General features: G+C 37.7%; 2 protein-coding genes across 4 annotated transcripts; both read right to left on the bottom strand.

Moving 5' to 3' along the window:
• Positions 1–23,097: 23,097 nt before the first annotated feature.
• Positions 23,098–27,933, bottom strand: LOC112732544 (uncharacterized). Of its 3 annotated transcripts, none has more exons than XM_025781296.2 (16): positions 27,399–27,933; positions 27,014–27,135; positions 26,840–26,928; positions 26,713–26,748; positions 26,502–26,595; positions 26,110–26,152; positions 25,928–26,028; positions 25,758–25,822; positions 25,157–25,653; positions 24,994–25,081; positions 24,769–24,897; positions 24,130–24,698; positions 23,890–24,028; positions 23,746–23,814; positions 23,549–23,668; positions 23,098–23,467 (listed from the first exon to the last, which is right to left on the bottom strand). In XM_025781296.2, the coding sequence occupies exons 1-16, from the start codon at positions 27,614–27,616 to the stop codon at positions 23,354–23,356; spliced, it is 2,493 nt and encodes an 830-aa protein (XP_025637081.1). In that variant the 5' UTR covers positions 27,617–27,933; the 3' UTR covers positions 23,098–23,353. The 3 variants fall into 3 exon arrangements, with proteins under 3 accessions (XP_025637081.1, XP_025637078.1, XP_025637079.1); XM_025781293.2 differs by having other exon boundaries at positions 26,457–26,595; positions 27,399–27,930; XM_025781294.2 differs by having other exon boundaries at positions 23,549–23,656; positions 26,457–26,595; positions 27,399–27,930.
• An 8,781-nt stretch (positions 27,934–36,714) lies between these two features.
• LOC112732543 (uncharacterized) lies at positions 36,715–40,133 on the bottom strand. The gene is made up of 4 exons (XM_025781292.3): positions 39,339–40,133; positions 38,885–39,037; positions 37,957–38,028; positions 36,715–37,765 (listed from the first exon to the last, which is right to left on the bottom strand). Exons 1-4 carry the CDS (start codon positions 39,468–39,470, stop codon positions 37,097–37,099), a joined length of 1,026 nt encoding a protein of 341 aa, XP_025637077.1. The 5' UTR covers positions 39,471–40,133; the 3' UTR covers positions 36,715–37,096.
• Between the last annotated feature and the right edge of the window lie 31,956 nt (positions 40,134–72,089).

Here is a 72,089-nt window from a genome sequence, read left to right as displayed (position 1 = left end):
GGCAATGGTGGAGTGAAGTTCATTTCCTGCCTTTGGTCCTTAGTTGGCTCTTCAATTACTTCCTTTCCCTTTCTTGATTTTTGTGGCTGATCTTCTTTTTCTTGATCTTGATTCTGAGTTGGCTTGCTTGCTGTCTCCTTCTGGTCATTGATTTTCTCTTCTTCAGCTTGTTTCTTGTCACTTTCCTTTGACTTCTTGGTCGCTTCTTCATTTTTCACCAGGACTTTTCCACTCCTCAGTTGAATTGCCTTGCACTCCTCTTTAGGATTAGGAATGGTGTCACTTGGTAGTGAGTTAGGTGGCCTTTCAATGGCAATCTGCTTGGAGAGTTGGCCGATTTGCCTTTCCATATTTTTCATGGAGGCTTCTTGGTTCTTGGTTGTCATTTCTTGGTGTTTCCACATTTTGTCTATCAAGGTTTCCAAGTTGGTGAGTCTTTGAGATTCAGGTGATGTTTGTGGTGGGTTGTTAGATGTGGATGGTGGATGGTAGGCATTTTGGTTGGTGGGTTGGTTATTAGATTGGTAATGGTTGGGGTTGGGGTAGTTGTTTTGAGGTTTTCTGTAGGGGTTTTGGTTAGTTTGCTGCTGGTTGTGGTTTTGGTTATTTCTTGAAGTGTTTTGATTTGAGTTTCTCTGCCATGGTTGTTGATTTTGGGTGTGATTGTCTCCCCACCTAAGGTTTGGGTGGTTCTTCCAAGAAGGGTTGTAAGTATCACCATATACTTCATTTGGCCCAGAATTTTGGTTGTGCATGTACTGGACTTGTTCTTGCTGTTGCTCCTCTTGAGTCTCTTCATTTTGTCCCCATGTGGATGATGGTTGGCTTGTATTAACTGCTGCAACTTGGAGGCTATCAATCCTCTTGGCCATTTGCTCAAATTGTTGTTGAATTTGCTGCTGCATCATTTTATTTTGAGCCAAGATTGAATCCACTCCTTCCAACTCCATCACTCCTTTCCTTTGTGATGGTTGGCGTTGCCTTTGGTGAGCAAAGAAATATTGGTTGTTGGCCACCATATCAATGAGATTTTGGGCTTCCTCTGCTGTTTTCATCAATTGTAAAGAACCTCCTGCTGAATAATCCAAAGCCTCTTGAGATTTTAGTGTCAAGCCCTCATAGAAATTCTGTAATCTGTCCCATTCACTGAACATTCCTGGTGGACACTTCCTGATTAGCGCTTTGTATCGTTCCCATGCCTCATACAAGGGTTCAGCATCCATTTGTGTGAATGTTTGCACTTCAGTCTTCAATCTAATAACCCTTTGAGGTGGGTAAAACTTGGCAAGGAACTTGGTTACTAGATCATCCCAATTGTTGATGCTGCCTCTTGGGAAGGATTCCAACCATTGAGTGGCTTTGTCTCTGAGAGAAAATGGAAATAGCAGTAGCTTGTAACTGTCAGGGTGCACACCATTGGTTTTGACAGTGTCACAAATCCTCAAGAAGGTGGATAAGTGTTGGTTAGGATCTTCAAGTGGTCCTCCTCCATAAGAACAATTGTTTTGAACCAAGGTGATGAGTTGTGGCTTTAGTTCAAAGTTATTTGCATTAACATTTGGGGTAAGAATGCTACTCCCACAATGTCTAGGATCTGCACTTATGTAGGAAGCCAAAACTCTTCTCTGTGGTGGATTATTGTTGTTATTGGCTGCTCCTTCAGCCCCATTTGGTGGGTGTGTTAAGTGTTCCTCCATATCTTGGAATTCTTCTTCTGACTCCTCTTCTCCAATAATGTTTTTCCCTCTTTCAGCTCTTCTTAATCTTCTGAGGGTTCTTTCGTCTTGTTCACAAAAAGTGGGTGTAATTCTCCTTGTACCTGACATACAACCAAAGCATAAAAATCACAACACCAGAAAGCAACAACACTTCAATCCATGGCTGAAGTGAAATGTTAATTGGCTTAAGCAAAAATTCAAACAGTTAGTGTGTTAGTCAAAAACAGAAAAATAAAAAGTGCTTGATCTAGATCTCCACTTCACTTGATCATTGTCAATCTAATCAATCCCCGGCAACGGCGCCAAAAACTTGATGTGTGGAAAACGATCCAACACAAAACTCACCGGCAAGTGTACCGGGTCGCATCAAGTAATAATAACTCACATGAGTGAGGTCGATCCCACAGGGATTGAAGGATTGAGCAATTTTAGTTTAGTGGTTGATTTAGTCAAGCGAATCAAGTATTGGTTGAGTGGTTTGTGCTTTGCAGAAACTAAATTGCATGAATTGTAAAAGGGGAAGGGTGAATTGCAGTAAATGGAAGAGCAGGAAAGTAAATGTGCTGAATCTTAAAGAACAAGTAAAGTAAATTGCAGAAACTTAGATTGCAAGAAATGTAAATGACTGAATCTTAAAGTGCAAGAAATGTAAATTGCTTGAATTGTAAAAGGGATTGGGAGTTGGAATTGCAGAAATTAAACAAGCAGAATTAAAATGCATCAAACAGCAAGGTAAAAGATGAATTAAATTGGAATGGATCTCAAACAGAAGAGTAAAAGTGCTTTGAGAATTATAAAGACAGAAAGGCAGTGCTTAATTTGCAGCAAAGTAAAAGAGGTTGAAGATCTCAGGGTGGAAGAGACTAGATAACAGGTCTAGATCTCAAATCCTTCCTTGATCCAACAAGAATAATTGCAAAAGAAATAAAGAAAAGTAAATTGCAGAAGTGTAGAAGAAGACGCAGTAAATAGCAAATGAAATTCAATTATGCAGAAGAAGTAAACAAGAGATCTCAAGATGAGATTGAAACAGAAGTTCTTCAATTCTTCACCCAAGATCCAAAGCAAGAAAATAAAAGAGTGCTCAAGCAAGAACCAAGAAGAAGAGAGATCAATTCCCCTTCTCAATTCTCCCAGGAAATTCAAAGTAAAAGCTCAAAAATAAAAATGACAATTAAAAGGAAAAATTCAAAGTAAAAAGTAGCTCTCTAATTACATCAAACTAACTCCTATTTATACACTTTCTATTCTTGGATTTTGGAATTTGGATGGGCTTTTGATTTGGTGAAGAAATGAATTAAGTTGGAGTTTTAATTTTATTTTCAGCCCAAGTTGCATCTCCCAGGGGAAAGCTCAGTTGGAAAATCCAACTTAGCTTTCAAGCATGCTGCCCATGTGTGCCAAAATTGGTGCGCCCAGCCTTGTTTGAGTGCCAATTGCCTTAGAGCTAAGTTGGAAAATCCAACTTAGCTTTAGACCATGTCATAATGCGCAAGACTTCCTCCTTGGTGCGCCAAAATGCTTGTCACGGCCCCCTTGGTGTGCTTTGGCCGTGTCATAGTGTGGGGAAGAATGGGAGAAGCAATGCTCAGTTGGAAAATCCAACTTAGCTTCCTTGTAGCGCCTTGCCCTTGGCCTCAAGGTCCCAGGTTCAAATCCTGGTGGGAGCAAGTGGAGGACACCTTTGGAGCTAATTTCCTTGGATGAGTGGGCACTCCTCCTTAAGTTTCCAAGAATACCCAAGTTCGAAACTTGGAGGAAGCAATAAAGCTATTTTCCTTGTATTTCCTTGCAAGCTTGGTGGCACTCCTTCCTTATGTTTCAAAGAATACCCAAGTTCAAGTCCTGGAGGAAGCATTCTAGCTATTTATTCTCAAATTCCCTTGCAAGGAGTAGCGTGTGGTTCCAAGTTCGAACCATGGAGGAAGCATTCTAGCTATTTCTTCTTGAATTCTTTTGTGAGGAGCGTTCCTTGCCTTCTCCTTGGTCCTTGGTTCGAATCTTGGTGGCTTCACTCATGGAATTTCATCTTGAATTAATTTGAGGAGGTCCCCGATAAAGTTAACTTAGTTAACTTAGCTTTTCACCCATTCCTTGCTTTCTTTAGTGCTAAGTTAACTATTTTAACTTAGCTTTGTAGCTTCCTTCTCCTTCCATCCCTTGTGAAGCTCAGTTAGCTTTTTCAACTTAGCTTCCCTTTCTTCCTCAATGTGATCAAAGCTTTTTCTTTCCTTTTGGCACGCTTCTTGCTTCCTTGGGCACACTTCTTGTGCCACGCTTTTCTTCTTTTCTTTCTTTCTTCACCTGCAAGTAATCAAAACAACCAATCAAAGTATCACAAAATTCACAAGGTTTATAAATCAATTAATTATCAATTAAATTTAGCTTCAACCTCATGATTTTGCCTCAATTATATGGTGGTTGTTTGATTCACGGAAGTCATGCATTTTTATTCCAAATTACTTACTTAGAATGCAAGAAAGTGCATAAAACCTACTAAAATCAAAGAAAAATGCTAGTGAAACTAGGCTAAGATGACATGTCATCAAGCACCACCAACCCCTCCCTTCCCCTCTCACCCCATTAACCACCCCCTTCTTTCCCCCACTGCTCCTCCGTGCCACCAGCCGCTGTGCCCACCGCCGCCAGTAGCCACGCCGGACGTCACCGCCACCACCTCAGCCACCTCTGTACCCCAACCTCCTTCTTTCGCCTTCCAGGTTCCGCAACACGCAATCCCTTTTATCCATTCGTAATTTATTCTTATTTTTTTCCGTTTATGTTCATGTTAGGATAGTTAGATATGCATGTTGTAGTGGATTTTAGGTTGTTAGGTAGCCTAGGATGTGGTTAGTGGATTTAGGTCTGTTTACTTGCATTGTTCGTGTTTCTGTTTTATCAAATATGCAATTCTGCTGTTGATTTGTTCATGTTCATATGCTATACTTTCCTGCATTTACTGCTCTTTACATTGAATTTTCATACTTATATTCATTATATGTAACTGCAGCTTGATTTTTTTAATTCATATGAACTGTTTGATTGCTGTTTATTTTCCGGAAAAATCCATTTTTAGCCGGAATGCTGCCCAAATTTTTATAAATCTTTTTTACTTTCACTCATGTTTTGGTTTTGGAATTTTGAACTCTATTATCCACTACCTTAACCGAACCATTCCATGAATGCCAGGGCATGCATTCTTATCCTCTTTGATTTTCTGGTTCATAAATTGCAATTTTGATGTTTGATTCCTATTTTTGCTTTCTTTATCTCTATTTGAATCATCATCATACTGTTTTATTTGTTTGAATATGAGTTTCCTATAACTCCTACCTGTGATTACTTGTTACTTGGACTATTTTCATTATGCCTCTTACTTTAACACATTTTTCACTAACTTACTAATTTTAACTCTAACTAACCTAACCTTTTAAAAACTTCTTTTTCACTTTCTTTTACCATTCTAACCAAGGCATGATGTTAATTTTTCTATTTAACTTGTATTCCATTACATTTTGGATTGTGATTTCTTCTTTTCAGACTTTTCACTCATATACAACCCTAAATGCACATTTTACTTAACTCATATTCATTATACTATTGCTCCTTTGCCACTTTGTGCTATTTGCCTATTTGCCTTCCTATTTTTTATTATATCCTGGTTTCTGTTTTTCAGGATGTCAGATTCCCAGAGAAGAGGGAAAGGCAGGGCCACTTCTGGCAAAAGGAAAAGAGGAGAAGCCTCCGTGTCTATCATCGACCTCATGCATGATGCCTCCTTGCGGGAGAAAGCCTTTACCCCGCAGGAGAAGGCCAACCAGCTACTTCCCGCCACTGACCCAGTAAAGTTTGCAAACCGATACTGTGAGCTGAAGTATCCGGTGATTGCAAACTCCAGGAACCTATACCTGGAGCAGACTTTGAAGATCCCAGAAGAACTCCAGCAATATACCTCTGATCAGATCAAACAAAGAGGCTGGTTCTTTCTGGAGAGACCTCTGACTGAGGTTAATGCATCTTGGGTTAGGGAATTCTACTGCAACTACTTCAAAACTTCCCTAGATGCAGTTAACCTCAGAGGGAAATAGATTCTGATTACTGAGGAGACAATAGAAGAGGTTCTGAAGCTTCTTCCTAAGACTGATCAGACAGATGGCTATCAGAAAGCTGAGGAAGATATGCGCTATATGCGATTTGACTGGGATGCAGTCAAGGCCCGGATTGCCCTTGACCCGTCCGTTCCTTGGATCATGGGTCAGAACACCACCATGCCCAAAGGGATCAAGCGGATTTACCTAAACGATGAGGCTCAGCTATGGCATCAGATCTTCAGCAACTACATTATGCCGAGTACTCACGAGACTGAGATACTAGCTGCTATGATCACCCTCATTTGGTGTGTGATGGAGGGCAAGGACCTGTACCTGCCACACTTTATCCGGCACTACATGGCCAGGGTCCACGTCCGTGGCACTCTCCCCTTTCCCTATCTGGTTACACAGCTGGGCCATCGAGCTGACGTGCCATGGGAGGATGCTGATGAGAGGCCACCTGCTGCAGAGTGCAAGAAGCTTATCCCACATAGCAGGAACTTCCTGGCCTTGGGCTACAAATCCCCATTCCTGTTGCTACTGCTGATGATACGGCTACACCATCTGTCGGTCCCTCTTCCTCCACTGCTGCACCATCTACACCTGCCAACACCACTGCACCTCCACCTGCCACAGAGCCTGTCTATCATCTGGTGCACCGCTTGTTTCGACGACTTGACCAGATGGAGCGTCGCAACAAGCGACGCTATGAGCACTTAAAGCTGATGATACGATCCGGACATCCCCTCCGAGCCTGACACACCTTCTGAGGTATCTGAGGAGGAGGCAGATGCACCCGAGGCAGAGATCCATCCCCAGGGAGAGACAGAGCAGGCAGACACCCAGCAGGCAGCACCCCAGCAGATCGAGGCTGCAGATCCTGAGATCCCCATTCAGACAGCCCCTCCTCTACAGCAGCCAGACCCCCAGCCAGCCACCACAGAGACACCAGCTACCATCCCCTCCAGTGATGACACCCCTTCACACCCTGCTTGAATGAGCATCAGGGACGATGCTTCATTTTAAGTGTGGGAAGGTCGCCATCTCTGGCGTATTATTTTGGTGAACCACTACAGACTCTTTTTCTTTTATTTTGGATATTTTTCTGTATTTTTCTCTTTATTTTTATTTTTTTATTTTCTGAGTATTTATACATTGCTACTGTTTATGTATTTTTACTCTATTTCTGCATTTTGCATTTTTAGTTCATATTTTAGCCACTTAGATGCAATTCTAACTTATTAGTTATAGAAAATTGTGGATTAATTAGTATAGTTTACTCTTTTTAGCATAAGATAGCTTAGTTTAAATTGAAAAATATAAAAAGGAAGTAAGCTATGAACTTGAACATAACAGATTCAAATCCATAAACCTTGTATATATAGCATTACATCATGTAGTTAAGTTAACAACACTTCATCAAGGAGAAACACTCAAACTTTAAAGTCATTCAATATAATTTTTACATTGAGAATAATGAGAATTTTTAACTAAACCTGCATGACATACATAAGTGATAAATGATTTTTGAGCTAGAGAACACATAGCCTGTGAGTTTTGAGCTTAATTGTATGGTTACATTCAAACCATAATTTTTATTCCTGTGTGTTCCGCCCTTCTTTTATATTCTGATGTTCTTTACTTTGTTTTAATCTATATGTCTAATTATAGAATATAGAATATAGAATATAGATACATACCAAAAGAATGATTGAGACCATTATTTGAATTTAGCTCACTTATCCCAAAATAACCTACCTTTTACATCACCCTTGTTAGCCCCCTTGAGCCTTTAAATTCCCTTTTTATTCTATTAGCCACACTACTAGCCTTAAGCAGAAAAACAAAATAAAATCCCAAGTTGAATCCTTGGTTAGCTTAAGATAGAAAATTATGAATAGTTTAAATGTGGGAAACCTATTGGGAATATGGATGATAAAAACAAAAGGGTAGAAAAGTTGAAAAAAAAAATTTAAGCAACTCAAAATAAGAAATTTTGGGAAGCATGCTCATGAGAAATCAAAGTGATTAAATTACCATGTGCATTAAAAAAAAGTTATTTTTCAGTATTTAATAAAAGGGATACAAAAGAATTCCCCAAATGCAAAAATAAAAGCAATGCACATGGGATAAAAGAATAAAAATAAAAATTGAAACATGAGCATGTAACATCAAAAGTGGGAAAACATGGGAAAATAGGTAAAGTAATTTTGTTTTACTAAGTAAGTATGTATGTTAGGTGAGATCTTAGTCTAATTAAGGATTCACTTATTAGCTCACTTAGCCTTATACATATATCCTCACCTTTACCTTGGCCCCATTATAACCTTAATTAAAGACCTCATGATTTTTGGTATGACTGTATTCTATAATTTTTGATTGGTTAAATGAAGAACAAAGTTATAGAAAGGAAGAATAAAAAGAGGAATAGAGTGATTAACCCAATAAACACTGAGTGACTAGAGAGTAAACACAAATCCAGTGAGGGTTTAATAGCTCATTAACATTTATCTCTGTTTGAATTATCTAATTGTCTTGCAAGTTCATAAAATACTTTTTTTTTCTCCCATCTCAATTGTAAAAGTGCTTATTGAATATCTAAGGCTTGGCTATATATATATATGACTCCTTGAGGATGTGAATTAATTTAACTACCTGTAAGCTTTATATATGAGTGAATAAATTAGAATTGCATGACTCATTTAGGTAGTTTCATTTTAGAATAGGTTACATTGCATGACATTCCATCACTTTAACCTTACTTATTACCTTGGATTTAGCATGAGGACATGCTATTGTTTAAGTGTGGGGAGGTTGATAAACCCATATTTTATGATATATTTTGTGCTTAGTTTGAGTGATTTATTCAATACTTCACCCACTTATTCATGTTAATTGCATGGTTTTACTTTCCCTTCCTCATTATATGATGTATGTGAAAAACATGTTTCCTATGCTTTTAAATTAATTATTTTAATCACCTTTAATTCCATTCGATGTCGTGATTAGTGTGTTGAGTAGTTTCAGATCTTCTAAGGCAGGAATGACTCAAAGGATGGAAAGAAAACATACAAAAATGGAAGAAAAGTGCAAAACAGAGTTCTGAAGAAACTGGCATCCACGCGATCGCATGGACGACGCGATCGCATGCCAAGCGCGAATCAACAGCGACGCGGCCGCATGACTGACGTGACCGCGCGCCTTAAGCAGAACGCATATGATGCGGTCGCATGGCTGACGCGACCGCGTGGTAAGGAAAAGCTCCGAATGACGCGACCGCGTGACCCACGCGGACGCATGACAGAGGCCACGCACCAGAAATTGCAGAAAACGCTCATTGTGAATTCTGAAGCCCTTTTTGGCCCAAATCTAAGTCCAGAAGGCATAGACCAGAGGTTATGAAGTGAGGAAATGCAACCATTCAGAGAGAGATTCCACTTTAGTTTAGTTTTCATGATTTAGATTTAGTTAAGAGAGAGATTCTCTCTCTCTTTAGGATTAGGATTTAGAATTAGGATTTTTATTCACTTTCAGGGTTATCTCTTTTGATCAGGTTCAATATTCCTTTTATTTACTTCTGCAAGCTACTTTATGAATCCTTTCATGTTACAGATTACTCTTTTATTAATGTTAGTTGAGGTATTTCAGTTTAATATTGATTTCTTTTGTTTATGCTATTGTTGCTTTTACTCTGAAGACGTCCTTATTCCAAGTAGATTTACTTTTCTCCTTTTGGCCTTGGTTAAGAAATCAGTAACTCAGGAGTTATCAAACTCAAACGTGATTGATAATTGTTATCTTTGTTAATTGAATTGAACTTCCATAATCCCAATCTTTTCTTAGGAAATAAATAGGATTCGAAGATCAAACCAATTAATCCCTTGACCTTCCTTTATCTTAGTAAAGGTTAACAAAGTGGAATTAAGATTCAACCATCATCATCATTGATAAGGATAGCTAGGATAGGACCTCTAATTTCTCGTACCTTGCTAAAAGTTTGCTTTACAGTTATTTATTTATTCTAATTACCATTTAATTTACTTGTCATCAATTTACTCGTTCCTCATTCCTGAACCCCTAAATTTACAATCTCCATAATCAATAATAAGAACATACTTCCCTGCAGTTCCTTGAGAAGACGACCCGAGTTTAAATACTCAGTTATCAAATTTAAAAGGGGTTTGTTACTTGTGACAACCAAAACGTTTGCACGAAAGGGATCTTTGTTGGTTTAGAGACTATATCTACAACGCGACTGTTTTTATGACATTCTTTACTGGCAAAAATCACGCTCGTCACTCCCTGCACTCGGAAGAGATTTTCTGGAGCTACAGAAGTCCAAACAGAGCGTCCTCAATGGCTATGGAAAGCAGACTTCCAGAGCTTTCCCGCAATAGATAATAGTTCATATGTTGTTTCAGATTAGAAGGCCCAAAACTGGCGTCCAACACCAGCTTCCTGCCCTTTTCTGGCGTCCAGCGCCTAAGGAAGCAGAGCCAAATGTCCAGAGGCCCAAAGATGACCCCCTAGCTAGCGCTCCACATCCAGAAAACCTCTTAGTACGTGGATCTCATCAAGCTCAGCCCAAACACTTACCAAGTGGGCCTTAGAAGTAGATTTTAGCACTAAAAAGACTGTTGTACCCTTACTAGTCATTAGCTTAGTATTTAAGGGATTTTATTCATAGAACTTACATCACTTTTCTCAATATACACGTTTATCATTGTTTTCTACCTCAGTATGAGTTTCTAAACCTCCTAGGTTCAGGAGAGGAGCCCTACTGAGTCCTATGAATTAATAGAAGTACTATTTCTTCTTCTTCGATCCGTGTTTGATCTATCTCTAAGATGTATATCCGATCTTCATCATGATGAACAGCATGATCTAACAAATTCGCTCTATTCATCACACTAAGATGAACGTGCCTGACAAACCTCCGCGTCTACTTGGGTTTGTGTGAGTACCTGGAAGAAAAGTATGAGCCAACAGCTATGTTTATACATCTCTCAGACGGTTAATCCACAATTTTGTTGGGGACTTCTCGAGACACCAGTTCAGCCGATATCTGGGGGGATTAAGGTCTCTGTGGTATAGGCTAGATTCCAAAAAGCATCGTTCTCTGATCCGAAAGATTCGACTTTGTCTGTGGCGTTTTGAGTAGGATCGCCAAGAGAATAACTTGCTAGAGCTTCACCCTCCATTGGATTAAATGACCAAGGGCCCTGGCGTTCATTCTGTAGCAGAGGAGATCAATGACCATGGGAAATGGCTTTGATCACTTACAACCTGCCATAGAAGAAGATCATTCACAAGCAAAGAAGATAATAGTACCAGAGTTACTTCAGAAAGACAAAGCAACTCCAACTTTCAACAAGTACTTATACAAAATTCTAAACATAATCATATCTACAACCTTCTGATTCCGCCTGACTAAGACCTGCAAGACAACCATAGCTTGCTTCATGCCACAATCCTTGTGGGATCGACTCTGACTCGCTCAGGTATTACTTGGACGACCCAGTGCACTTGCTGGTACTGCTGTTGTACGAACAGTGTAGGGGTTTGCGTACACGCGCACCAATGAGCTTTCTTCTTGCAGTACTATTTGAACTTCATTCTTGATATTTGAATTAGTGGAATTCATGAATCATCACATGGTCTAGTCCTACTTGTTCATATATTCTTGGAGGTTGATTTACTTTTGACTAAGTAGGTAGGAGCATTTAACATGTATTTGCATTCATATAGATAGGTTGCATTGCATAAGTCCTACCATTTTCCCTTCACTCTTTTGGTTCCCTTGAGCTTAGCATGAGGACATGCTAACATTTAACTGTGGGGAGATTTGATGAACCATTATTTCATGACTTCGAAATGAGTGGATTTTATCGACTTTACTCACACTTATCCATATAATTTGCATGTTTTTAAGTTTCCTTCTGAATTTTGTGCTATGATTGAAAACATGCTTCCTAGGCCTTTAAATTACTAATTTTTAATCCTCTCATATTACCATTCAATACCGTGATGCATTTGTTGAGTGATCTCAAGGTTATAGGGCTGGAATGGCATGGAGGATGAAGATGAAGCATGCTAAAGTGAAAGGAACACAAGAAATTGAAGATTTGAGGAGCTGGAACCGACGCGTGCGCGTGGCTGAAGCGTACGCGTGATCAAGAAATTTTCCCACTGATGCGTACGCATGACTGACGTGTACGCATGACCAGGAGCTTCGTCCAAGCGATGCATACGCGTGACGAGCGTCACATGCTGCAACAAAAGGAATATGCTGAGGGAAATTTCAGGGCTGCTTTTGGCCCAACTTCAAGCCCGAAAATGTAGACAAGAGACTCGGGATGGACCTGAGACACATGATACTTCACTTTAGCTTTAGTTTTGCTTTAGTTTTGAATTCTAGTGAGAGAAACTCCTACTTCTCTCTAGGGTTTTGGTTTTCTTAGTTTATTTTTCAATTGGATCTTAAGAGAAACTGCTGCTACCTTCATTTCTAGTTGTTTTCCTTATAGTTTTCTCTTTAATTCCTTTAGTACTCTTTTCAATTTGGTTATCTTGAACTCATACTTGAATCTTGTTAATCTTGGATTTTGTTAATGCATTGAGTTATTTTCATATCCATTGTTATTGCTTGTTCTAATATTGTTGATTATTGTTAGTGGTGATTTGAATTAGATTATGTTCTCGCTTTCATCATGTCTTTTATCTTTGCCCACCAAGTGTTTGAGGAAATGTCATCCATGATCATGGAATATATTTTCTTGCTTGGTTTGGGGTTGAGTAATTAGAACCTCTTGAGTTGTTATACTTAAGTGTTAATTGGTAAATGAAAATTGCTAATTAGCTTGAACCTCACCAACTCTAATCTCTCTCCATGAAGTGACTAGACTTGTGAGCTAAAGTTAATTGTTTCACTTGACTTTCCTTCAATTGTTAAAGGATAACTAAGTGAGAGCAATAAGCCTTTACCATCACACTTGGAAAAGACAATGAGGATAGAAATTCCGATTCTCACCCCTACCCAAGACCTTTTATATTGATTAATTGTCAACTCTTGCTAGTTATTTATTATTCTAATTTCTAGTTATTTATTTTTCTTGCTCTCAACTTTGAAAATTCCAAGGAAAATTCTAACCAATAATGTGCATCTTGTGTCAATTCCTAGGGAAGACGACCTGGGATTCTACTCCTAGTTATTGATTTTATTTGTGACACACATTTTAACTTTAGCCAGCGAAAATCTCGTCGGTTGAGACTATACTGTGCAACTTGATTTGGAAATAAACTTTTTGGTAATTCTTGACCGATATTTATCTGCTTGTCAGCTGGCTTTTTATTTTTCTTCATGGCATTAGAGACTTTTTCCAGGTTTGATCCAAGTCTGTTCTTGGGCCAGCCTCTTGTTCTGACACGTGGCAGGCTTCGAAGGTCGTTCACGTCACTCAACGTTGCTTCTTCGTGGAATAACAAGATTTTTCCTTTGCATCTCTCTTGATATTCTTGCATCTCAACCATGACAATGTCAAACGCCCGATGCAGAATTTCGGTCAGCTCCTCGGACTCTGATGCAAATTCGTATATATTGTGCGAATGAAACACCAAATCATTGAATCTCTTGCTTCTCGACTCTAGTAGAGGCTCATCTTGGCTGCTCTTGATGTGTGTGTGCCTCCTCTTTATGTTCTTGCTCTAGCGCTCCAGTATGTATTTCAGTGCCACGTTATCCACTTGCTCAAAGCTTAGGACGGTCAGGGAATGGAGGCACAATATGCCCCTTGACTCGAATAGCTACCTCTCATGATACTGCATCGTAGGTGACCAAAAACTTGTTGAATGCTGAGTTGAAAATCTGCTCTACAACTTTGTATGTTGTGAAACCTAGGATAGATGCATTGATCTTGTGATGCAATTCACCTTTCCTCTGAATTGTGTTTGGACTTCCCTAAACTTCTCGTGGCTATACACGTGTTGAAACTGCACCTCTATTGCTGATTTTGTTGCGCACGGTATCACGGTGTGAAAATCTTCAATGTCGAAATCTCTCTCTCTTTGCTTTCTGCTTGCTAGGCAATTGTCGTATTGCTTCACGAATTGCCTCAGGGAGCTGTTGCGTGTGATGAACTTGTTGAAAAATGCGTGCATGCTCTCGCTCCTTTGTGTGCTTCTCATCCCGACCCAGAAGTGGTGATCCAGATAAATTGGAATCCATATATGCCGATCCTCGTACAGCTCTACAGAATGAACCAAACTAATTAGCCGTACTAAACCAAACTCTGTGCATGTTTTGACCCAAAAGGTAAAGGCATGAAAATAATTCGAATTAAAACCTAGGTCACCTGAGAGCCACTCGTTGCCTCCGAGACCGAACTTTGTGATGAAATCATTCCAGTTTCTGTCAAATGCGTCTTTTGTGAACGAGTTCCAAATGACGTGGCTCATCTCTTGTTCAATTTCTTCGTGTTGCTTGTAGCCGTTTAATTTGTTTGGGATCTTTTTCATGATGTGCCAGATGCACCAGCGGTGAATTGTTGTTGGCATGCACATCTCAATGGCCCTTTGCATCGATGCGCATTGGTCGGTGAGAATTTTGGTGCCTTGGCTCCCATGCAACGGAGCCAACACTTGAATAGCCATTTGAATGATTTGATGTCCTCATTTTTCATTAGCGTGCATCCGAGAAGTGTCGACTGATCGTGGTGATTAACAGCCACAAAAGAACCAAAAACCATATTTTACCTGCATAAATGCACACTCTCACACATTGGTGAACCGAAATGTGTACATATGGTGAACGTACAGACTTACTTTGGGTGAACCAAATATCTGTTTGGGTTTTACGTGGTGTCTAATGAAACGACGACATCTCCAAAATACTCGCATGCCGCCCTGCTTCTTGCATGGGCCCAGAATGCATGTTTGATGGAGTGATCACCTTTGAGGTTGAGCTCGAAAAAGAAATTTTAGTTCTTCTCTTTCATTCTTAATAGGTACTTCCCAAATTCTTTAGCGTCGTCTTGTTCAGACACATTCCGTACTTCCCGTGTGATGTAATTCCTCACGTCTTTTTCTATAAAACTTAGTTTCCAGTGACTGCCAGCTGCTGCTACGAATGATTGATAGATTTTGCTGGGTCTGATTCCGGCTTCCTCGTTGGTTTCAATGCTGCGATGCACGAACATGCTTAGCTCCCTGTGTTATTTGAGCATCTCTGTCCGGTCTGGACAGCAAGGATGTGAGTGATTCAAAACAACTTTGGAAATTATATAGAGACCCACGTTCTTCAATATGTGTACGTATATCCTGGCTGGACAGTTTATGCCGGCTGAGAGATTTGTCTTCAGAGTAGGAGATATCTTGGATTTCCACCTCCCCTCTCTGCTGCATAAAATTAGTTGATTCTTAATCTTGTCTCCGTCCTGAGTCGTGTTCCTTATTTTGGTAGAAAAATCGGCAAGTTTGGAATAATTTTTGTAGAACTTTCCAGCTTTTTCTAATGTCTTGAAAAGTATCCCGACATTTGGCACAAATTGTTCATCCACAACACACATGGTTTGCAGAATGAACTGAACATGTTGTTATGGTGAAACAATAGTATAAAACTAGATGAATGACACATTATCCATTACATAAATTCAGATTCAAACATCTTTCTGCATATGAACCGAAAACGTCATTATGGTGAAACAATTGTGTAATACTGAGTGAACAAAACATAATCCATTATATAAAATCAAATTCAAACAGCTTTCTGCATGATGAACCGAAACACATACCCATGGTGAAACAATTGTGTAGTACTGAGTAACGAAACATAATCTATTATACAAAATCAAATTTGAAACACTTCTGTCTACAATTTTGATATCAATTCAATTTAGATTCAAAATACCCACATCTATTCAATTCAATTCAAATAAAATTAGCAATTGCATTCCATTAAATTCAATTCAAAATTGAATAATTCAAACCTCATCAGCTTGATTCTTTTGGGAAGAATAATCCAAATCGCTCTCATCAACTGATTTGAAGTTGATTCATTCATGTTTCAATTCAAAAGTCCAGATCGAAGAAGAAGAAGAAGAAGAAGAAGAAGAAGAAGAAGAAGAAGAAGAAGAAGAACTAAAAACAGGAGAATATACACATATAGAAGAATCTTTCTAACTTGTGGAGGTAGTATGAGAGGGAGAGTGAGAGAGGGGTGGGGAACCACTAGCCGAGATGGGTTTAGGCAGGTGCAGTATCATGGCAACGATCCAAGGGTGTGGAACCGAGACGAGTTTTTTCGGTTGGAACGGGATTCTTTTACCGTTTTTGTAGACAGGCTACCGGGGGACATCTCGAAGCAGGAATTGTTTCGTTTGTTTGCATGGACGGGGAGGATCAATGACATTTACCTGGCCAAGAAGCTGAGGGGTGGAGCGATCTATCTGTTTGCTTTCATTAGATATACCACAAAGGGAGGAGCTTTGAAAGCCATCTCAGAGATGAATCACCTATGCTTACGGGGGAAGGAGATTTTTGTAGGAGAGGCTAAATACAGGAGGGATATCTCCACGGGGAAGAAGGCACTGGAAAGCGAAGGCACAAGGAGGGACTCTAGGACTAAGGAAGTTGATAGTGGGAAGTCTCATGGTGTCAATGGGAATCCGTGGAAAGCAATGATGGATGATCAAGGGAGACGTTTTGCTAAGACCCAGGATCACCCGACTGGGAGCAAAGCTTTGGAAGTGGAGCCTGCTAATCACGGTAATTGTGTGTTGAATGATACAGAGAGACTGGGGATGAAGGAAATACATGCATTGGTGGCAGAGAAGAACTGGGACTGGTTGCAAAGGAGTATTGTTGGGAGCACCATGCAGGCTATTGACTTCCGATTATTGAACACCATAGTTCGAACAGAATGGCCTAACGTAGTAAAGGTGTGTGAGTTGGGGGCTTACAAAGCATTGTTAGTGTTTGATAGTGCGCATAGTGCGGCCGAGGCACTCACTCTTAACATCGATGGTCTGTTGAAGGTCTTCTCCCAAGTAGAACGATGGAGTGAGAATAATCGGATTGACAAGAGAAGGGTATGGCTTGAATGCATTGGTGTCCCGCTACATGTCTGGTCAGAAGATATGTTCCGGTTGATTGGTGCACAGTGGGGAGACGTAGTGGGATGTGATCAAGGCACTACTTCATGCTCGTCGTTCAACGCTGGCCGGGTTTTGATTGATACAAGCGGGTTTGATGTCATTCGTGAAAAGATTTGCGTCTGTGTAGGTACGGCTAGATTTCACGTGATTGTTTCAAAGGTGGGGAGCGGGGGTTCTACTTCGTTGGACTGTACTATGAATGGTATGGTAGAATGGAATCGGGGAATCTTCATCGGAGAGAGCTCTGATTTTATGGGTCGATCAACTTTTGTTGATGATAGTTGTGCTCATGGGCAGCGGGGCAGAGGGGATGCAGCGGCGGAGGTCTTGCTGACGCCGAAAAGGGAGGACGCGCAGAGTAAGGGTAGAGTTATAATATCATTGGAAGAATTAAATGAGTGGAGTACCGAACTTTTAAATTCTAAAACGGTAGGGCCTATAATTAAGGAGGTTGATCATAGTGTGTCACACGCGGATATTGCGGGATCCCCTGATAACGGTGCAGTTGCTGATTCAGAAAGAACAGTTATATGGGACCTTCTTGGTGGGCAGAGAGCTGATGAAGGAGAGGTAACAAGTAATGCTAAGAGGAATGTGGGCCTTAGTGTGGTCTGTTCCTATCCTAATGGGTTTGGGGCCCAAAACGATTTCTCCAACGGTAAGGAACTTCTTTTGGGCTTAAAGCTTTCTAGTCCACACGATGTCATAGAGGGAAGGCAGGAGGTGGCCCAACCTGTTGGTGGCTTGGAGCAGCGGCCTTGCAAGACCCGACCCGGTGACTGGGCGAGAAGGGTTACGAGGACTGAAATCAGAAAGACCCTTCGAGACGGTGTGCACGCCGTTGATGGCAGGGCTGGGCAGGAAATTCGAAAGGGAGCCTTCTTGGAGCAAGGGGCTGTCGTTGATGCCACGGGGGAATGCGGGGGACCAGGGCGCCGGAAGGATTCAGGGGAAGAGGGTAGTTCGGCCATGAACCAAGCTGACGGTGGGGCGCGGATTTCATCGCCACTGGACCCTTTGACTGTTGATGAACGACCGCTTACGCTGGGGGTGGGACTTATTAACCTCGGGAGGGAAGGTGAGATGGTTGTAGCAGAGGCAGCCGTGGATGAAGGTGAGGCGTGGTGTACTGTAACTGGTGAATTGGGGGTTGCGGACAGGCAGCAGACAAGGGGTGATTCCGGTTTAGAGAAGACAGTGGCAGTGGAGAACGAAGGGACGGGAGGAGTGTTGGCCGAACTGGGGAAATCCCGAGTTGATGCGGAGAGTGAGGCTGGTTCTGAAACGTCTACCATTAAACGGGCGGAAGACATGGATGAAAACAGGAAGGCTTGGAACCTAGCTATGGAATCTGGAGCTGTGCCATACGATGAGGAAGATGATATTATGTTGATTCTTCAGGAACAGAATGAGGCAATAGCATTGAGGAAAAAACAGGCGAAGCATAAGGAGAAAGTCAGAAGAAGTCATCCAAAAAATCGAAAAAAGGTGTGTACATTTAGTTTAAAATGAATTTTTCATCTTGGAATGTCAGGGGGTTGGCGGGAGTTGGAAAGGTTAGCATGGTGAAGAACTTTAGGCGGAAATTTAATTTGCATATGTTAGGTTTGCTAGAGACAAAAAAAGAGGTCCTGACTAAATTTGATGTTGTGCAACTGTGGGGTAATGATGGAATGGCCTGGGAGTTTGTGGAAGCAGAGGGAACTTCTGGTGGTCTACTGTTGATGTGGGATGCATCGGTGTTTAATTTAAGTAACTGTTATAAAGGGGGGAGGTGGTTATGTGTGGAAGGAGTGTTGGTAAAAAATAATTTTCGGTGTGCCTTCTGTTTAGTGTATGGCGAGCATGTTAGGGAGGAAAAGCTTGTTCTGTGGGAGGAGTTGAGCTTCATCTCTGGATTATGTCAAGTTCCTGTTTGCTTTATGGGGGATTTCAATGAGATTGTACAGATAGAGGACAGGAAAGGGACTACTTCTCTGCCAGTGTCTGCAGCAGACTTTAAATTTTGGATTCAAGATATGGAGTTAGTGGATCTAGCCTTGTCTGATCGTAGATTCACATGGTTCAGGGGCCAGTCATGTAGTCGCATCGACAGAGTTCTGGTGAGTTTGGAGTGGTTAGAAGAGTTTCCTGAAACAAGGCAACGAGGAGGACCAAGAGGCTTGTCATATCATTGTCCCCTGATTATGGATGTTGCGAGGATGGCAGGGGGCCCAAGGCCGTTTCGAAGTCTGGATTCTTGGTTTACTCATGGTGGCTTTCTGAGGATGGTGAAGGAGGAGTGGAGGAACTTAGGGGAAGCTCAATTCTTGGAAAAGCTGAAGACGATGAAGGGCCCACTAAGCAAATGGCACAGAGAAAATTTTAGAGATATGGACATGAGGATTAATCGGCTTGAAGAGGAGATTAGAAAAGTGGATGAATTGGTGAGTAATGGAGTGTATGATGAAACAGCGGAAGCTCGGAGGAAGGCGCTTGTGAGCTCCTGTAAGACATGGTATATCAGGAAGGAGATTCACTGGAAGCAGATGTCCCGATCCAGACATGCTAAGGAGATGGACAAAAATACTAGGTACTTCCACAATATAGCCTCGGCAAGGAGGAGGAACAATCGGATTGATGCATTGAGGATCCATGGAAGGTTAGTGAGGAATCAATCCAGGATCAAGGTTGCTATACGAGACTTCTATAAGGACTTGTACCATCAGGAGCCTTCTCCTAATATAGGGTTTCGGGATGGGTTGGTAAGGCAGATAACTGAAGAAGAGGCCACAGGGCTGGAATTGATGCCAACCGCTGAAGAAATAAAGAGTGCTGTGTGGGATTGTGAATCATCAAAAGCACCCGGGTGTGATGGATATAACATGAACTTCATTAAGAAGTGTTGGGACACAGTTGGCAAGGAATTCATTGAAGCAGTGATGGGATTTTTCCGTTCAACTGTGCTGCCTAGGGATTCGAATGTTACTTGGGTGGCGTTGGCGCCAAAATTTGTTGGGGCAACAGAAATAAAAGATTTGCGCCCAATTAGTATGGTGGGTTGTGTATACAAGGTCATTTCGAAGGTGTTAGTTCGGAGGATGCGGAATGTGATGCCAGGATTAGTAGGTGAGACCCAGAGTGCTTTTGTGCAGGGCAGAAGAATTCATGATGGGGCATTGATCGCCTGTGAAACTGTGCAGTGGGTTAAGTCAAGAAAAAGGAGATCGGCCATAATTAAACTGGACTTCCAAAAAGCTTATGATCGGGTCAAATGAAGTTTTGTGGACATAGTCTTGCAGAAGATGGGATTTGGCCAGAAATGGCGGGGGTGGATCAAGGAGTGTGTTTGCTCTGCGTCTATGTCGGTGCTTATAAACGGGTCCCCCTCTAAGCCATTCAACATGGAAAGGGGTCTACGGCAAGGAGACCCTCTGTCTCCCTTTCTGTTTGTGCTAGTTGTTGATGTTCTTCATCGAATGATCGGAGAGGCAGTAAGGAATGGGTGCATTTCTCCACTGTTGGTCGGACGGGATAACATTGAACTGTCGCACTTGCAGTTTGCGGATGATACTATACTCTTCTGCCCTCCGGAGGAAGAGACTATTAGGAACTACCAGCGGCTGCTCCGCTGCTTCGAGGCGATGTCGGGGTTGCGTATTAATTTTGAGAAGTCAAGTTTCATTCCAATTAATTGTGACCAGGGATGGACGCAGCAGATGTGTTATTTGTTGGGATGCAAGGAAGACACTTTACCAGTCCGATACCTTGGCATTTCTTTGGGAGCGAATCCGAGATTAGTGAAGACCTGGAAACCAGTGATTGAAAAGGTGGAAGAAAAGTTGAGTTTGTGGAAAGCTAGGACGCTCAATAAAGCGGGCAAGTTAGTACTCATTAAATCTGTCCTCAATAGCTTGCCTATATACTATCTCAGCTTGTATAAGATGCCGAAGGCAGTAGCGGAGAAGTTGATCTCTTTACAAAGACGGTTCTTGTGGAATAAGGAGGATGGCAAGGTGGGCATGCCACTAGTGAGATGGGAGGTTGTGATGGCTCCTCGGAAGGCGGGTGGATTGGGAGTGGGAGATGCAATGATCAGGAATACCGCTCTTCTATTTAAGTGGTGGTGGAGATTTTCGAAAGAGGACTGTCCCTTGTGGAAGAGAGTTGTGTGCTCTTGTAATAGCATGAACCCTTCTCAGATGCTGTGCGGTCAGCCTATTCCCCCAAGGGAGGGTCCGTGGAAGGATATCTGTCAGCTTCAAATAAGGGAGCCGCAAATTAGGGAAATGATGATCAGAGGTTTGGCTATGGATGTTGGGAATAGCAAAACAATCCGGTTCTGGGAGGACGTCTGGTTGCCTAGTGGTAGGTTGCAAGATACTTTTCCAAGACTCTTCTCGGTTTCAAACCTGAAAGGATCGGTTATAGGGGACTGCGGGTTTTGGGATGGCTTAGCTTGGATATGGAGTATCCAATGGAGGAGAGAGTTATTTCAATGGAAATTGGAACTTTTAAACCAGCTCCATGAAGTCCTGCAGTCAATCAGCCTAACACATGAGAGAGAGGACAGGGTGATCTGAAAATTTGATAAAACTGGTATTTTTACGACTAACTCCTTTGTGCAGGTGATGCATGCAGCAGTTCTCCCAGAGGAAATAACAAGTTATAGCTTCACTAGTGCTATTTGGAGGGGCTTCGTACCGTCACGGGTTGAGTTATTTGCCTGGTTTGTATTGGTTGAAAGGGTAAATACTAAGGAAAGACTGTGCAGATTAGGTGTCATTGACCAGCTGGATAATATCTGTGTTTTTTGCTGTAAGGATGTTGAGTCTGCCTTCCATCTATTTATTAGTTGTGAGCTCACTTGGCAGGTGTGGTACGCTTGGTTGTTCGCTCTTGGAAAGGCTTGGACTGTGCCAGCCACATTAAAGCAGCACTTTGAGAGTTGGACGAATGCTTCACAACAAAAGAATGAGAGGAAGCGGTGGTTGATTGGATTCTTTGCTGTCATCTGGGCAGTTTGGCTAGAGAGAAATGATAGAGTTTTCAATAATCAAGGCTCAGGTGTGGGGGATATTATTAACAGATCCTTTATGCTTTCTGATGAGTGGAGTGGTGGTGAACCTTTTGGTTGTTGATGGCAATGCCGAAGATGACTAGAAGGTGCTCTATTTTATGTGTTGTTCGATGACTGGTTGTACTTTGAGTTGTCTTTGTTACTTCTCTTTCTGTTGCTCCACCCTTTTGTGTTGAGCTCTTGTTTACTTCAAAAAAAAAAGAAGAAGAAGAACGAAGCTTATATATTACATTGAAGTCAATCTAGATCCATAACGAAGAACGCGAGTAGAGAAGAAGAAGAAGAATAAGAAAGAAAACGCGAACAGAGGAGAACGATAAAGCCTATAACGCGAGCAAAGAAGAAGAAGAAGAAAAAAAAGAGAAAAGAAAGAAAAACGCAAGCAGATAAAAAGGTTTAGGTTGCAGCAGCAAATTTACGTTGAGCAAAGGTCATACAAGATTTACGTTTGGAGATTAGAGGAGACGTGTATAGCAAAAAAGACTTGGATAATATCCGTGTATTTTTTACATAAATGTAAAGTATTATTATATAAATAAAAAAATTTAGTTGTAATATTAGATATGCCAAATTTAACATAAAATTAATGAATTAAAAAATTAAAAATTAGTAAGATCTCTTATATTTTATGTAAAATTACAAAATTTTTATCAAATATAAAAAAATTATAAATTTTTATATATATTTTTAAGAAAATTATAATCTTTACAATTTAGCCATATTATAATTTTTATTGTTATCTGTTTAGTTCTGTTTAATTTCATATCTATAAATTCTATGTATTATTTTACCCTATTAACTAACCCAACAATTTTAATATGTTCGACAAGTTTTTTTAAATAAAAATATTTTAACATAACAAATAAAATAAATTTTATATCATTATACGCAAATATAATTAATAGATAAAATAAAATAATCCAACCATCCAATTACTTTTAATTCTTGAAGAGATCTAAAAAAATCACCTAATTAAAAAAAAAATCCTAACATACCTTAATATAAATAATTTAATAACTGATTAAATCATAAAAAAGAATTACTGAGAGAATTAAATCTCCTAAAAGAGATGCTAAAGCTAAAGCAAAGAGAATTGATTGGTATTTTATTTCATGAGAGGTGACCAAGTGTAGGTAACTATTTTATTTTAATGTATTCACTGGTAGTTTTTAAGGAGATAACAGCAGCAAGCGTCTGATTCGATCATACACTAATAATTAATAAAAAATAACAAGGGCGCGGGCGCGATCTGATCTTCTACAAACTGCGAAGAGAGAGTAGAGTACACTATATATGTAGAAGTAACTAACTAGGGAATTGGATGTGATGTGTTTATCAGAGAAAGTAAGTCAAGTGCTGCTGCTTTCTTGAGCCGCCTTCTCCGTACAACTCGTTCCACTGCTTCAACTCGCTCATTCCAGCCCCCTCCGCCGCAAAGCTTGCAGCAACCTAATAATAATAATCATCATCATCATCATCAAGAAGTAGATCACAATCACCGAGACTAACTAGTGTTGCCAAGTGCGTTACCTGAGCCTTTGCCTCCTTCAAGTCCTGCATATTCAATGCCCTAAGGCTAATCACTCTTTCTTGCTTCTCTTCTCTTGCTTCTTTCCCTTCTCGTGTTGTAACCGCTTTCTGCTTTTGCTCCTGTGAACACCGTTATAACAATGAACGCATAATAATTCACGATTCAAGAAATGTATTGAATAGAATGTGAGAGTTACCAGAGTCTTGAGCCTCTCTTGCTGAATTAGCTCTCTCACAGGCCGATATGCAGCAGTTGTGCACAGATTCTGCGTTGACAAGTTGGGGAATCAGAATTCACAATTCAGAATTCAGAAGCAGGAGGAGGAGGAGATAGTAAAAACCTTTATATCGCTCCCAGTGTATCCTTCTGTCATAGTTGCTAGTTGCTTAAAGTCAAGTTCATCATCCACCTTCTCTTTGGCCAATAAAGTCCTCAGAATCTTCTCCCTATTCTCCACAGATGGCAGCCCCACCATAATTCTGCATTATCATAGAAATTCAAATCACTCCATCATTTTTCCTTTTGAAACGAAAGAGCTCAACACTATAAAGTGAAGAATAAGAGGTATTAGTTGGCATGCCTCCTTTCGAATCGCCTAATAATAGCTTCATCGAGGTCAAATGGCCTATTGGTTGCAGCAAGAACAAGGATGCGCTCCCCTGGTTTGGTCATAAGGCCATCCCAATGTGCCATAAATTCATTCTTGATTTTCCGCATGGCTTCGTGCTCCCCAACTCTAGTCCTTTGGCCAAGCATGCTATCGACCTCATCCACAAATATAATGGTGGGGGACACCTTGGCTGCAAGCGTGAATAAAGCCCGAACGTTCTTCTCGTCTTCGCCAAACCATTTTGAAGTGATGGTGGACATGGACACATTGATGAAACTTGCCCCGGCCTCCTTCGCAATGGCCTTAGCCAGCATTGTCTTGCCGGTGCCTGGAGGTCCAAATAGCAATATTCCTCTGCAAGGCTTCAAAAGTCCTCCGGTGAAGAGGTCTGGCCTTCGAAGAGGAAGCATTACCAGTTCTTGGAGGGATTCTTTCGTCTCTTCTAAGGCACCAATATCAGAGAACTTCACATCTATCTCATCTGCTGGTATCACCTCGGGTCTTATTCGCTTCTCAAACTCGTTATCCGGAGGAACTTCCTGCAATTAATTAATGAACAAAATGCTCAAACTGAAAAGTGAGGAGAGGAGATTCATCACATGCACTTACAGCAGCTTTTGATGATGCAACTGATTTTTCCCCTTCTTCCTTTGATGCTTCTGCTCCAGGCTTTTTTACAGGAGCAGCATCTTCAGACTTTGCTTCTGGGTTTGTAACACTTTCTTCCCCTTTTGGCACCTTCACGTTCGGATGACATGACCAGAACGAAGAACATCAGACACACAAATTAGTACTTGATAGGAAATTATTTCAAAATCATGTGGTAGTACCAACCTCAGATTTAACAGCTTGATCTTCCAATTTCGATGTGTTTTTTCCAATGAGTTTTCCCTTGTGGAATATACCCAAGGCATGGGATAAACTGTTTTACAAACAACAAAATAAGTAGTAAGTAAATCCAATTTAGATTCAGATAGTTTACGTAACTGCCACTCACCTATTGCAAGAAATAACAAGTTTCCCATTTCTGTATTCAAGGTCTTTGCTTTTCATCAAGTGGTAAGAAAGCGCCGAGACAATAATCTCTTCTATGTAGTTACTGAGAACCATTGTGTCAGCAACACAGATTGAATCCAGGTCTTCACAAACAAGGTCATTGGCTGCAAGCACTTCCATGATATGGTTCTTGTTATCCTGAACTTGTATCTTCTTCATATCCTCTTCCAACTGAGACTTCCAGCTGACAAGATGAGATTCATCGTCTGGGGGCTTGACTTCTATGGTGTACGGGAAGAGTGAGTTAAGCCGGTCATCTACCTCTTCATAGTCATTACTAGAATCAAGAACTTGTGAACCAAGAATCAGTATTGGTCCAGATAGTTTCTTCAACATCTTTTGGAACAAGTTATATATCCTTTGTGATCTATATATCAACTTATCAACGTCACGCAGATATAGCACAATAGGGTAGGTCTTAGACACAAAAACCAGAACCTGCAGGTAAAGCATCCAACTCTCAAATCAATGTCTCCCTGGAGGATATGGTTAACTCCAAAAAAGAGCTTCTGAAATCTCCATATAGATGTAACATTCATTACCTTGTAAAGAGACTGTATAAGAAGCTTTTCATCAAAAGACCAGCTAGTTGTGCGTTTCAGAGGAGCTGAAAGGAAAATGAAGAGCATGACAAATCATAAAAGGAAGAGAAAAAACGGCGCTCTCAGAATAAATATGAAATGCATATTAGTACAGAATTTCTTGAAGTAACCTGGATTTGTATGATTGCTTTGCAAACCAAGGGTGCTAATATTTGACGACGAAGAAGCGTTCCTGCGGAGCTTTGGAGGATTGCAAGATGCTTCAGTCCCCCTGCGGACCAAGATGCAAGTAGTCAGATATAATGTAAACAACATACCTTGTTCTCCTAATGCGTAGAATTTGTGTTCTTACATTGATTGTAGGTCCGCTCCGCTGCTCTGCCTATGTATTCTGCCTGCAATCAAATTCCCCCAGCCAGTGAAGTAGTAAGTTCAAAAGAATGAACCACTAGCATACTTGGTTAATTAATGAAATATGAAAAACTGTTGATGGTAGGGTAAGCCGCCAATCCCTAAAAACTATGTCTGAATTTCGAATAGTCTTCAAGATTGTCTGTTTTCGATTCTCTAATAAATCACTTAATGGAAGTAGATTCGCTTTCCATTCATTTGAAAAGGTCTATGATCTCTTCCCAAACCAAACATGAACCTTTCAATTCAGCTCTCACACTCGATTACTTATAGGATAATTCTTCTTACTCTCTTTTATGAGCCTGTCCTCTCTTCTTCTTATTTGTATTGTACCTTTAGGTTCCTCCCTCTGTTGAAAGATTGAAAATGAGCCAAATAGGTCTGATAATCGCTCCAAGGTCGACTCTGAGGTGGATCTTTTGAAAGACTACACACCATGTAGACAAAAGTTAGGTTCAGCCCAGTAAGAAACATCATGTTTCTCTCTGTGATAGAAACAGAATCCTGAACAAAGCAGTAAAATGATAAACTAGGAAAGGCTTACAGATTCTTGATTTCCAAAGCCATATCTACTCTGAATCTGCAGCGATGAAATACCAATGCTTATGTACTAAAGTAAGAGGGTAAGTAGAAATGAGTCAAATTGGGGAGAAGGGAATTGATGCAGTCACCTTCAATGAAAAGTCAGTTAAATCTAAAAGAAGCAACTTGGCCTCAAAGTAATGTGCCAAAGCCTTTGCAAGCATCTGTTGATAGAGTTCTGGAAAAAGATAGAAGGGAGATGAAGTTAGCCTGACAAAGATGATGACAATAAAAACACGAAACCATTTGAATCTCAAACTAACCTGCTGGCCCTGAAAGCAGAATAGTTTGGCTTGCAGGGGCAAGATTTCGAGTATACTTGGAAACCTCGGCATGCTTTAAATGGACATAAGCAGCACTTGTCAGCAAAACCCTTGTCTGCTCACTGTAATATAAATAAAAACCGCCTCAGATATATAAAGAACTCATCTCTGTTAATCATTGTCACTTATTCCGCTATTATGGTGCAGTCTTGTTAGTTATATCAAACAGTTATATATCCTCTTAAAGAAAATTAAAGAAGGGCGGTATTACAATAACGCCACGAGATGACAACATTCATTCGTGTAATATGAGGACAAAACAAACAAACAGTGCATGACAATCAAATCTAAATAAGGGAGAAAGATAGAAGGGAAAGAGGTTTGCCTGAGATAATAAGGGAATTTATCAAAAGTGACAGTGCTTTCTCTTCCATCAACAACTTGTCGTAGCATTTCCTGTTCTATCTTCTCAGCGGTTATGGCGTTTGAGGAATATGTGGTAGCTCCCCATATTCCAACTCCTTGTCCAGAGGCCAATCCAAGTCCCACTCCCACTCCAACCCCAACACCGATCGCAGATAGCAGAATGCTTTTCTGTTCCATCACTCTGATCTTCTGATCGTTCAACTTTGTACTCTTTCTTTTTTGATCGCACAGAGAAGCCTACACAAAACAAGTTTAATTTATGATTGTTGGGTGTTATGTGTTGTGATGGATAAGTAAGAAAGCGTAAGAGTGCAGCATGTTGAAGAAGTAACGGTCCCGAGGCAGAGGAAGTATGGGTGGTTAACGGCGGAAGGGGTGGTAGAGGCGGTTGTATATGAGTTCCCGCTTTGTGCGAAGAGTAGAGAGGAGAGCGCATTGAAGTTGGCGTCTGTTGAATATTTAAAAGAGCAAGGTTGGTGACTCATGCTTCCTCTGCCTTACGTGTCACTATTCTCATATTTCTATTTTAGTTTTTTAGATTAGATTTTTTTCCATTTCAGTCAAATTCTATCCTTGTTTGGATATTCATACACTTCTTCAATTCAATTTTAACAATATTCTATAACATATTTTATATTATAAATATATCAAAATTAAATTGATACTTCTTTCCATTCTTCAATCTCAAGCCAGTGCAAAAACGCAACTTGCAATGCAAATCTCTTTCTTCTTCGTGCCACACTGGCACAAGTCTTTTTCAGATGAAACTTTTCACCCCAACCAAGAACACTCTTAAGCCTTAACTGCAGAACCCTATCCTTTTTCTGAAAAAAGAAAACCATAATTAATAAGGGTTAATATTCAAATTCGTCCCTGAAAGATGACGCGATCTTCATTTTCGTCTTCGAATGATTTTTTTAATCAAATTAGTCCCTGAAAGATAAAATATAAGTCAAATTAGTCTTTCTGTCAGAAAGTGCCACGTGGCATGCCACGTGTCACTTGACATGTAAAAAAATTTTTAATAGTCAAAATAGTCTTTGAAAGTCCAGACGTCCCTCAAATTTTAAAAATTAGTCAAACTAGTTCTTATATAATTTTTTTTATTTTTTCTTCATAATATTAAATTTGAAATATTTTTTTATACTAAACAAAACATTAGTAATCGTATCTTTTCTTCTTAAAAATTTTTTCAATAAAATTATCTCTCTCCTTTAATTCTTCTCAAAATCTCTCTTATTCTTTTCTATTCTAAAACATTTTTCTTACATTATTACATTTTGCTGGAATATATATATACTCAAAATTAAAATGTATGTATTTATTACCTAAATAAAGTTATATGCTCAAAATCAAAATTTATGTATGTTAAACTAAATAAAGTTGTACCACTATTTTTTTCTACTACATTTTTTTAAAACATATAGGATGTAATGGTATAACGTACATATAGGATGTAATGGTATTACTTACATATAGGATGTAATATCATAATGGAAAAAAAAGATGTAGTAGAAAAAAATAGTGATATAACTTTGTTTATTTTAACATACATAAATTTTAATTTTGAGCATATAACTTTGTTTAGGTTAATAAATACATACATTTTAATTTTGAGTATATATATATATTCCAGCAAAATATCATAGTGTAAGATAAAGGTTTTAGAATAGAAAAGAACAAGAGAGATTTTGAGAAGAATTAAAGGAGCGAGATAATTTTATTGAAAAAATTTTTAAGAAGAAAAAGATACGATTACTAATGTTTTGTTTGTCAATTACATTTCTATTAAAATTAGTAGTATCAAAAAATATTTTAAATTTAATATTATGAAGAAAAAATAAAAAAATTATATAAGGACTAGTTTGACTAATTTTTAAAATTTGAGAGATGAAAATGACTTATATTTAGACTTTCAAAGACTATTTTGACTATTAAAAATTTTTTTACATGTCAAGTGTGCCACGTGGCACTTTCTGACAGAAGGACTAATTTGACTTACATTTTATCTTTTAGGGACTAATTTGATTAAAAAAATCATTCGAGGACGAAAATAAAGATCGCGTGATCTTTCAGGGACGAATTTAAGTATTAACCCTCTATGTTTATATGTTTAGGTAAGTGTTATATTTGACTCGATCATTGTTATTAATAGTACATCATAAATGGTGAAAATTTTTCATAACAAAAAAATCTAAGTTGTGTAAGTGTTATGTTTTTAGCTATTTTATTTTAAGTTTAAATTTAAATTTTAATTATTATATATCTTAAAAATATATGTTAAAATTATTATTAATAAAAATTTTAAATTTTTTATTTTAATAAATACATAATAAATATATTAAATACTTAATTTTATAATTTTTTTAATTAAATTTTTTTGTTTTATTATACTAAATAAATAAATAATTTTATATAATTATTTAATTATATATTTATTTTTTTAAATAACTATTTATCTACTAATTATAAAAAATAGTTATTTTTATTAATATAATAATACGTAATTAAATGCATTTGAAAATTTCTTTTAGGTCGTTAGTGTTACAATATGAATGATCACCAACCATTCCTCCAATTAAGTGTATTTGGATGGTATAAATAGTTAATGAATAATGATAGATGATGCCATTTTTCCAAAGTTTGAAAAAGTTAAATTTACACAAATATAAATAGGAGACTTAATAAGAGGCAATATACACACAAATAATAAAATAATTCTCTTTTTTTTTTTTACGTTGTAACCATACTGAATACTTCTCTTTCTCTCTCTCTTTTCTTATATATATACACACTACATACAACATATAATATTAGTAAATACAGATATGAATTATTTCTATTATATTGATGAGATAATTATATTGGTGAATATTAATACTAAAATTATCTATTTATACTTTTTTATTTTATATTTATTACATTTTTTTTATTTATTTATTTATTTTACAACACGTTATCAGCACGAGACTCTGATCAAATTTTAGGAAGACTCGTGTAATAAATTTTCATTATGTCGAAACCCTCTCATCTTGAATTTAATGCTCTTGATATATCTTGAAACAACTATTTATCATGGATACTAAATGCTGAAATCCATCTTAATTCAATGGATCTTGGAGATACCATTAAGACTGATAATAATTCATCCCAGAAGGATAAAGCCAAAGTCATGATCTTCCTTTGTTGTCATCTTGACGAAGGATTGAAAAATTATGTTCACAAGAAAATATCTCACCAAAACTGGGATAAAGAAAGAAACAATGGGTAAAATAAATCAACAGAGGATAAATATTTCCGTTGTGGTGGAAAGGGTCATTAGTCGCATACCTGTCGTACCCCAAAGCACCTAGTCGATCTTTATAAAGCATCTTCGAAAAAGGATGACAAAGAAAAGGAAACGAATTTTGTTTCAAATAATGCTGAAAATTACACCTCTCATTATGAAGTATCTGATTTCTTTGAGGATCCGGAAGGAAATATTGGCCATTTGATCAATGATGAAATAATTTAACATGTGGGTTTGTTAAGTACTCATATAAATAAATAATATAAGATACTTCTTGTTAAGTTTTATTTTCTATGCATTTGATTTTTAAGTATGATGTATATAAATAATGTTTAATAAAATATTTATGAATTTCAAAATTACTGAATGTGTCAAGATAATAACGGTAAAATTTTTAGTATATACTATACTTCTTAGAAAAATATTTTCAATCAAGAAAATAATTTTACTGCTTAAATATTTCTACTCATTTTATTATTATTTGTCTTTGAAAAAATGGTAAGGATATATAGTGAAGATGTTTGCCTTGCGAATAGTGCAAGTTCGCACACCATCCTAAAAAATAATATATATTTTACTCATCTTGTGCCAAAAAGAAGAATATTTTAATACTATTATTAGCTCAGGCAATATGATAGAAGGATCTGGAAGAGCTATAATTTTGTTTCCCGGAAGAACAAAATTCATAATAAATAATGCACTATTATCTATCAAGTCTCTACGGAACTTATTAAATTTTAAAGATATTCGCCGAAATGGATATCATATTGAAACAATGAATGAGGGAAATCATGAGTACTTATATATCACGACTCATGATTCAAATAAAAATGTTATATTAGAAAAGTTACCTTCACTTTCATCTGGGTTATATTATACTGAAATTAGTGCAATTGAATCACATGCCATTGTAAACCAGAAGTTTACTAACCCAAATGAATTCATAACTTGGCATGATCGATTGGGTCATCCAGAAACAACCATGATGCGAAGAATTATTGAAAACTCCCATGGACATTCACTAAAGAAACAGAAAATTCTTAAATCTAGTGAATTTTGTTGTGCTGCATGTTTTTAAGGAAAGCTAATTTTAAGGCTATTACTAATAAAGATTGGATTTGAGTCTCCTGAATTCCTAGAAAGGATTCAAGGCGATATATATGAACCTATTCATCCACCATGTGGATCATTTAGATATTTTATGGTCCTAATAGACGCATTTTCAAGATGGTCACATGTGTGCTTGTTGTCTTCTCGCAAGCTGGTGTTTGTGAGATTACTTGCTCAAATTATTCGATTAAAAGTACAGTTTCCAGAAAATCCAATCAAAGCAATATGTCTTGATAACGCTAGTGAATTCACCTCCCAAGTCTTTGATGCTTATTGTATGGCTAACGAAATAAGCGTTGAACATCCAGTAGCTCATGTTCATACACAAAATGGGTTAGCAGAATCACTTATCAAATGCCGAGTAAATCCCCATAATAGTCCCTGAGATTCGGGTCATTACTCAATGTGGTCTCTGAGATCCTAATTGTACCATTGTAATCCTCCAGATACGGCTTCGGGCACCATAATAGTCCCTAGACAGCTTTCCGGTGATGAGTCATCACTGACGATCTGATGTGTCACGAAGTTACCACGTTGGAGAGCCAAAACGTTGGCATTTTGGGTTGGCACCCCAATTTGTTAAAAACGTTGTCATTTGACCCAAAATAAAAATATGAAACGGGCTTGATAAAAAACACACCCTCCCTTCACTTGTCCTCTCCACTTTCACCCTCTGTCTTCTTCTTTTCTTCTTCTTCTTCCTCCTCTCTTCATCAATGCCACTACCTTAGGGTTTCATTGGTGAGGTTGAAATTCTTGCACTCAGAAGACATCAAAATCAGGTTTCACTTCATCGTTCGTCTCCTTCTGCGTCAGAAACAAGAGGTTCTGCCATTTGTAAAGGTAAGTTTTTTTTTTATTCTTTTTTTGCAATACATGATGATTTTTGCATATGCTTGTGTTTTGAGTGTGATTGGAATTATGGTTTTTTTTTCTATTACTATGGTTCTAGGGTTTGATTAAGTTAGAGTTTCATGAGATGCTCTGTTTGATTATGGTCATGCTCTGTTTGAAAATCATGCTCTGTTTCATGGTCATGAGTGTTCTGTTTGATAAAACTCTTATCTGTTAATGTCTATTATATGAGTGAGTACTGCAATGACTTGTAATGTAGACAATACTATAAATACTCCTGCTATAGTTGTCCTGTATAATATATAATTTGTCTAATTCATTTCTTATGTATAATGATGAGAATATTTAAAAGATCTATTTACTTAAGCCACTTTAATTTTATTAGAAGATTGGAAATAAACAGCAACATGTTATCACAAAAGCATACTCTTTATTAAGTTTGTAGAAGATGTGATGTTACGGAACTTGAAACATACATATTTTATTGTTCAATTAAAAATTTCGTGTCTAGGAGTCAATATTGTATTTGTCTTCTACTAAATAAAGTGACTATATCTTGCAAATAATTATGTAAATAGGATAGAAAAATTTGTTTGTGTACATGTATTATTCTTTTTATTTTTTATTGAATAGTTAGTGTAAATAGGATAGAAAAATCTATTTGTGTTTATAATGATTGTCAAGTAATGGGTTTTGAAAATTTTTTTTTTAGATGGAAGAGATGTTGGATATTATGTTTCATCATGACGGTGATTTCAAAGAAGATAAAAAAAGGAACAATAGTATATTATCCGGATAATAAGGCTTGTTTAGGTGACCTAGATGTGGATACATTAGATGTCTTCTATCTGAGAAACTACCATAAAAAACTTGGTTATGATGAGATAAAGCAATGCTGGTGAACTTAGGAAAAAAGACTATGTACTTGCCAATTTTTTATGCTTACAAGTTATTTGTATTGTTATAATAATTGTTTTTGTGCTATAATAATAATCTGATTAATGGTATATGACTAAAACCCATGGTTGTTGTGGCTGTTGTTTGTATGCAGGTATTCCTTGTGTACATGCATGTGCTGCACTGTCTCGGGTTAACAAGCTACTAGAAGACTTTTGTCACCGCTTACTAACAATGGAGTCATACAGGAAAACATATAATCATCATATTAATCCAATTCCTGGACAACCATTATGGGAGCATGCAGAAGAATGTAACAGGCCACATGCACCAAAAATAAAGAGAAAACCTATAATAGTCTACTGAGATTGTACCAACCACTTCTGATGCACAACCTGTAGAGATAGATATATCTCAGTCAACTGTTTCTGATGTAGAAGATTCTCAAAAGATAACTTTCTATTTACATTTTTTAAATTTTTTGTGATTCAAGTGAATCATCATTTATGTGTAATGTAAATTTTTTCTATCTAGGATCATGGAATAAAAAGGCCTTTTTATCACCAAGGAGAAGATCCTCTCCACTAGCAACTTCTGTCTCAGTGAATTCCATGCAAGGTGCTAGTTCAGGAACTGTAACAAGACTTGTCAATTACATAAAGTTCATCGCAACTCCAGGATTTAATACTCCAAGAAAGAAGAATTGAAGAATTTAGCTTAATATATACAGGGCTTTCTGTTTTGAATTTAATACTTTTTGCTAGACAAAAACTACACAAGAAAAAAAAATTCTTTATGTTTTGCTATAAAGTCCTCCCTTTTGAGGCAACTTTGTTTAACATGCTCATGTTAGTTGGTTGCTCTTTGTGTTATGTGACTAACTGTATTAAGTTGAACCATTATCTTAATACACTTATCTTTTAATTTGAACAATTATCTTAATACAGTGCTGGCTGATTTTCAATCACTTATGCTGCCTTCTTTAGCATATTACTGTTTTCATTAATTGAGTTATCCAAGTTTACATTCTATCAACAAATACCATTCAACAGTTTCTAATACCATAATCATGTTATCATTTTTTTACATATTGTTCATTCAATGAATACATGGTACACACCACCAACTCTTTTAACTCATGCTTTACAATACAGGATAACAATTAACACAATCAATACAGACACAACTAATACCAACAATTGGTTAACCAATTTTTTATTCCGGACATCTTCTTCTAATCTCCTAAACCTCCAATTAAAGTTCATCTTCACTTCATGATTATCTCCATAAGACTCTGGTTTCTCAACTGGTTCATCCTTCCCAGTATCTGTCCACACAAAAAGTCCACACCATCTCTTTCCACTTGTCTGTAATCAAGCAAACATATAACATGCTCAAGCTTCAGGGAAGAAGAACAAGAGAAGAACAGTCAGGTAGGTAGGAGCAATCATAACAACCCAAGTAATACTGATAACCCACATTATAATTGGGACAACCAAAAAATGATTTATTTGGGTTTGAATCTATCCCAGACCACCTGAGAACTGGCTGGCAGCCGCAACCGCACCATTCTGGCACCCCAGATCTTTTGCTCCTGCTTTGCGTTGTCGTTCGATGGCCACTGCACGGTGAACTAATAGAGCTTCCAGCTTTAGTGCTTCCACCACCCATCATGAATATTCACTTCCAGCTCTAGAAACAACAACAACAACAAGAATGAGAAAACAACGATGAAGAAGAAGAAGAAATTAACTTACTGAACATTTGGGAATTTAGGATTAAATATAGAGGGAGGGACCACATTGGATATAAATTGAAACTGTGCCAGCTCAACTAGCCGTTGGCACCATCCAGCGTGGCAAAATGAGGTCACTTCAGCGTCTTGATGATGACTCATCACCGGAAAGCTGTCTAGGGACTATTATGGTGTCCGGAGCCATATATGGAGGATTACAATGGTGCAATTGGGATCTTAGGGACCATATTGAGTAACGACCCAAATCTCAGTGACCATTATAGGTATTTACTCATCAAATGCCTTTAGTTAATTGCTAGATCCTTACTTATGAGAACGAATTTGGATGACCACCAACCATTTCTCCAATTAAATTTACTTGCATGGTACATAGACATACACTTTATTTCTTTAAAGAAACATAGGCACGTTTAGCTGAATTATAATTAGGGCTCTTTCATTAATCCAAAAACTAAACCTATTTTTGGGTTAGCTAAAAATATAATTTGATTAATTAACTAAATTTGTTTTATATGATAAAATTGATTATTAATCGGTTAAAAAATTTAAAAACTAATTTTTAACCGATTATAAAAATAAAAATCAATTTTAAAAAATAACCAGTTTTTTTTTAATTAATTTTTACATAGAAAAATTAGATTTTTCAAAAAAAATAAAAAATTGTTTTTAACGGGATTAAAAACCGATTTTTACAAAAAAAAATCGATTAACCAATTTAAACACAAAAATTTCATAAAATTTGGTTTTGGTTTTGGTTAACCACTTTTTAATAATATGGATATGATTTTTAAAATTATTTTATTAAATTGGTTAACCAAAATGTGATTATAATTTTTTAACCGATTAACCACAATTTAATTATTTTATTTACACCCCTAATTATAATTCGGGATTTTCTTTTTCAATTTTTAGGTTTTAGTTTAGATAGAAATTCACGTGTAATTGTTTTTCATGTAAAGTTGTGTAATTGTTTTTCATGTAAAGTTGATTTACAATTTATATTAGAGAGCCGGGAATGTTTGGCAAAATTCTCTTGAGAAAGCAATTGATAAATTTATATTTACTACGTTATGAGCAAAACCTTATTTTGACCTGCCGATAGAAGAATTGCATCCGATTATTATATCACTAAATATTATATCACTAAATTAACCTCTCAGATTATTTTGTTAATATATTATCCCCTCACAAGTCTAAAACGTATCATGTTAACCTATACAGAAAGGATCAATGCGTCATAAGTATATAAAATTAAATATTAATGGGACTATAATAATCTATGTAACCAGCATGTATGGAGGGCCTATGTAGTGAGCAACAAATCTTTTATCTTTTGATAACCAAAATAGTTTTATTAGAGGTTTATAATTTTCCAAAGAGAAAACGAAAGATGAGTTAATTGACATTATATAGTACACAACCGTCTTCCATCCTCATGTTATCTAAAATGAATGGTTTGAATAATGGCTTTCAAATAATACCACTAATTTCATCAAAGATATGGACAAAGAAGGGCACTGATTTCTGTAATATACAATTGTAAGAGCCCACCAGCTCATGTTACTCCTTGCACATGCACTTTGTCAGTTTACCTTAACAATGAGGTACTGTTCTGTTCTTGTAAGCATTTGCTTCTGAAGACACTGATCCAAAGCACAAAGCCGCATCATCCTATTGGCCTGCATAGCAACTAACATTATGGGGTCCTAGCTTTGCTAAAATATCATGATTACTGTCAACTCTCAAGAAGCTATTTCATCAAGTCTAAAAACACAAATGCATTCCACAGACTATGCAATAACATTGACGGCAATAGATTCCTTGACCTTGTAAATATGACACCCATCACCATCCCGAGAAATATGAGTGGCAGCATCCTCTGTATATTAAAATGTGCAAGTGCAAAGGCAATTGAACTAACTAGTATTGCACACCAAACTGGCATGTATTTGGTAAGAGACGGAAGTAGAAAACCACGGAAAACTATCTCCTCCCACACAGGAGCACAAACTGATACTACAGTTGCATATAACAACATAGCCACCGGATCTCTTGATCTTATGGATTGCTCAACACTTGAAAGGGTGACAGGGGTAGACGGCAAGAGAGGTAGTAGATCCAGGTTGAATTGAGAGAGCCGATTGACAAAAGGAAACATGAGACACCCTATGATAACATCTAGTTGCCAATTCCCTTTCAAGCTGAACTTGAACCAGTCGGGTGGGAGGGGACGAAATCGTGAAAGACAGCGAAGAAGAATTGCAATCCCAGCAAGTCCCTCAGTTACATCAGTGATGAGACTAAACAGTGCCTGTCCTCTCAATGTCAAAGATTCCTTGCTAAAACCAGATACATGAGCTGCAAAAGGAATCATCCAGGTTCCTATAAACCAAAACGCAGATGTCCAAAGAAGCATCACCTGCATCATACATGTATGCAAGGCTTAATGCACTTATACATTTTAGTTATTTAACTATGTTCAATAGGCTTGTCATCATGGCTTTCATACCAGTATCATATCGCCAAAAAATTCTCAACCTTAAGGAATTGATACACAAAATGACAATTTATTTAATCAGTTCTCGCTCTCAAAGTTAGAGAAGCACTTACTTGCAATATCGTCAGTGCACTCCATGGTACAACCCATCGGCTGCCAAATACCTTGAATACTACCTCCGCAGTCTGAAGGAAAATCAAGCATTTCGGTAAGCAGATTGACACAATAACTATAACAACAGCACCAAAAGCCTTTCCTTAAACTGTTATGGAGGCAGGGGAATTGACATATGATAAATTGCAATTAGAATACAACCAAAAACAACATTGCATAATAACACTACTTTGTTGTGCATTGACAAGTGTTTCTTGCAAGAAAATCTAACTTCGTGTATCAACTGAGATACAAAATGATGCATGTGGACTAAAATCAAGAGAACATAAGATTAAAGATCAAATAATCTCAGTCGAGGAATACACATCCGCTTTTCGTTATTGTATTCATACGATCAAAGGCAACCACATCCATCTTCCCTTTTCCATCACTTCACCAATGGACAAATAATACAATCAGATAGTCATCATGTCGACCAAATTATTCCATTTACCAGCACCGTCTAGTGCAACCACCTAATCACAGAGAATCACTTCTCTTACTAGACAGGAGGAGCTAAAACGTGGACCAAACATATTTCAGCCTCTAGATTTGAGAGCCAAAATTCGCACTTTATCAGCTATCATTACCACTCCAGAGGAGTGAGCCAAATAGTCATACATACATTTCCAGACAATGATTGGCTCCTGTAAGTGCATTTTGGGTGGACGCAGAATGTCTTAATGCTTCATAGTTCATACCCAGTAAATTTTGACAGATTGCCACAATTATATGTCACAATATGATAAGAGAACTCTTAAATTTTCAACTTATATGACAATTGTTTCTGACAACACTGATTCTGGAAACACGAGGCTTGAAGCAATACAAGATGGATCAACATAGAACACTATCTGTTATGAAAGCGAAGTAGAGACATAGTGGTACCTTCTGGAGATTCGATTTCCGGTCACTTTTAGCGACACTAGTGTGATTGAATTCAGATTGCACCAATTCCTCGGGGAGATAGTGCTCTATAACTTCAGGCTTGGGTGTTTCCGGAGAATGGTGTTCTTGCCTAAAGCACGAAATACTCAATTTCTGCAAGAAAAACAAAAGCACACAACCAAATCACTTGAAGCACATTCACATAATTATTTGCCGTCTCTTTCACTAATAACTCCACAAATAAACATCAAGTAATAATAAGAGCTCAAATCTGAAAATGCCCCATTAGGATAATTGAAAGTCACTAGGTTACTTCAGAAAACACAAAACCCTCGACAAAACTAGGAACCCCCCCCCCCCTCTCTTTTTCCCCCCTCTTTAACAGAAAAATGCAATCGAAAGCAACGATTTTCAACAGAAAAAGATAAGTGAGGTGATTGGAGATAATGCTTACGTTGGTTGGAGAGCGTTGACGAGAATCGAAGATCCGAAAAGGGTTTAGGGTGGGGGGTCGGGGAGATGGCTTAATTGGAAGAAAGAAGCGACAAAACCCAGAGTAAGAAGAAGGAGTAGAGGTGCTCAACATTGATAAAAACCAATTCCTAAGCCAAACTAAGCAAATCAAAACGCTGCACTCAAAATTATATCTTTATTAAAGCAACAAAGGAATAGTATTGGGAGGCCGAAGCCGAAGCGGAAGCCGAAGCGGAAGCTGAAGCTGGTTTGGTTGAGGTGCCTAGGTTAGGTGAGGGTAAGAGGTTGTAGGTTTAGTAGCTGTGGGAATGAAGGAATGAATGCAGATTGAAGCTTGGGCTGTGTTGTACTTCTAGATTGTTGTGTATATGTTCATCCACACATCAAACACGACGACTTAACTTGTTTTCTTTTCAACCAATCGTCTTGTTTTCTGCATAGATTTATATAAAATTTTCTCACCAGATTCATTTCTGATATATCACCTCACTACAGGGATTGTTGTGCGAACCAAATCTCTAAGACACACGTTCTTTGTATGGGCAAATTAACCATAATTTTAATGTATAGAAGTACAACATTTTTAATATCTAAGTAAATTTATATATTTTAATAATAAAGTAACAATATAAAACTATTTTAAGAGAGTAATTTTTTTATATATCATTTGTTGATTTTTGTATAGAGAAGTATATGATCTTCTATTCATTTATGATGATTGTGCAATTTCTTTGATCACCTGGAAATCTGTTCTTTCCAAATTCAACTTCGCCACAGGTTGAACCACAAAATTTAATTTACTTTATATTCTGAAGTATTTGATTAATCCCGCTTCCTAATTGTAACGTTGTTGTTACTTAATTACTATCTGAAGGGGAAGGGAAAAGTATAACAAATATCAACGTCAGAATGCAACTGCCAGAATAACACGTAATTAGTTTTAGTATATTTTTTTGGGATAAAATACATAGATAAAAGAAATAGCATTTAATGTTTGTTTGGGTATTATTACTTTCAAAAAAAAAAAGTTTTAATGATTTTTTTTTTAGTTTTTAACATATTTAGCAAATTTCTAGTAATAAAAGTAAAAGCACTAGAAAAATAAAAAAAAAATCTTTTTTTAGAAGCTGTAATTTATATTTTTTTAAAAGATTGTTTTTTCTTTAAAAAAAGATGTTTTTTATGTAATAAATAAATAAATACTTTTATATCGTTATATCCAAACATAATTGATAGATAAAATTAGTTTTACTTTTTTTTTTTTGGTATACATTAGTTTTACTTTTTTCATAAGATCTTTTAAAAAAAGATAACTCGAAAAAAGATTTTCTCTTAGAAACTCACTCAAACAAGCCTTTAATATTATATGGAGATCCTGAAACCAAAATTATTACATGCATATCTCATTTTTCCAATGTTTATATGTAAATCAAAATTACCTAATTCGATTTACTATGACTTCATATAAATCAAAATGTGTTGATTCGATTTAGTATGTGTTGTTGTAAATCGAAATGCCTTAATTCAATTTACTATATGTTGCTGTAAATCGAAAAGTATTTATTCGATTTACATGTATTAGGATAAATCGAATTATACTAACTTAATTTACTAGAGACATCAAAATCGAATTACGGCACCAAGTAATTCGAATATAAAAAATTCGATTTACTAGTATATTGAAGAGAATATATAAATCAAATTTAAGCAATTTTATTTACTACAAGATACAACCTATATAAAGACAATTAGAACGTTTTTGGTTCATTAGAGTGGAACTTGTAATGGCTAGTGATGATAGTTTTCTAGTTCTTGTGCACTATAGAGAGACAATTAAGAAAAACGTGAGATAAAATAAAATTTACAGATAAGGATCCGTTGAGTATGTTTATCAAATATTCAACAAGTTTTGTTGAGTTTCAACATACTATAATCCAAAAACTGGAACTGCATGGCGTGAAACGATTGGAGAAGTTATTTTATAAAATTCCAATTTCTACTGTATGAGATGGTGTAAAGTACGACTCTTTTGTGATAGACAGTGATAAAGATTTGCAAGTTTTGTTTCACTGTCGTCGTCAGTTTCCTGAGGTGAGAACCATAAGCTATTGGCCAAGTTTGTAGATGTGATATGTAGTTCAGGAAGATCGAACCGAAATCTTCAGTTATTAACAATGCCAATAGCCTCGAATTCAATGCCTGTTGGTACCTCTTTATCTGTGCATGTTTTGATTTCGTAGGAACCTACCTCATTCTAACGTTTTGTCCTACTAATTCGAAGTTGCATGTCTCAATTTACCTCTTTGCATACTAATTCGAATCTTGCTTATTCGATTTACCATGAAAAGTTCTAAATCGAATTTTCTTGGTTCAATTTACATAGAAACACAAATAAGACATACATGTAATATTTTTTATTTCAGGACATCCATATAATTTTAGATGTCATTTCTTTTATCTATGTGTTCTATCCTATTTCTTTGCTCCCTTTCTTTCTTTGTTTCTCTTTTTCTTTTGGTAGAGCTAACCATCTATTTTTATTATAAAAGTTGATACTAAGTTCTTTTGTATTGTGTTCAAGCCATATTTTCCCTTCTAATGATACTATGTCAGCAATTTTGTTTACTTAGCAAAACTTGAAAATCAACCAATTATCTTTTAGTAAAAGATTTTTAAAAAATAAAAAAATATCTATTATTACTCAATTAAAACATAAAGTAAAAATTAAATATAATAATTGTACATTAAAAGTATCATAATAATAATTATTATAAAAATTTTCAGTTACAAATATTGAGATTCTACAATTTATGCATGTTAATACTCTTAGTACTACATTATTTGGTCTACTTATACATGCTATATAAGACTCTACTACTCTTTATTTCTTAATTTCTCATACCAATTAACGAAAACTCTTTCAAGTAAGTTTACATTTGTCACATTTTCTTATTTAATACATTCAAAATATATCATGATTATAAAATTACTTCATAATTTAATATTTAAATTTTTTGAATTTTTTATTATTGTTCATTTTTCTAAGATTAGACTTCAATTATTGTCCCCTAGTTTGGTGCTGGCCAATTTAGAGAGGGCATTGGCTCGGCTATTTAACTTTCGAGTTATGTGCCTGACTTTTGTTGCTTAAAATTGAGCTCATTGTTCTAGTGTTTCTTTTAAGTATTTTTTCATGTTGAGATTTTTAGTCTGGTAGGTCTCATTTATCTGAGAAGTTATTACTTGAGAGTCACTGAACACTATTAATTTTGCTGCCTTGACTTCTTTGGCTAGCCTCAAGCTAGCAAGCATGGCCTCGTACTCTTCTTGATTGTTAGAGGTTGGAAATTCGAATTTTAGTGAAAGTTCTATCCGAGTTGCTTCTTTATTTTCAACAATGATTCCTACTCTACTTCCGACTTTGTTTGATGATCCATCTACGTACAGACGCCAGGCTATAGGATCTCTTTGGACTCCTGTATACTCGGCAAAAAAGTCAGTCAGGTATTGTGATTTGATCGTTGTACGAGTTTCATATTTCAGGTCGTACTCGGATAGTTCCACGGTCCATTGTAGCATCCAACCCGTAAACGAGGGAACGAGGGCATAGGCAAACTTCTCTATTTTTTGATAGTTTAGTTCTACCCCTGTAGGGCCTTGCTGGTAAAGTAGATTGGTTGTTGTCCGTTCTTGTCTTCTCGGGTGAAAGCGGAGGCTATGGCCTTGCTTGCAACTGCCAGGTATAGTATGAGCTCCTCTCCTTTTCTAGGTCGGGTAGGATCGGTGGCTGACTAAGGAAGTTCTTGAAGTCTTAAAAAGCTTGCTCATATTCTTGAGTCCACTTGAATTGATATCCCTTCTTGAGTATTGAAAATAGAGGTAGAGATTTCAGGGCCCACTCTGCCAAAAATCTGGATAAAGCTGTTAACCTTCTATTTAACTGTCGGACATCTTTTAGGTAGGTCGGACTTTTCTTCTCAAGCATTACTTTGCATTTGTCTGGGTTGGCTTCGATGCCCCTTACCTCTAGCCGTAAAGCGAAGGATAACAAGGAGCCACAACAGTTCTAAAGCTCATAATATATATATATATATATATATATAACTAGAAGCCCGAAAAAGGAATAAAAGCTTAAAGTCGCATAAAACGGAATTACAAAACGCGAACCATTCACACACGATAACTAAACGCGTAGGCACAGACAGAACAAGACATAATACATATAAAACCTTGTAGATAGCTCCAGGATACACAAGGTAATAATTACATTAACTTATATATATATATATAAGTATGAAATACCAAGAAGAGAACTAGTCATACCCTGCGGAGTTTAGGCCGTCTAGTCAAACTAAAATACAAAAGAGTTTTTGGAAGTTTAAAACAGCTTATACAACTTATCTCTCAAATCAAGCCTCTAAAGCCATAAAGTCTAAAATAAAAGATGAGAGAAAGTACTACTACAACAAATAATCAAATACAAAGAGATAGCAAAAGATCCTCCGCTCTGTCACTATCCCGTAACTCACCGAGGTGGGTTACGACCTGTATCTGAAAAGCAACAACAACATATGGTATGAGAACCGGAGGTTCTCAGAATGGTAACAGTGCCTAATATGAAAGATGTAAGGTTCCGGGACGCCGAAGGCAATCGTAGAACTTCACACAAAACAGATATTCAAGCTTAACAAAATAAATAACTTAAACCATAAACCATAAACAGGATTATCTAAACTTAGAGAATTTCTAACTAATATCAATCACACCACTGTATCCCACAGCCTTCAACAACCTAACCTCCGTGCGATCCCATCGCCATCGCCTTTTGATCCTCCTCAACGCCAGACAAAATCACAGGTAAAGCAAGCAAGTAAAACATAATCAGTATACATATATAGCAGGTAAATCAACTAGCATTTAGGCATGTTATTCAAATAGGCATAACTCAAGTAATCAAAGCAAGCAAGCATGTAGGAAATGCATATGATGAATGTCTGTCCTATTGGCTGTGATATCACATGTCAGTTATAGTGCCAACCCGACACATTCTTTCGGATGTAGCCTTTCTGCCATGCCAGGGATATAGGCCCTGCACACTCATGCAGCAGAGAGGGTTATCAATCATCACCATATTCTCATCTCAAACTTTTCTCAGCTCATAAGTCTCAAAATTCCAGGGATATAGTGCCCAGTACACTCTTGCAGCAGAGAAATCTACCACGCCATGGATATATGTGCCATACACACTCATGCAGTAGACAATCTGCTACGCTAGGGATATAGTGCCATGCACACTCTTTAAATAACCAACAAGTTCATCATCCTCAATCATCATCATTCATCACTAAAATCTCAAAGCCATCGCCAATATAGTACTCCACCTACTAACTCACAACTTCAAAAACCTAAGTCTCTGTCTTCTAAACTCATACAGAAAATTACCAATTTAATTCACTAACCCATCTCTATTAATCTTAAGGCTAAATTACTAGTTAGTAATCTTAAACAGTAGATAAAGAAGTTTGGAAAGTTAGAGAACCCTTAAAAAGTGAAGAAAAATAATTTTTCAGCAAAACAGGGGCTATGCGTACGCACACCCCTGCCATGCATACGCATAAAATAATGTTAGTATGTCCACGTACGCATACAATACATCCGCGTATGCATACAAGAAAATTGGACCATTTCACGTATGCATGCATAAGGCTGCGTACGCATGCCATCCCAAATTTGCAAAATTCTATAAGGTTGCAGAAATCAATTTTAAACACCAAACTTTAAACGTTTATAACTTCTTCTACAAAATTCCATTTTCCTCAAACATTATATCAATTTAAAGATCTTTAAATGAACTTTGATTTAAGGCAAATTTCAACCAATTTCAAAAACAAAAGCTCAAGTTATGATTCGTCAAAGTTCACCAAAAACTGGTTTTTACCAAATTCAACAAAACTCTCTAGTTTCCAAAACTTCAAATCCAAACAAAAAAGAAATACACCCAAAACCAACACAAAGCCTCATACCAACATTTCTCAACTATCTTCCATCATTCACTATTAAAACCATTTAACCCTCCGGTGCGCGAAATTGAACTCACACAACTTCACCGGCAAGTGCACCGGGTTGTCTGGTGTACGAAATTGTGATCTCAACTGTGCCAACATCTTAGTACGCACGATTGTAATCTCAATTATTCTTCACAACTCCACACAACTAACTAGCAAGTGCACTGGGCCGTCCAAGTAATACCTTACGTGAGTAAGGGTTGATCCCATGGAGATTGTCGGCTTGAACCAAGCTATGGTCATCTTGTAAATCTCAGTCAGGCAGATTCAAATGGTTATGGGATTTTGATAATAAAGATATAAATAAAACATAAAATAAGATAGAAATACTTATGTAATTCATTGGTGAGAATTTCAGATAAGCGTATGGAGATGCCTTGTTGCTTCTGAACCTCTGCTTTCCTACTGCTTTCATCCAGTCATGCGTACTCCTTTCTATGGCAAGCTATATGTTGGAGGATCACCGTTGTCAATGGCTACCATCCGTCATCTCAGTGAAAATGGTCCGGCTACGGGTTACGTAGGGCTAATCATCTGTCGGTTCTCACTTGTGTCGGAGTAAGATCCAATGATCCTTTTGCGCACTGTCACTGCGCCCAGCACTCGCGAGTTTGAAGCTTGTCACAGTCATCCCATCCCAGATCCTACTCGGAATACCACAGACAAGGTTTAGACTTTTCGGATCTCAAGAATGTTGCCAATTGATTCTAGCTTATACCACGAAGACTCTGATCTCACGGAATGGAAGGCTCTGTTGTCAGGAGAGGCAACCAGGCGTCGTGAACCAGGAGGCCAAAAAATATGTATTCAAGCTTGTTTCCAGGTAGAACGGAAGTGGTTGTCAGGCACATGTTCATAAGTGAGAATGGTGATGAGTGTCACTTGATCATCACATTCATCATGTTGAAGTGCGAATGGATATCTTAGAACAAGAATAAGCTTGAATTGAATAGAAAACAGTAGTAATTGCATTAATTCATGAGGAACAGCAGAGCTCCACACCTTAATCTATGAGGTGTAGAAATTCCACCGTTGAAAATACATAAGTGATGAAGGTCTAGGCATGGCCGAATGGCCATGCCTCCCAAATAACATAAAACGATCGAAAAAGGGTTCAAAGACCTGATCCCAAGATCAAAGATGATCAAAAGATGAAAATACACTAGTAAAAGGTCCTATTTATAATGAACTAGTAACCTAGGATTTACAAAAATAAGTAAATGATGCAGAAATCCACTTCCGGGGCCCACTTGGTGTGTGCTTGGGCTGAGCATTGAAGCTTTCACGTGCATAGGATTTTCTTGGAGTTAAACACCAGCTCTGATGCCAGTTTGGGCATTTAACTCCAGCTTTTATGCTAGTTCTGGCGTTTAACGCCAGAAAAGGGTAGAAAGTTGGCGTTTAAACGCCAGTTTGCATTATCAAAACTCGGGAAAAGTATGAACAATTATATATTTCTGGAAAGCCCAAGATGTCTACTTTCCAACGCAATTGAGAGCGCGTCAATTGGGCTTCTGTAGCTCGAGAAAATCCATTTCGAGTGCAGGAGTGTTAGAATCCAACAACATCTGCAGTCCTTTTTCAGCCTCTGAATCAGATTTTTGCTCAGGTCTCTCAATTTCAGCCAAAAAATACCTGAAATCACAGAAAAACACACAAACTCATAGTAAAGTCTAGAAATGTAAATTTTGCATAAAAACTAATAAAAATATACTAAAAACTAACTAAAATATACTAAAAACTATGTAAAAACAGTGCCAAAAAGCGTATAAATTATCCGCTCATCACAACACTAAACTTAAATTGTTGCTTGTCCCCAAGCAACTAAAAATAAAATAGGATAAAAAGAAGAGAATATACAATGAATTCCGAAAACACCCATGAAGATCAGTCTTAATTAGATGAGCGGGGATATTAGCTTTTTGCTTCTGAACAGTTTTGGAATCTCACTTTATCCTTTGAAGTTCAGAATGATTGGCATCTATAGGAACTCAGAATTCAGATAGTGTTATTGATTCTCCTAGTTCAGTATGTTGATTCTTGAACATAACTACTTTATGAGTCTTGGCCGTGGCCCTAAGCACTTTGTTTTCCAGTATTACCACCAGATACATAAATGCCACAGACACATAGCTGGGTGAACCTTTTCAGATTGTAACTCAGCTTTGCTAGAGTCCCCAATTAGAGGTGTCCAGAGCTCTTAAGCATACTCTTTTTGCTTTGGATCACGACTTTAACCGCTCAGTATCAAGCTTTTCACTTGACACCTTCACACCACAAGCACATGGTTAGGGACAGCTTGGTTTAGCCGCTTAGGCCAGGATTTTATTCTCTTGGGCCCTCCTATCCATTAATACTCAAAGCCTTGGATCCTTTTTACCCTTGCCTTTTAGTTTAAAGGGTTATTGGCTTTTTCTGCTTGGTTTTTCTTATTCTTTCTTTTTCTTTTATTTATTATTATTATTATTATTATTATTATTATTATTATTTGTTTTTTTTTCACTGCTTTTTCTTGCTTCAAGAATCAATTTTATGATTTTTCAGATTATCAATAACATTTCTCCTTTTTCATTATTCTTTCAAGAGCCAACAATTTTAACATTCATAAACAACAATATCAAAAATATGCACTGTTCAAGCATTCTTTCAGAAAACAAAAAATATTGCCACCACATCAAAATAATTAAACTATTTTAAAATTCAAAATTCATGTACTTCTTTTTCTTTTTCAGAAAACATTTTTTTATTTAAGAGAGGTGAAGGATTCATAGGACATTCATAACTTTAAAGAATAGGTGATAAACCACTATTTTACAGTTTATCTTGTGCTCAATTAAGTGGATTTTATCAATCTTTCATACACTTATCCATACAAAATGCATGGTTTTACAATTTCCTTCCTAATTTTGTACTATGATTGAAAACATGCTTCGTTGCTCTTAAATTTTACTAATTTTAATCCTCTCTTATTACCATTTGATGCCGTGATATGTGCGTTAAATGATTTCAGGGATTACAGGGCAGGAATGGCTTAGAGGATGGAAAGGAAGCATGCAGAAGTGGAAGGAATACAAGAAACTGAAGGAACTGCTAAAGCTGTCCAGCCTAACCTCTTGGTACTAAATCGATCATAACTTGAGCTATAGAAGTCCAAATGACGCGGTTCCAGTTGCGTTAGAAAGCTAAAGCCCGGGGCTTCACAAGGATATATAATTTGTTATATCTGCTCCGAAGCTAGGCAACACACACGCGTGGATCACGCAGACGCGTGACTTGCAAAAACCCAATCCGCGCGAACGCGTGGACGACGCTTCCGTGTGACTTTGCAGCGACCTGTACGTACCAGAAATTGCTGGGGGCGATTTTTGGATTATTTTTTACCCAATTTTCGGCCCAGAAAACACAGATTAGAGGCTATAAAGTGGGAAAATCCATCCATTCATTCAACAACTGAAATACAACATTCATATTCATAATTTTAGGTTTTAGATGTAGTTCTTAGAGAGAGAGAGGCTCTCTCCCCTCTCTTAGGATTTAGGATTAGGATTAGGATTTAGGATTTCTATTATGATTAGGCTACTTCTCTTCAATCACAGGTTCAATGTTCTTTTAATTTATTTTCTACTTTTATTTATTCTATTACTTTAATTGTTTTTTATCTTTTCAATTTGGTTTATGAACTCCATGTTAGGATTGATTTTCTTAATTAATACATATGAGGTATTTCAGATTTATGATTGCTTTCTTTAATTTATGTTATTGATGCTTCTAATTAATCCAAATTATTTTTATTCGAGTAGATTTTCTTCCCTTTTGGCTTTGGTTGAGTAATTGGTGACACTTGAGTTATCAAACTCAGCAGTTGATTGGAAATTGGGATTGCTGATTGATTTGGATCCCTCTAAAGCTAGTCTTTCCATAGGAGTTGACTAGGACTTGAGGAATCAAGTTAATTAGTCCACTTGACTTTCCTTTATTTAGTAAGGGTTAACTAACTGGGAGCAAAATCCAATTCTCATCACACCTGATAAGGATAACTAGGATAGGATTTCCAGTTCTCATACCTTGCCAAGATATTTTCTAATTATTAATTTATTTTTTTTGTCATTTAAATTACTTGTTCCTTATTTTAAAAACCCAAAACAAAATATAGTTTTTCCATAACCAATAATAAATCATACTTCCCTGCAATTCCTTGAGAGACGACCCGAGGTTTAAATACTTCGGTTACAAATTTTATTGGGTTTTGTTATTTGTGACAACCAAATTTTTGTACGAAAGGATTCTCTGTTGGTTTAGAAACTATACTTACAATGCGATTATTTTTATAAAAATTCTTTACTGACAGAAATCCAATCGTCAAAATGGGGTCGTTGCCGAGGAATTTCAAACGTGTGTCTTATTATTGGTTATTGTAAATATTTTATTTTCCTTGTTTATTTGTTTTTATTTTTGTTTTTATTTTTTATTAGCTACTATGAGTTCTCACCCCCGTCGCTTTGAGTTTGGTTCTAATGTTATTAAAAGGAATGGAAGCTATAACAGGAACATGCATCAAGGTCAGAACAATCAAAGTTGGAAGGAGCCACGAGGATCTGATCAACCCTTTTGGCAACAACACCTTCCAAGGTACCATGGACAACGACCATTCTACAATGCATGCCAAGACAACAGTCATGGTGGACCCTTTCGTGACAAACCACCTCCACCAAATTACTATAGTCAAGAGCCATTCCGAGGTGCATACCAAGATGATAGATATGGTGGACCCCCTTGTAGTTACCAACAAGCCCTATCATATGCCAATGAACCACCTCTTCAACATAGCTTTGAACCACCATACTCACAAGCCACCCACAACCCTTCACCTCCATATGATCCTAAACCTTATCCACCCCAATTCCAATCCAATTACCCCAAGAACCACCACCTCCATATGCACCATGTCCATATCCATCAACCCAAGAATCACAGGCTCGCCTTAAGGAAACACTAGATCAATTTCATGCAACCTTTCATCAACTGGAGCAAGCAATAAATCGATTACCTTCCCGATGTTCGGGTACTCAAGGAACTTCCATGGCTTCATGTGGAGAATTTAATGAAGAACGTAGCATGAAAGAGACACTAGAAACTCCGGTGGACAGTAAGAAGCATGACTTTATATTGGAACAAGTGGAGGAAGCTGGAATTATCAAAGAAGAAGAAGTGGTTGAAGACTTAGGAGATGCGGAACGTCCATGGAAAGCCCAGTCATAGAGCCCCCTTCTAAGGAGTTTGAATTTGATGTTGAGGAGGGTGTACAACCTCCAAGGTATATCATGGTTGAAGACTTTGAAGGGGATGATCAAGAGATGGATTCAATCATTGATGAATTCTTATCTACATTTGAATACTCTCCCATTGGACATGACATGGAGATTAAAGAAGAAGAAGAAGCACAACCTCCCATGCCCCTGGTGAATAATGAAGAAGAGATCGAATTGGAAGAAAGCTACCAAGAGGAAGAGGTTGATATTAAAGAAGCTTGCAAAGAGGTGGAAGTTGTCAAAGAAGAGCCCAAGCAAATGGAGCTGGAGATCACCTTGCCAAGGATGTCGGAGACCTCTTCCCCAAAGCCATCACCATCCATCTCTTCATTCAAGTGGGTAAATCTCTCATCTCTATGCTTAATTAGCCCACTTGAATATACTTTGCTTGAGACGGATGGGCAACTTAGAGCTCTTTGTGGCTATAAGAGTAAGAAGGAGATGATTAGTGGTTAGCAACACAATCCTAGGATCATTGTGGTAGGAAGCTCACGGCTGAATTATCATGGTTGGAAGAATACAAAATTGTATGGGTCTAGGAAGCTGTTTGGATATCTCCGTGAGAATTCTGACTGTTCACCACCCAAGTGGAAAAATGATGATCAACAAGAAGACGGGTGCAAAAGCAAGGTTTGGGACCCTGGAATTCATTCTGGCAATCAACACTCTTGGGGACTTGTCACTTGCTTTGACTTTCTTAAAGGCTCTATACGCCTAGTTTGGGATCCCGGAGGCCATTGGAATCACAAACATTGGTGGGGATTCTTGGATGAGTTCAAGCACAAGCCACCATAACAGGGAGCTCATCAAATGTCCAACTTAAGGACTTTAACTAAAAGTGCTAGGTGGGAGACAACCCACCATGGTAAGATCGTTTCGTTTCCGTCTTAGTTTTATTTTACTTTATTCTATTTTTATTTTTGTTAATGATTTTTCTCATAATCTCTGCATATAGCTGCATATAGCCTGCATTTGCATTTGCATACTGCATAAAAAAAAACGCACGCGACGCGTAAGTGTCGCTGATGCGTCCGCGTCATAGGTGCATTTCGAAGAAAAGAAAATTGAAAAGAAAGTTACGCGAGAGCGTGGCTGGAGGCGTGCCTTAGGCACAAACATGCCCACGCGACCGCGTCATTCTGAAAAATAGCCTCCCACGCGACCGCGCCACCCACGCGATCGCGTGGCCCTACAAAATCGAGGTAAAGAGATGTATGGCAGAGAGTTATGATGGAGCTGGGGCCTGGGCTGAACTCGTGCGAGAAGCACAAGCCCTATCATGCGAACGCGTGCCCCACGCGTCCGTGTCGTTTTCAAAATATGGCCATTCACGCGATCGCGTCACCCACGCGTCCGCGTCGTATGCGACACACAGTTTATCCAGATCAGCGCCAGAATTCCTATCTTTTCTTCTCCAATCCTACTTATCTTTCTATTATCATTCTTTTTTCTTTCTTCTATCTTTTCTTATTTCTTCCTCCTTTCTTACTTTCTTATTCTTCCTCTCTTTAACTTCTCATCCTTCTTTACTTTCATTCTATTTTACTTAATTTATTTGCATACTTTCATTCATTGTATTTTAATTTTGTGCATATTTTTATTTTCTTTTCTAAATTTATTATTTTTCCATTGGTGTTAAATTTTCTTTTTCAACCGTTGTCTCTTTTCTAGTATTAAATTGGTGCTTAGTGACTTGTTTTACATTGTTGGGTAATATTATTTATTTGTCAAATGCCAATTTTTATGTTACCTGTATTCCTTTTGTATTGACATGAATTTATATTTTCTTGCATTACCCACACTCTCTTCCCCATTGTTGCAAATTTTTACACTCTTGATTTGCCATGTGCTTCTACTGTTTTCTCAACTGCGTGTTGTAGCTACCACGTAGTTAAGAATCTTATTATTTGGCAATAACCCAACCAAAATTTAAATTATTTCCTATCTTTGTTTTTGGGTTACTTTTCTTCTTTTTCCTCTTCTTTCAGGATGGCCACCGAAGAAGGAAAACAGAAAACGTTTATATGGGGCAACAGAAAAGTCCATCTGCACAATCTATGAAGAAAAGCGTCAGTTGGAGCAACCCGTCCACTTGCACATCTTAGCATGCACCGAGGACGGTACAATCTTTAAGTGTGGGGAGGTCGATACCGATCTCCATGGGTTAGTTATTTCCTTCTCAACACCAATGTTTAAATTTTCTTTGTTAAATGAGTTGTTGCATTTGCATGTTTGTTTGATTTTGTGCATATTTTACCACTTGGTTGAAGTAATATTTTCTTTTTTAAGAAACTTTTTATAGTATTTCACTAAATTGAATTAAAATTTTTGATAAACTTGTTTAAAGATTGTAAATTGGAACATGAATCATAGCTAAAGAACACACAACCTGTGAGATTTGAGCTTAATTACATGGTTACATTATTTAACTGATAAACCACTATTTTATGGTTTATAATGTGTTTAATTGTGTGGTTTTATCATGATCTTTACCCACTTATTCATATGATTAGCATGCATTTATATTTCCTTCCTAAAATTATTACATGATTAAAAACTTGCTTTCTAGAGACTTTTAATTATGTATCTTAATTCTCCTTTATTCTATTCGATGCCGTGATCTGTGTGTTAAGTGTTTCAGGCTTTATAGGGCATGAATGAGTTGTAGATTGGAAAGGAAGCTTGCAAAAATGGAAGGAACACAAGAAATTGAGGAGATGACCAGCGAGAAGTGGCGCGGCCGCATGGCTCACGCACCCGCACGAAAGAGAGGAAATCGCAGTGACGCGGCTGCATGGCTCACGCAACCGCGTGGATTGGAATAGCACAAGTGACGCGGAGGCGTGGACGACGCGCTCGCGTGGCAGGGCAAAACGCCGAATGACGTGTCCGGATGAATGACGCGATCGCGTGACGTGCGCGATCTGCATAATCTGCAGAATTTGCTGGGGGCGATTTTGGGCCCTGCTTTGACCCAGTTCTCGGCCCAGAAAAGCAGACTAGAGCCAAAGAACATGCAGAAACCAACAACAACATTCATTCTACACAATTTTAGTTTTTTTTTAGATCTAGTTTTTCTCCTCCTCTAGGTTTTTTTCTCTCTACACATTCATAGTTCTTAGGATTTTATTTCTATTGCTTTTCGCATTGGGATATTGAGAAGAGTTATTACCTCATCAAGACTTCGTCATTCTAGTTCATTTTCTTTACTTGGCTTTACTCTTCCATGTCCTTTAATTTACTCAATTCTACTATTGGATTATTTTAGAATTTATTAATACAAGAATTACTTTTATTTTTAATTGATTTCTTTGATTTCTATTTATCATGTCTTTCTTTAATTCCCTTTCCTATGTTATGAGTTCTACATTCACAATGAGTGAGTAGTTCCCTAACTTGATGGGGAGTTGATTGAAAGGAACCCTTGAGTTGGGATGCTCAAAAGAAAAATTGTAATTGGGTTTATTGTTGGATTACCCTCTAGTCACTGACACCAATCCCTTTTAATTGAGTGGGTTGGAACTTGTGAATAGAAGTAGCATTCCAACTTGTTTGACTTTCCCTTACCTAGTAAGGGATAACTAAACAGAACAACCTTCAATTATCAATTAATCTTGAGAGTACTTCAACAAGAATAGGGCTTCCAACTAATCTACTCTCAGTCAAGGCTTTTATTTAAATTATTTAATTTCTCTAATTTAATTTCCTGTTCATTCAACTCAAACCCTTTTTTAAAACATCTGATTAATAAAATAGTACACATTTCTGCAACTCGTTGGGAGACGACCTGGGATTCATACTCCCAGTATTTTAATTTTAATTTTTGTGACAACCCTTCTAAATTGATAAGCGGATTTCTGGTTGGTTAAGAACTATACTTGCAACGCATATCTTATAACAATTCTTAATTCGCCAATTTTCGCCACGTCATTGGTGCACGAAATTGTGTATGTCAATGTCAATATTACTATTTCTTACAATTTCGCACAACTAACTAAGCAAGTGCACTAGGTCGTCCAAGTAATACCTTACGTGAGTAAGGGTCGAATCCCACGGAGATTGTTGGCTTGAAGCAAGCTATAGTTATCTTATTATTCTTAGTCAGGATACCAACAACAGTGTTTTTCAACTTCAATTGTGAAAAGTAAAAAGGCATAAAATAAATACTTATTGTGCAATAATGGAGAATATGTTGGAGTTTTGGAGATGCTTTGTCATCTGAATTTCAGCTTTTCTCTTGTACTCCTCTTCACACACGCAAGGCTCCTCCTATGGCAAGCTGTATGTAGGGTGTCACCGTTGTCAATGGCTACTTCCCATCCTCTCAGTGAAAATGGTCCAAATGCTCTGTCACAGCACGAATAATCATCTGTTGGTTCTCGATCATGTCGGAATAAGATCCATTAATCCTTTTGCGTCTGTCACTACGCTCAACAATCACGAGTTTGAAGCTCGTCACAGCCATTCAATCCTTGAATCCTACTCGGAATACCACAGACAAGATTTAGACTTTCCGGATTCTCATGAATGCCGCCATCAATCCTAACTTATACCACGAAGATTCTGATTAAGAAATCTAAGAGATACTCATTCAATCTGATGTAGAATGGAGGTGGTTGTCAGGCACACATTCATGGATTGAGGAAGGTGATGAGTGTCACAGATCATCACCTTCTTCATAGTGAAGCGCGAATGAACATCTTAGATAGGAACAAGCGTGTTTGAATGGAAAACAGAAATAATTGCATTAATTCATCGAGACGCTGCAGAGCTCCTCACCCCCAACAATGGAGTTTAGAGACTCATGCCGTCAAAGAGTACAAAGTTTAGATCTAAAAATGTCATGAGATACAAAATAAATTTCTAAAAGTTGTTTAAATACTAAACTAGTAACCTAGGTTTATAGAAAATGAGTAAACTATGATAGATAGTGCAGAAATCCACTTCTGGAGCCCACTTGGTGTGTGCTGGGGCTGAGACTTAAACTTCTCACGTGCCTGGGCTGTTTCTAGAGTTGAACGCCAGGTTGTAACCTGTTTCTGGCGTTGAACTCCAATTTGTAACCTGTTTCTGGCGCTGAACGCCAGACTGCAACATGGAACTGGCATTGAACGCCAGTTTACGTCGTCTATCCTTGAGCAAAATATAGACTATTATATATTGCTGGAAAGCCCTGGATATCTACTTTCCAATGCAATTAAAAGCGCGCCAATTGGACTCTTGTAGCTCCAGAAAATGCATTCTGAATGCAGAGAGGTCAGAATCCAACAGCATCAACAGTTCTTTTTCAGCCTAAATCAGATTTTTGCTCAGCTCCCTCAATTTCAGCCAGAAAATACCTGAAATTACAGAAAAATACACAAACTCATAGTAAAGTCCAGAAATATGAATTTTGCCTAGAAACTAATGAAAATATACTAAAAACTAACTAAAATATACTAAAAACTACATGAAATTAACCCCAAAAAGCGTATACAATATCCGCTCATCACAACATCAAACTTAAACTGCTGCTTGTCCCCAAGCAACTAGACAAATAAAATAGAATACAAATAAGTCAAGAAGCAATAATTTCTCAGAGTTTTTGAGTGAAGCTCAGATTCTAATTAGATGAGCGGGACTAGTAGCTTTTTGCGTCCGAACAGTTTTGGCATCTCACTTTTCCATTGAAGCTCAGAATGATTGGCATCTATAGGAACTTAGAATTCAGATAGTGTTATTGAGTCTCCTAGTTCAGTATGTTGATTCTTGAACACAGCTACTTTATGAGTCTTGGCCGTGGCCCTAAGCACTTTGTTTTCCAGTATTACCACCGGATACATAAATGCCACAGACACATAATTGGGTGAACCTTTTCAGATTGTGACTCAGCTTTGCTAGAGTCCCCAATTAGAGGTGTCCAGGGTTCTTAAGCACACTCTTCTTTTTGCTTTGGACCTTGACTTTAACCGCTCAGTCTCAAGTTTTCACTTGACACCTTCACGCCACAAGCACATGGTTAGGGACAGCTTGTTTAGCCGCTTAGGCCAGAATTTGATTCCTTTAGGCCCTACTATCCACTGATGCTCAAAGCCTTGGATCCTTTTTATTACCCTTGCCTTTTGGTTTTAAGGGCTATTGGCTTCTTCTGCTTGCTTTTTCTTTTTCTCTCTCTCTTTTTTTTTTCTGCAAGCTTTTGTATTCACTGCTTTTTCTTGCTTCAAGAATCAATTTGTTTATGATTTTTCAGATTATCAAATAACATTTCTCCTTTTTCATCATTCTTTCAAGAGCCAACATATTTAACATTCATAAACATCAAATTCAAAAGACCTATGCACTGTTCAAGCATTCATTCAGAAGACAAAAAGCATTGCCACCATATGTAAATAATTAGAATTTTTCTTATTAAAAACTCGAAAAATATTGCCTCCTTATTCCAAAGAGAATCTGCTATTTTATTCATGTTTAATGATGATGAGAAAAATAAATTATAGCTTAATTGGAGATAAAATCAAAATATAGATACTAATTACTACTATATAACTTCTAAGGTAAAACTCAAATAAGAACAATTATCACAGAGTTAAGGCTAAGATTAGAACTTAACAACCTTGACTTTGGGAAGTGGATGCCTCTTTAGTTTGTGGAGTGCTTGGTCCTTCAAGAGATAGCTTCTGACGCTTTAATTCCTTCAGTTCACGCCCTTGCTCTTCTTGTTCTCTGAGCAGTTTGCAGAGCATGCTGTTTTGATTTTGCTGTTCTTCCTTTATTTGATCCATAGCTTCTTGCAACTTGGTAACAGATGCTTCAAGATGTTCCCAATATTCAAATTGAGGGATTTCCGGGAGGAATTCCTGTGCCCCCTCTTAATGGGGTTATCCTGCACTTGCTGTTTTTCCTTTGTGGTTTTAGTGATTGGTTGCTCAACTGAGATATACTCTGTTATTCCCATCCTCACTCCAGCAACTTTGCAGAGCATAGAGATTAAGCTTGGGTAAGCCAACCTTGCATCCTTGGAGTTCTTGTTTGCAATTATGTAAAGTTCACATGAAATCAGTTGATGAACTTCCACTTCTTTTCCCAACATAATGCAATGGATCATCACTGCTCTCTTAATGGTGACTTCAGAGTGGTTGCTAGTGGGCAATATAGAACGTCCAATGAAGTCCAGCCATCCTCTGGTGACTGGTTTGAGATCTTCTCTCTTGAGTTGATTTGGGACGCCCTTGCTGCTAGTGGTCCACCTGGCTCCAGGGATGCATATATCCTCTAGAATCTTGTCCAGGCCCTTGTTTGTTCTCATCATTCTCCTATTGAAGGAGTCTGGGTCATCTTTCAGCTGAGGTAGCTTAAAGATCTCCCTGATTTTGTTAGGGTGGATGTGAACAATCTTTCCTCTGACCAAGGTCCGATAGTTATAGAGGGCAGTTCCAGATATTCTCTGCCTGTCTGTCTGCCACAGATTAGCGTAGAATTCCTAAACCATATTCCTTCCCACTTTTGTTTCAGGATTAGCTAGGATTTCCAAGTTCCTGTTTCGAATTTGCTCTTGGTCTCCGGATATTCATCTTCTTTCAGATTGAATTCGACTTCCGGGATCACTGATCTTAGACCCATTATTTTGTAGTAATGGTCTGAATGTTCTTTGGTTAAGAACTTCCCTTGATTCCAAAGTGGTTTTAGAATACTCTCTTTCTTGCCTCTTGGAGTGGGTTGTTTTCCTTTAGGAGCCATGATCTTAGTGGTTATGGTTTAGTGATCACGGATAAACACACCAAACTTAGAGGTTTGCTTGTCCTCAAGCAAAAGAAAAGAAAGGAGAGGGATAGAAGGAGAGCTAGTGTCGAATGGTGGATGAGAGGAGGGAGGCCGAATGTGGCTTTAAAAGGGAGGGGGTAGGTTTTCAAAAATTTTAAAAAGATAAGATAGAGGATATGATTTATAAAAGATAAGTATGATAAGAAAAAGATATAAAAATTTGTGGATGATATTTGGAAAAGATAATTCTGAAATTTATTTATTTTGAAAAAGATTGAGTTTTGAAAAATTTGAAAAAGAGTTGGATTGGATTAAAAAAAATATGTGTTTATGGATTAAGATACATTTGATATTTTTGAAATAGGGATTTTAGAAATTAGGGTTAAAAAAATTTTTGGAATTGAGAGTTTGTAACATGTTTATGTAAGAAATCATGAATTGAAACATGAAAATTAAAATTAAAATAAAAAATATGAAGAAAAAATGAATTTACCTCCTCCCCACCATCCTGGCGTTAAACGCCCAAATGCTGCTTCTCCTGGGCGTTCAACGCCCAGCTGTTGCTTCTTTCTGGCGTTGAACGCCAGGAATTCCTTTGTCACTGGGTGTTTTTCTGAACGCCCAGGATGCTGTAAATCTGGCGTTAAACGCCCAGAAGCTGCTTCTTTCTGGCGTTTAACGCCCAGATGGCTATCTTTACTGGCGTTAAACGCCCAGTAGATGCTCCTTTTGGGCGTTTAATGCCCAGTTGTGCCTCTTACTGGCGTTTTCTTGCCAGTGAGCTCTTTTTCTTTGTTTTGTGTGCTGAATCCTTCTGTAACCCTGTGAACCTATGCAATTGACTTTTTACCATATTAAAATTGAATTTATATGCTCTAAAAATAAATAAAATGAAGAATAGGGCAAAATAACAGAAAGAGTTTTGTCAATGGCTGGGTTGCCTCCCAGCAAGAGCTTCTCTATTGTCTTTAGCTGAACTTTGCTGAGCTTTTAAACTAGCCTCAGCCTTGAGCACTCTTGCTCAACATTGCCTTCAAGATAGTGTTTGATTCTCTGTCCATTAACAATGAACATCTTATCAGAATCAATGTCTTGAAGCTCCACATAACCATATGGTGATACACTTGTAATCACATATGGTCCTCTCCACCGGAATTTCAGTTTCCCAGGGAATAGCCTGAGCCTAGAGTTAAACAACAGAACCTTTTATCCTGGTTCAAAGACTCTTGATGACAGCTTTCTGTCATGCCACCTTTTTTATTTCTCCTTATAAAGCTTGGCATTTTCGAAAGCAGTGAGTCTAAATTCCTCTAGCTCATTTAGCTGGAGTAATTTTTTCTCTCCGGCTAATTTGGCATCAAAGTTCAGGAATTTGGTTGCCCAGTAGGCCTTATGTTCCAGTTCCATGGGCAGATGACAGGCCTTACCATACACAAGCTAGTATGGAGAGGTCCCTATAGGAGTCTTGAATGCTGTTCTGTAAGCCCACAGAGCATCATCCAAGCCTCTTGCCCAATCCTTTCTACGGGTACTTACAGTCCGTTCCAGGATTCTTTTTAGTTCTCTGTTAGATACTTCAGCTTGCCCATTCGTCTGTGGATGATATGGAGTTGCCACCTTGTGGCTAATCCCATATCAGACCATGGCAGAGTAAAGCTGTTTGTTGCAGAAGTGAGTGTCCCCATCACTGATTAGTACTCTAGGGACACCAAACCTGCTGAAGATATGTTTCTGGAGGAACTTCAGCACTGTCTTAGTATCATTAGTGGGTGTGGCAATGGCCTTTACCCATTTGGATATATAGTCAACTGCCACCAGAATGTAAGTCTTTGAGTATGATGGTGGAAAAGGGCCCATGAAGTCAATTCCCCATACGTCAAACAACTCAATCTCCAGGATCCCTTGTTGAGGCATGGCGTAACCATGGGGCAGATTACCAGCTCTTTGGCAACTGTCACAGTTACGTACAAACTCTCGGAAATCTCTATAGAGGGTAGGCCAGTAGAAGCCACATTGGAGGACCTTGGTGGCTGTTCACTCACCTCCGAAATGGCCTCCATATTGTGATCCTTGGCAATGCCATAAGATCCTCTGAGCTTCTTTTCTAGGCACACACCTACGGATTATTCCATTTGCACATCTCTTAAAGAGATAGGGTTCATCCCACAAGTAGTAATTTGCATCAGTGATTAATTTTTTCTTTTGCTGCCTGCTGTACTCCTTGGGTATGAACCTTGCAGCTTTATAGTTTGCAATGTCTGCAAACCATGGTGTTTCCTGAATGGCAAACAAATGCTCATCCGGAAAGGTCTCAGAGATCTCAATAGAGGGGGGAAACTCCCCTTCTACTAGTTCGATCCGGGACAGATGATCAGCCACTTGGTTCTCTGTCCCTTTTCTGTCTGTTATTTCTATATCAAACTCTTGCAGCAGCAACACCCATCTTATGAGCCTGGGTTTTGAATCCTGCTTTGTGAGTAGATATTTAAGAGCAGCATGGTCAGTGTACACAATCACCTTTGATCCCACTAAGTAAGATCTAAACTTGTCAATGGCATAAACCACTGCAAGTAATTCCTTTTCTGTGGTTGTGTAATTTTTCTGGGCATCATTTAAAATACGGCTAGCATAATAAATGACATGCAGAAGCTTGTCATGCCTCTGCCCCAGTACTGCACCAATGGCGTGGTCACTGACATCACACATTAGTTCGAATGGTAATGTCCAGTTTGGTGCAGAAATGACTGGTGCTGTGACCAGCTTAGCTTTCAGGGTCTCAAACGCTTGCAGACACTTTGTGTCAAACACAAATGGCGTGTCAGCAGCTAGCAGATTGCTCAGGGGTTTCGCAATTTTTGAAAAATCTTTTATAAACCTCCTATAGAACCCTGCATGCCCCAGAAAGCTTCTGATTGCCTTAACATTGGCAGGTGGTGGTAATTTTTCCATCACCTCTACCTTAGCTTGATCCACCTCTATTCCCTTGTTCGAAATTTTATGCCCAAGGACAATTCCTTCAGTCACCATAAAGTGACATTTTTCCCAGTTTAAAACAAGGTTGGTCTCTTGGCATCTTTTTAGAACCAGTGTCAGGTGATCAAGACAGGAGCTGAATGAGTCTCCATATACTGAGAAGTCATCCATGAAGACTTCCAAAAAATTTTCCACCATATCAGAGAAAATAGAGAGCATGCATCTCTGAAAGGTTGCAGGCATATTACACAGCCCAAATGGTATCCTTCTGTAAGCGAACACTCCAGATGGACATGTGAATGTTGTTTTCTCTTGATCCTGGGGATCTACTGCAATTTGGTTGTAGCCTGAATAGCCATCCAAAAAGCAGTAATAATCATGACCTGCTAGTCTTTCTAGCATCTGGTCTATGAATCATAAAGGAAAATGATCCTTTCTGGTGGCTGTATTGAGCCTTCTATAGTCAATACACATGCGCCACCCTGTAACTGTTCTTGTAGGAACCAGTTTATTTTTTTCATTATGAACCATTGTCATGCCTCCCTTTTTGGGGACAACTTGGACAGGGCTCACCCAGGGGCTATCAGAAATAGGATAAATAATCCCAGCCTCCAGTAATTTGGTGACCTCTTTCTGCACCACTTCCTTTATGGCTGGATTTAGCCGCCTCTGTGGTTGAACCACTGGCTTAGCATTATCCTCCAATAGGATCTTGTGCATGCATCTAGCTGGGCTTATGCCCTTAAGGTCACCTATGGACCACCCAAGAGCTGTCTTGTGTGTCCTTAGCACTTGAATTAGTGCTTCCTCTTCCTGTGGATTTAAAGCAGAGCTTATGATCACTGAAAAAGTGTCACCTTCTCCCAGAAATGCATATTTCAGGGATGGTGGTAATGGTTTGAGCTCGGGTTTAGGAGGTTTTTTCTCTTCCTGAGAAAGTTTCAGAGACTCTTTCAATTCCTATGAATCCTCCAAATCAGGATGAACATCTTTAAAGATGTCTTCTAGCTCTGATTCGAGACTCTCAGCCATACTGACCTCCTCTACCAAAGAGTCAATAAGATCAACTTTCATGCAGTCTTTTGGTGTATCTGGATGCTGCATGGCCTTAACAGCATTTAACTTAAACTCATCCTCATTGACTCTCAGGGTTACTTCCCCCTTTTGGACATCAATGAGAGTTCGTCCAGTTGCTAGGAAAGGTCTTCCTAGAATGAGAGTGGCACTCCTGTGCTCCTCCATTTCCAGCACTACAAAGTCAGTGGGAAAGGCGAATGGCCCAACCCTGACAATCATGTCCTCAATCACGCCTGATGGGTATTTAATGGAGCCATCAGCAAGTTGGAGACATATCTAGGTTGGTTTAACTTCTTCAGTTAAACCAAGCTTTCTGATAGTGGATGCAGGTATTAGGTTGATGCTTGCCCCAAGATCGCATAAAGTTGTCCTGGTGCAATTACCCTCTAATATGCATGGTATCAGAAAGCTCCCGGGATCTTTAAGCTTTTCTGGAAAGCTTTTCAGAATGACTGCACTGCATTCTTCAGTGAGGAGAACTCTTTCAGTTTCTCTCCAATCCTTCTTATGACTCAAGATCTCTTTCATGAACTTGGCATAAGAAGGTATTTGCTCAAGTGCCTCTGCAAACGGAATCTTTATTTCAAGAGTCCTGAGATAATCTACAAAGCGAGCAAATTGCTTATCCTACTCCTCTCGGCGGAGTTTTTGAGGATAAGGTATCTTAGCTTTATATTCCTCAACCTTAGTTGCTGCAGGTTTATTTCCTACAGAGGTGGTTGGAGAAGCCTTTGTAGAGGGGTTGTTATCAGCACTTGTGTATGTCTGATCCCTCACTGGCATTTGAATGCCAGGAGTGGAAGCTGGAGTGACGTTAGACGCCAACTCCTTACCTGTTCCTGGCGTCTGAACGCCAGAACTGTGCTTCCTTTGGGCGTTCAACGCCAATTCCTTGCTTGTTTCTGGCGTTGAACGCCAGGACTGAGCATGGTTTGGGCGTTCAATGCCAGCTTTCCACCCATTTTCTGGAGTTTGCTCATTTCTTGGCTTCCTGCTACCTTGAGGTGGGGTATTTAATATTTTTCCACTTCTTAATTGAACTGCTTGGCACTCTTCTGTTATTTGTTTTGACAGTTGCTGTTCTGTTTGCTTTAACTGTACTTCCATACTTATATTAGCCATTCTTGATTCTTGTAGTATCTCCTTGAATTCGGCTAGTTGTTTTGTTAGAAAATCCAATTACTAATTGAATTCAGTAGCTTGTTCTGCAGGGCTGAGTTCAGCGGTCACTGTTTTAGCCTCTTCTTTCATGGAAGGTTCACTGCTTAGGTACAGATGCTGATTTCTGGCAACTGTATCAATGAGCTTTTGAGCTTCTTCAATTGTCTTTCTCATGTGTATAGATCCACCAGCTGAGTGGTCTAGAAAAATCTGAGCTCTTTCTGTAAGCCCATAATAGAAGATGTCTAACTGCACCCACTCTGAAAACATTTCAGAGGGGACATTTTCTTAGCATCTCTCTATATCTCTCCCAGGCATCATAAAGAGATTCATTATCTCCTTGTTTAAAGCCTTGGATGTCCAGCCTTAGCTGTGTCATCCGTTTTGGAGGGAAGTATTGATTCAGGAATTTTTTTGACAGCTGTTTCCATGTCCTTATGCTAGCCTTAGGTTGGTTATTTAACCACCTCTTAGCTTGGTCTTTTACAGCAAGTGGAAACAGTAATAATCTGTAGACATCCTGATCTACTTCCTTGTCATGTACTGTGTCAGCAATTTGTAAAAACTGTGCCAGAAACTCTGTAGGTTCTTCTTGAGGAGGACCGGAATACTGGCAACTTTGCTGCACCATGATAATGAGCTGAGGATTCAACTCAAAGCTACTGACTCCGATGGAGGGTATACAGATACTACTCCCATATGAAGCAGTAGTGGGATTAGCATATGACCTCAGAGTCCTTCTGGACTGTTCATTTCCACTTAGGTCCATGATGGAGAAAAGGGAATTGATATTAATAGCAAATAGAATATATTTTTATTTTTATTTTTATTTATTTTTTTCTTTTTTTTAAAAAAATGAATAAATAAAATAAAAAGATAAAATTTCAAAAATTAAATAAGATAATTAGAAATTAAATATAGATTTCGAAAATTAAGAACAAAAAATTTAAAACCAAAATAATTACTTAATTAAGAAGATTTGAAAAATTTTGGATATGGTTTTCTAAAAGGAGTTTAAATTTTGAAATAAAAAAAAATCTGAATTTTAAAAGTAATTTTCGAAAGTTTGCTTTAAAATAGAGATAAAAGATATTTTTGAATTTAATAAGGAAAGAGAAAAACAATAAAATAGCACAAGATTTAAAATTTTTAGATCTAATGCTCCTTGTTTTCGAAAATTTTGGAGGGAAAACACCAAGGAACACCAAACTTAAAAATTTTAAGATCAAGACACAGGAAAAACTCAAGAACACTTTGAAGACTCACAAGAACACAAGAACATGAAGAAAGAACACCAAACTTAAAATTTTTAGAAAACCAAAATAAAATTTTTGAAAACTAAAGAAAAGTTAACAGGAGAACACCAAACTTAAAGTTTGGCACAAGATTTATTCAAAGAAAAATTATTTTTGAAAAAGTTTTAAAAAGAAGATAGCCAATTACCAAGAACATAAGCACCACGCTCTAGCCAATTGAGCTATAAATTTAACGTGTTTTAAATAGGTATATAATAAATAATAAATTTTTTTTTGAAAACTGATATTTTGAAAAAGCACAAGAAAAACAAGAAAAGACATAGAACAAGAAAACTAAAGATCAAACAAGAAAAATTGACAAGAACAACTTGAAGATCAAGGAAGAACAAAGAACATGCAATTCGAAAATTTAAAGGAAAATAAAAACATGTAGTTGACACCAAACTTAAAACATGAAACTAAACTCAAACAGAAGACTAAATCATGAAGTTATTGATTTTTAAAAATTTTCGAAAATAATTAAGAAAAAGGAAATAAGGATTCTAAAATTTTAACAAGAACAATAATAAAAGACTCTGACCCAAAAGACAAAATTTTCCTAATCTAAGCAACAAGATGAACCGTTAGTTGTTCAAACTCGAACAATCCCCGGCAACGGCGCCAAAACTTGGTGCACGAAATTGTGTATGTCAATGTCAATATTACTATTTCTTACAATTTCGCACAACTAACCAGCAAGTGCACTGGGTCGTCCAAGTAATACCTTACATGAGTAAAGGTCGAATCCCACGGAGATTGTTGGCTTGAAGCAAGCTATAGTTATCTTATTATTCTTAGTCAGGATACCAACAACAGTGTTTTTCAAATTCAATTGTGAAAAGTAAAAAGGCATAAAATAAATACTTATTGTGCAATAATGGAGAATATGTTGGAGTTTTGGAGATGCTTTGTCATCTGAATTTCAGCTTTTCTCTTGTACTCCTCTTCACACACGCAAGGCTCCTCCTATGGCAAGCTGTATGTAGGGTGTCACCGTTGTCAATGGCTACTTCCCATCCTCTCAGTGAAAATGGTCCAAATGCTCTGTCACAGCACGGCTAATCATCTGTTGGTTCTCGATCATGTCGGAATAAGATCCATTGATCCTTTTGTGTCTGTCACTACGCTCAACAATCACGAGTTTGAAGCTCGTCACAGCCATTCAATCCTTGAATCCTACTCTGAATACCACAGACAAGGTTTAGACTTTCCAGATTCTCATGAATGCCGCCATCAATCCTAGCTTATACCACGAAGATTATGATTAAGAAATCTAAGAGATACTCATTCAATCTGATATAGAACGGAGGTGGTTGTCAGGCACACGTTCATGGATTGAGGAAGGTGATGAGTGTCACGGATCATCACCTTCTTCATAGTGAAGCGCGAATGAACATCTTAGATAGGAACAAGCGTGTTTGAATGGAAAACAGAAATAATTGCATTAATTCATCGAGACGTTGCAGAGCTCCTCACCCCCAACAATGGAGTTTAGAGACTTATTCTGTCAAAGAGTACAAAGTTTAGATCTAAAAATATCATGAGATACAAAATAAATTTCTAAAAGTTGTTTAAATACTAAACTAGTAACCTAGGTTTATAGAAAATGAGTAAACTATGATAGATAGTGCAGAAATCCACTTCTGGAGCCCACTTGGTATGCGCTGGGGCTGAGACTTAAGCTTCTCACGTGTCTGGGCTGTTTCTGGAGTTGAACGCCAGGTTGTAACCTGTTTCTGGCGTTGAACTCCAACTTGTAACCTGTTTCTGGCGCTGAACGCTAGACTACAACATGGAGCTGACGTTGAACGCCAGTTTACGTTGTCTATCCTTGAGAAAAGCATAGACTATTATATATTGCTGGAAAGCCCTGGATGTCTACTTTCCAACGCAATTGGGAGCGCGCCAATTGGACTTCTGTAGCTCCAGAAAATCCATTCCGAATGCAGAGAGGTCAGAATCCAACAGCATCAGCAGTCCTTTTTCAGCCTAAATCAGATTTTTGCTCAGCTCCCTCAATTTCAGCTAGAAAATACCTGAAATTACAGAAAAACACACAAACTCATAGTAAAGTCTAGAAATGTGAATTTTGCCTAGAAACTAATGAAAATATACTAAAAACTAACTAAAACATACTAAAAACTACATGAAATTAACCCCAAAAAGCGTATACAATATCCGCTCATTAGTCATTAACCATAATATTTTATTCTTGTATTTTTCCTTATCTATAATTGCAGACTTTACTTTGTTCCATTCTATATGTCCATTATTTAGTGTATTTACATGCTTGCATATGATTGAGGCCATTACTTGTTTTTGCTCACTTATCCCAAATAGCCTACCCTTTTATGTCACCCTTGTTAGCCACCTTGAGCCTTTTTATCCCCCTTGTTCTATATTTTACCACATCACTAGCCTTAAGCAGAAAAATAAATTAAATACCCCAATTGAATCTTTGGTTAGCTTAAGATAGTGTGTTAACTAAGTGTGGGAAAACTGTGGGTACTTGGGTTAATGAAAGTGTACAGTGTTTAAATGATAAAATATTGGAAATTTGGGTACCTACTCATGTGAAACCAGAAAAATCAAATATCCATGTGCATTGATATGTTATGGTTTGCTTATATATATATATATATATATATATATATATATATATATATATATATATATATATATATATATATTTCCAGCATAAATGAATAAATAAGTAATTAAATAAGGGGACAAAATTACCCCAATGTTAAGTTAATGAAAAATCAATGCATATGTGATAAAATTAAAGAAAAGTTGATACATGAGTATGTAATGCAAAAGTGGGAATTTTAGATAGCTAGGCATGATTTTAAAAGTACATAGAGTGTGTGTATAGGTGAAGAGCTTAGGTTAATTAAAGATTCATATTATAGCTCACTTGGCCATACATATATCCTCACCCTTACCTTAGCCCAATTACAACCCTGAAAAGACCTCATGATGTTTGCATTTGTATACTAAATATTTGTTGATTGGTTAGATGAAGAACAAAGTTTTAGAAAGCATGACTAGAGAAGAGTAGAGTGATTAACCCCATACAATTGAGTGATTAGAGTGCATATACACCATCAGTGAGGGTTCAATGCTTGATTCTATGTTCCCTGCTTTCATGAGCTGTCTTCTTACAAGTTTACTTGTACTTTATTTTGTGATTTGAATTAGTGGAATCCAGTTTATGTTTGTTTTAGAGAATTTGTTTACTATTAACCAAGTAGGAAAAAGCATTCTGTATGTAGTTGCATTCATATAGATAGGTTGCATTTCATACATTCTACCATTCCTCTTTACTCCTTTATAGCTTCTCTTGAGCTTAGCATGAGGACATGCTAATGTTTAAGTGTGGGGAGGTTGATAAACTACTATTTTACGGTTTATCTTGTACTCAATTGAGTGGATTTTATCAATCTTTCATACACTTATCCATACAAAATGCATGGTTTTACAATTTCCTTCCTGATTTTGTGCTATGATTGAAAACATGCTTCGTTGCTCTTAAATTTTACTAATTTTAATCCTCTCTTATTACCATTCGATGTCGTGATATGTGCGTTAAATGATTTCAGGGATTACAGGGTAGGAATGGCTTAGAGGATGGAAAGGAAGCATGCAGAAGTGGAAGGAATACAAGAAACTGAAAGAACTGCTAAAGCTGTCCAGCCTGACCTCTTGGTACTAAATCGATCATAACTTGAGCTATAGAGATCCAAATGATGCAGTTCCAGTTGCGTTGGAAAGCTAACGTCCGGGGCTTCACAAGGATATATAATTTTTCATAGCTGCCCCAAAGCCAGGCGACACGCACGCGTAGATCACGCGGACGCGTGACGTAGCAAAAATCCAATCCGCACGAACGCATGGACGACGCTTTCGCGTGACTTTGCAACGACCTGTACGTACTAGAAATCGCTAGGGGCAATTTCTGAGCTGTTTTTGACCCAGTTTTTAGCCCAGAAAATACAGATTAGAGGCTATAAAGTGGGAAAATCCATCCATTCATTCAACAACTGAAATACGACATTCATATTCATAATTTTAGGTTTTAGATGTAGTTTTTAGAGAGAGAGGCTCTCTCCTCTCTCTTAGGATTTAGGATTAGGATTAGGATTTAGGATTTCTATTATGATTAGGCTACTTCTCTTCAATCACAGGTTCAATGTTCCTTTAATTTATTTTCTACTTTTATTTATTCTATTACTTTAATTGTTATTTATCTTTTCAATTTGGTTTATGAACTCCATGTTAGGATTAATTTTCTTAATTAATACATATTGAGGTATTTCAGATTTATGATTGCTTTCTTTAATTTATGTTATTGATACTTCTAATTAATCCAAATTATTTTCATTCAAGTAGATTTTCTTCCCTTTTGGCTTTGGTTGAGTAATTGGTGACACTTGAGTTATCAAACTCAGCAATTGATTGGAAATTGGGATTGCTGATTAATTTGGATCTCTCTAAAGCTAGTCTTTTCATAGGAGTTGACTAGGACTTGAGGAATCAAGTTAATTAGTCCACTTGACTTTCCTTTATTTAGTAAGGGTTAACTAAGTGGGAGCAAAATCCAATTCTCATCACACCTGATAAGGATAACTAGGATAGGATTTCCAGTTCTCATACCTTGCCAAGAGATTTTCTAATTATTAATTTATTTTTTTGTCATTTAAATTACTTGTTCCTTATTTTAAAAACCCAAAACAAAATATACTTTTTCCATAACCAATAATAAATCATACTTCCCTACAATTCCTTGAGAGACGACCCGAGGTTTAAATACTTCGGTTACAAATTTTATTGGGTTTTGTTACTTGTGACAACCAAATTTTTTTACGAAAGGATTCTCTGTTGGTTTAGAAACTATACTTACAACACGATTATTTTTATAAAAATTCTTTACTGACAGAAATCTAATCATCAATAGGCACTAGACACTAATGATCATGTAATAAAGACAAAAACATATATGGAACACAAAGCATAGGAAACGAAAAATAGAAAATAAAGAACAAGGAAATTAAAGAACGGGTCCACCTTAGTGATGGCAGCTTGTTCTTCCTCTTGAAGATCTTATGGAGTGCTTGAGCTCCTCTATGTCTCTTCCTTGCCTTTGTTGCTCCTCTCTCATGGCCTTTTGGTCCTCTCTAATTTCATGGAGGATAATGGAATGCTCTTGTTGAGGTCCGTGCGTGGGCTCTCTTGTTTGCTCCATCCTTTTCTTAGTGATGGGCTTTTGAGATGAATCTCTCCATCTCCCATGACTCGGAGTTGGAAGCAATTGTCTTCCCTTTCCTCTTTCTAGAGGTTTTTCCGGCCTTAGGTGCCATAAATGGTTATGAAAAAACAAAAAGCAACGCTTTTACCATACCAAACTTAGAAGGTTTGCTCGTACTCGAGCAAAAAAAGAAAGAAGGGAGTAGAAGAAGAAGAAAATAGAGGAGATGGAGAGGTGTGAGTGGTTTGGCCAAGGGGGGAAGAAGTGTTTATGATGTGTGATAATGAAGGAGGGATGAGGGGTTTATATAGGAGTGGAAAGAGGGGTAGGGTTCGTGTATTAGGGGTTGGGTTTTGGGAGGGAAAGGATTTGAATTTGAATTATGAGGTGGGTGTTATGGGGAAGAGTGGTGGAGGTGATTGGTGAAGGGTATTTGAGGAAGGGTGTTATGGGAAGTTGTGAAGAAGAGAGATAGAGAAAGTTAAGGTAGGTGGAGATCCTGTGGGGTCCACAGATCCTGAGGTGTCAAGGATTTCTTCATTCCTGCACCATTTTGGGCATGTAAACACCCCTTGGAGTGCCAATCCTAGCGTTAAACGCCAGGTTGCTGCCCATTTCTGGCGTGTAACGCCAGCTTTTCTTTCTTTTCTGGCGTTAAACGCCAGCAAGATGCCCTTTTCTGGCGTTAAACGCCAGTCTGGTGCCCTTTTCTGGCGTTAAATGCCCAGAATGGTGCCAGATTGGGCGTTTAACGCCCATTCTGCTACCCTTACTGGCTCCTCCTCCATGGTGTGCTGTTTTTAATGCTGTTTTTTATTTTTCTTTGATTTTTGCAGTTGTTTTTGTGACTCCACATGATCATCAACCTAAGAAAAACATAAAATAACAATAGAAATTTACATAGATAAGTAAAAATTGGGTTGCCTCCCAACAAGCACTTCTTTAATGTCAATAGCTTGACAGTGGGCTCTCATGGAGCCCTACAGATACTCAGAGCATGATGATGGCCTCCCAACACCAAACTTAGATTTTGAATGTGGGGGCTCTGTTTGACTCTACATTGAGAGAAGCTTGTCCTGCTTCTTCTCCATGTGTATAAAAAGAGATTCTTTAGCTGTAAACACAAAGCAGTCCTCATTCACTTGAAGGACCAACTCTCCTCTGTCAACATCAATCACAACTTTTGCTGTGGCTAGGAAGGGTCTGCCAAGGATGATGGATTCATCCTTATTCTTCCCAGTGTCCAGGATTATGAAGTCAGCAGGGATGTAAAGGCCTTTAACCTTTACCAAGACATCCTCTACAAGTCCATAAGCCTGTTTCCTTGAATTATTTGCCATCTCTAGTGAGATTCTTGTAGCTTGCACCTCAAGGTCCATAAGCCTGTTTCCTTGAATTATCTACCATCTCTAGTGAGATTCTTGCAGCTTGCACCTCAAGGATCCCTAGTTTCTCCATTACAGAGAGGGGCATGAAGTTTATACTTGACCCTAGGTCACACAGAGCCTTCTCAAAGGTCATGGTGCCTATGGTACAGGGTATTAAGAACTTTCTAGGATCCTATTTCTTCTGAGGTAATTTCAGTTGAACCAGATCATTTAGTTCATTGATGAGCAATGGGGGTTCATCCTCCCAAGTCTCATTACCAAATAATTTGGCATTCAACTTCATGATTCCTCCTAGATATTGAGTAACTTGCTCTTCAATAATATCTTCATCCTCTTCAGAGGAAGAATACTCATCAGAGCTTATGAATGGCAAAAGTAGGTTCAATGAAATCTCTATGGTCTCTGTATGAGCCTAAGATTCCCTTGGTTCCTCAAAGGGGAACTTCTTTTTGTTCAGAGGACATCCCATGAGGTT

The sequence above is a fragment of the Arachis hypogaea genome, chromosome 13, assembly GCF_003086295.3.
Source record: "Arachis hypogaea cultivar Tifrunner chromosome 13, arahy.Tifrunner.gnm2.J5K5, whole genome shotgun sequence".
Classification (NCBI taxonomy): Eukaryota; Viridiplantae; Streptophyta; class Magnoliopsida; order Fabales; family Fabaceae; genus Arachis; species Arachis hypogaea.
The sequence above is the reverse complement of the archived record's forward strand: the minus strand, read 5'-3'. Positions and strand labels throughout refer to the sequence as shown.

Coding starts and splice junctions, on each gene's coding strand:
- LOC112732544 (XM_025781293.2), bottom strand. CDS start 27,616: ATGGAACAGAAAAGCATTCTGCTATCTGCGATCGGTGTTGGGGTTGGA. Junction 24,699..24,768: donor TTGCATCATCAAAAGCTGCT/GTAAGTGCATGT, acceptor AATTAATTGCAG/GAAGTTCCTCCGGATAACGA. Junction 23,815..23,889: donor ACACTGGGAGCGATATAAAG/GTTTTTACTATC, acceptor TTGTCAACGCAG/AATCTGTGCACAACTGCTGC.
- LOC112732543 (XM_025781292.3), bottom strand. CDS start 39,470: ATGTTGAGCACCTCTACTCCTTCTTCTTACTCTGGGTTTTGTCGCTTC. Junction 38,029..38,884: donor GGAAATCGAATCTCCAGAAG/GTACCACTATGT, acceptor ATTTTCCTTCAG/ACTGCGGAGGTAGTATTCAA. Junction 37,766..37,956: donor GTGCACTGACGATATTGCAA/GTAAGTGCTTCT, acceptor TGTATGATGCAG/GTGATGCTTCTTTGGACATC.